The sequence below is a fragment of the Hibiscus syriacus genome, unplaced genomic scaffold (genome assembly GCF_006381635.1).
Source record: "Hibiscus syriacus cultivar Baekdansim isolate YM2019G1 unplaced genomic scaffold, ASM638163v2 tig00111059_pilon, whole genome shotgun sequence".
NCBI lineage: Eukaryota > Viridiplantae > Streptophyta > Magnoliopsida > Malvales > Malvaceae > Hibiscus > Hibiscus syriacus.
The window spans coordinates 383,903-455,991 of NW_024062966.1; the positions used below are offsets into that span (position 1 = coordinate 383,903).

General features: G+C 33.0%; 1 long non-coding RNA gene and 5 pseudogenes across 1 annotated transcript; 3 read left to right on the forward strand and 3 right to left on the reverse strand.

The window, feature by feature from the left end:
- Positions 1–19,709: 19,709 nt before the first annotated feature.
- On the forward strand, positions 19,710–24,552 carry LOC120151553 (annotated as a pseudogene).
- Positions 24,553–26,952: 2,400 nt separating this feature from the next.
- LOC120151451 lies at positions 26,953–29,311 on the reverse strand (annotated as a pseudogene).
- Positions 29,312–43,155: 13,844 nt separating this feature from the next.
- LOC120151557 lies at positions 43,156–43,485 on the reverse strand (annotated as a pseudogene).
- A 3,115-nt stretch (positions 43,486–46,600) lies between these two features.
- LOC120151506 lies at positions 46,601–47,444 on the reverse strand (annotated as a pseudogene).
- A 4,331-nt stretch (positions 47,445–51,775) lies between these two features.
- LOC120151516 lies at positions 51,776–55,892 on the forward strand. Its single transcript, XR_005518622.1, has 6 exons — positions 51,776–52,128; positions 52,221–52,980; positions 53,298–53,396; positions 54,688–54,778; positions 55,036–55,183; positions 55,663–55,892. It is a non-coding gene; the product is annotated as an uncharacterized LOC120151516 (long non-coding RNA).
- Positions 55,893–70,161: 14,269 nt separating this feature from the next.
- On the forward strand, positions 70,162–71,500 carry LOC120151548 (annotated as a pseudogene).
- The last annotated feature ends 589 nt before the right edge of the window (positions 71,501–72,089 follow it).

Below are 72,089 nucleotides of genomic sequence, written 5' to 3' on the forward strand. Positions count from 1 at the left end.
ATGGTCGCAAGCATACGATGAAGGTCGGAGATACGGACATATGACCACAACCTTGTTGAGGCCATTAATTCGGTACTAAAAGGTACACGCCATCTCCCAATAGCGAGTGTGGTGAAAGAGACGTACTTTAGACTGGGTAAAGTTTGGTCGGACAAAGGCAAGGAAATTGAGAGTCTCATAAATAGAGGTAAAAACTTGGGCTCCTACAGTGGTGGAATCAATGGAAGCAAAATGAGCGATTGGCAACATCAATGGTTGTTCATAATTTCGACCGAGTTGGTCATACTTTTGTCGTGTCGTGCATACGTCGTAACGTCGGAGGAGAAGACCAACATTTAGAGTTGATTTACGACACAAATGGTGTGATTGTGGTCGTTTCAGGCATGGAAATATCCATGTGCTCATGCAGTCGCTGCATGTATGTATGCTGGTGTAAGCGCATACACTTATGTTTGATGAATGCTTCCACCTACGTAGGATATAAATGTCTACAGCTATGTTTCAGACAGATCCCGAATGAATCATATTGGCCCAAAAAGGATCATGAATGGCTACCAAATCCAATGCTTCGCAGAAGTCCAAAGGGTCGACCTGAGTCCACTCGAATTCATACCAGTAGGATTTTCATGCTAAAGAGAGAGGTCAAGCAAAGAGATGCGGATTATGTAGGGGGAAGGCCATTCAAAAACAATTGTCCTAATTTACCAAGATATAGGCCTCATCATTAGTAATCATTATGTATTTCTAGGTATTTATTAATCATTATAAAAATGATTTAATAATGATTTAAATATTTAATGATTTGATTTAGTAATGATTTGAATAATCATTATAGTAATGATTTGATAATAATCATTATAATAATGATTAGTAATAATCATTATAAAAATGATTTAATAATGATTTAAATATTTAATGATTTGATGATTAGTAATGATTTGATAATAATCATTATAGTAATGATTTGATAATAATCATTATAATAATGATTTAGAATAATCATTATAAAATGATTTAATAATGATTTAAATATTTAATGATTTGATGATTTAGTAATGATTTGATAATAATATTAGTAATGATTTGATAATAATCATTATAATAATGAGTAATAATCATTAAAAATGATTTAATAATGATTTAAATATTTATGATTTGATGATTTAGTAATGATTTGATAATAATCATTATAATAATGATTTTTATAATAATTATTATGTTATATTTAGTAATTATTTATAATGATTTAATACTAATTTAATAATTATTATAATAATTATAGAATACTAACAAATGAGTGTACAAGTGTGGATTACTGAGTTTAAATTTATACATAGTCGAATTTATTATGATTTTAAATATTTAATGATTGATACTAATATTTACTAATATTATTAATGAGGATTATTGTAATATTTAATTATTGATACTAATGATTAAAACAGTGATTTACTAATATTAATTATTGATACTAGTAATATTGATACTAACACATTGTTAAGGTTAAAAAGTAGTCTAATTTCAATAATAATTTGTAAAAAATAGCAAACGAGTTTACAATTGTTGTCGATGTCGGGGTGTTGTTGAATGATAATGTCGGGGCGACGTCTGATACGTTGTGGCCGTTGTGGCTCAGGATTTGTACCCATCCCCCTCATTCATTGGGGGTTTTTGAACTGTCATGTGTTCAAAGTCATACGTCGACGAAACGTAGGAGAAGATGGGTGCCTCAGGCTGCACAAACTCTGGTATGTATGCCGGGCCAGTAGATCATCAACTGCGTGATGCAACGATTGTGGTGCGCTATTATCCACATCGGTCATTTCCGCTTCAGTTTGTAGAGATGAACTCCCACTCCCACTCGGTAGAGAGTATTCAGCTTTACCAAATCTTTTCTTAAACCTCAAAAATTGTGCCTCTCTACTATTGTTGTGAGGAACGGCTTTCCATTATCCAAAAATAAGCAAGGTAACCGAAGTCTCAAAATTAAAGTCGTCGTCTTGAATGGCGTCAAGAGTTGGCATGAATGAAGCCCTATTGTTCCAAGCATTAATGTAGGTTGCATGCTTTCTCAACCCAATTAACGCTTTCTTTACGACGACCAAATCTGTGCAGGTCGTCATGCGTCTCAACCCAATTCACTGGACGACGACCATCTAAGTTTGGAGGAGGTCATGATCCCATGGACTCCGCGGAATAGGTTGGTGGAAGTGGAATTGCCTCAGCACTCTATCCCCAAATTGGATCTCAACAAAAGCAAAATTGATCAATGGTGTAACAGCACACCAATATGAACCCATCTAAAATATCGTGCGGTATCAACGCAAATAATTCTTCATTCATGTATGGTCTCCAATTAACTGTAAAATTACAAAAACAATAAAATTTATTTAAATCAGATAATATAGTTAATTTAATAATTAAAAAATACAAATTATGCATACCTCCTTTTGGCCTTAATGTCGATCTTCAACCTGAACTCTTTAATGTTGTTGTGCACCAACCCTGTGCCTTCAATTTTATGCCTCCATCTGTATATCAATCAAACAAAAATAGAGACATTTTGTTCAATAATTTTAATCAAAAAAATATTTTTTAATTAATATTTTATATAAAATAGAGGATTCATATTACCTTCCGGCAAGTGGAAAGTCAACCGCAGTCCGACTAATCGGTGTCAAAACGGAAGTCTATGCCAAGCCCATGATTGTAGCAGCAACAGACATCCACCGATTTCTACTGTTATTATCATTCACGACTAATGACGCCTTGCACTCACGATACAAGAACGCCAATATCGCCGAACCCCAGCTATATTGCCTACAATTCTCAAAATTTGTTAAAAAAAAGATACTGAGTGTGAACATAACTACCGGATTATCAGGCATCAAATTCCCCAATCATTGTAATATATATGCTCGTGTTGCATATATAATTTCGTGCTCTGTACTATTGATTGAAGTTGAAATTCATTCTTCAACCATGACAACCTCACCCGCCAACCCTTTACACTCTGGTGGTACGGGCGCTTTCCAAGAAACAAGTTGCAAGTTGTTCCACCTTATTAAACTCATGTGACATTACCACCGGCATCCCATTAGTTTGGACCCGAGTTGCATTGCCACATCCTCCAAAGTTATAGTGCATTCGCACACGGCAAATGAAACGTGTGCGTTTCTGGTCTCCAGCGTTCAATCAACGCACTGATCAAACCTGGGACCAACTTGTAATCTCGCACAAAGTGATATACCAAAATCCAGCCTCTTGCAATTTTCTTCTATTAGTGGGTGTGCTTGGGCACTTTATGTAGCGAAGACGAAGGACTCGCTGCTCGTCCTACAATTAAATATTCAAAAAAATTATCACATCATAAAATAATATTCAAATATTTATAATTATAATTCATTAAACAAATATTTTATTCACCATTATTCCAAATGACTTGAAATATGTTCATTGTCAAGCCTCAACAGTGGAATTTGGTCAGCCATTGGAATGAATCTGTAAAAAAAAATTAAACAACAATATTTAAAAAATCATTTAATATAATCTATAAACTAACTAATAATTTACAACACTAAACTTTAATATAATAACTTATAATATAAACTAATAAACTAACAAACTAAACTTTTAAATATAAGTTAAACGTAAACACCAAACCCTTAAACAACTAATAAAATTTTTTTATATAACTAAACTAACTAATAAACTATTTTTTCATATAATATACTACTAATAAACTTGCTAACTAATTTTTTATAATATATATTCAACAAACAAATATAACTTAACTATTAACTAACAAAAACTAATTAAATAATTTTTTTATATAACTAACTATTAACAAAACAACTAATTAATTATTTTTTAACATATAACTATCAAACATATACTAATTAAATAATTTTATTTATGGATACTATAACTTAAACTAACAATCATATAACCCTAAACTAATAAACTAATTAACATTTATAATAATAATTTAAATATAAACAAATTTACCTTATCTCCCTTTCTCTTCTTACTTTTCCTTTCTTTCTCCCTTTCTTTCTTTCTCGGCTGCAATCTCTTCTCCCTTTCTTTCTTTCTATATGTGTGATCTTTCTTTATGTTCTTGCGATTTGCACCCCATATAACGGCTGCCTCAATTATTTCACCAACAATGGTTCAATTATTGTGCATGCATGGTCTCGTGAGCTAGGATCACATGGCATCAATAGCTGTAGGCATGCAGCGGGAGCAGGAGCACGTGAAGTTATCTTGGCATGCATGCAGGCATGCAGCGGGGAGCAGGAGCACGTGAAGTTATCTTGGCTGCATGTGCATGTATGGTCTCGGGAGCTAGGTGACGCCGGGGCGACCTACAAGGTCGCCGGGACTACATGGCGACCTACAAGGTCGCCCAGACTGCATGGCGACCTCTCATGGCTGGCTCCTTTGCATGGCGACCTCTCCATTGGCTGGCTCGTCTGCATGGCGACCTCACCTCGTATAATGCATGGCGACCTCTCCATTGGCTCGTGGCTCGTATATGGCTTGTATGGCTCGTATGTCACTCGTATGTCTCCCGTATGTCGCCTGAATTGCATGGCGTCCTACAAGATCGCCTGGATTGCATGGCGTCCTACGAGATCACTGTAGAATTCACCCCATCCCAACAATTAATCTGAAATGTGCATTATATCGTGAATAAAAAAGTTCGAGAACATTATCTCGTGAATTCACCCTTTTAAAATTAGATAATACATATTCAAACTTTATAATATATGTCATAATCATTTTTTTTGAAAAAATAAGTTTTAAAATAATTATTACTTTTTTTAGAAAATGAGATGTTTGATTTAATTTGAATTTGGAGTCTTTATCTACCTTTGGATTAGATAAGTCGAATACCTAAAAATTTCTTTTAAAATAATTTTAAAAAATCATTTCTAAGACGAAAATTTGTATGTGTTTATCAAAGATTCATTTTAAAGGGTTCAAGAGTTGATTATGCATGGGAAAGGTAAGCACCCCACAGTGCCCAAAATTAGCACATAATCGATTATACATTGTCATAATAGTGGAATTTATGTGTTCGAGTCAAATTTAAAATATTATCCTTTTTAATCGAACATCGATTAATTATTTCGAATTGTAAAATTGCACAAAAATGAACTTGACCAATTTCAAGTTCACTTTTTGTTCGAATGTCGTATAGTATCGCACTACTTCTGATAAGTGGTGTTTTTCACGCCCATTCTGCGATAGGATGTTGTCGTAAATATAAGAATACGAATATTAATAACATATTACTAACATACAAATATGTAAATGAAAATTAATATATAATAAAAAGTGAATAATAAATAAACAAAAATAAAATATTAACAAAATAATAATGAGACAGAAAATATCATACGTGTATGTATATGTAAATAATATGTAATACCTATGTAAGAACCAAAGTAAAAAGGTTATAAATGTAATATATACTGTAATTATTAATACAAAGCAGTAAAAAAAACAAAACACCAACATACTCATCAAACATAACAAAAATAACATGACAAATACTTAATATATCAAAAGAAATCCAAATAACTGGAGACTAATTTAAGTAAAAATAGATAACTAAATATTCAGGATTAGTATTAGGACCGAAACAGAATATGAGGGAAACTTGATGGTTTAAGCATGCAATATGTAACCCCCTAGACTCGGCCTATGCGTTTCGACTAAGTCTAGTGGATCACATACATAATTCTTGAAGACATTTACTGAAAGTTATTCAATTTATGTAAAATCATTATAAAGACATGATATATACTATCAAAAACCCAACTCATAAATATAATACCAAAAGTAATAAATTAATTGAAAACATGTCTTAAAAATCAACCACAATAACCGAATATAAATAAAAGTGTAAACACTATAAAATCCAATACTTTAAAATAAGGTCCATGTCACCAAAATAAAGTCAACTTGCAAATAACATTACAATCAGATATACTTCAAGAGATATGTGATCATCCAAGTGCTCGAACCGAGGTATCTAACCAACAGTATCTGAAAGGGGAAAACATTTTCGAAAGGTGAGCTAGGCTCAGTGTGTCCCAACATTCCATAAAATCACAATAGGTACAAATCATAGTCCAGTAAATCTCACAAATTCGTAAAAGAGTTTAACTTTGAAAATCATAGTTTAAACCTTTCTAGTACACCATCAGTAGTTCCCAAAATTATTTTCCATATAGCTTACTTTATGCACATAGCAAAAAGAAAGCCGACTTAAGGATATGCTATGAAGCTTGTATCCTTAAGCCCAAGTCAATAAGCCCATATAGCTTACCCTAAGCACACAGCAAAGGAGACCTAATGAAACATCTTGGCCCTCAAGAGTCACATTAGGCCCATTTAGCTTGATCAGAGCCATCGAAATTCAATTCCAAAATTCAATTGCACCGGACATAAATTCCATAAATCCAAAAACATGGTAATCATATACCATTTCAAAACAAAATTAGATGGCAGCCATATTCCATAAATTGTCACATTAATTGGTGCATTCATAAATAATAACCAATGAATTCGGTGTACCACATATAAAACCAATAAAACAGTTCAGTAATAAGTAGGGAACACACCTCGATAATAGGTTCAGATAGTAGATCTACTGATTACTGGTTTCACCACGCTCTGCTATAGTTTTCGAACGGGTGAATACTGGAACACGTGGTTTAATTGATCTAGAAGAGTTGGGTCGAGCTGTCGAACGATCCGGAGAGTCTCTTATACCTTCAAATAATAATAATTTATCAGCCCCAAATCGTACTTAATTGTTCAAAGCTAAAATTCTTAAGTATATAAGCATTTTTAGGGTTTGACTTTCAATTTGGAGGGTTTCGAGTCTGAATTTGGCCAAACGGACTGCGGAATCTGAATCATGACATCGAAAAACATAGAGTATAACTTTTCGAAAATTCAAATTCTTGGTCAAAGTCAAAGTCAACCAATTTGACCGTCAATTTGGAGGTATTCGGGTTCGAATTTGATGAAACGGACCACGGAAACGGATTTGGCACGTCGAAAAATATCAGGATAGGTATACTCGGAAAAGATTAACGATCGTTTAATAGCCGGTCAAAGCCGGTCAAAGTTCTGGTCAAAGGATGTCAACAAAGTGTTGAACATTTTACACAAATAACACCCTTTTAAAATAATTACCAGAATAGTACCAAAACCGAATTATTTACCAAAATAGCATCAAAATCAAATTATTTACCAGAATAGCACCGGTCAACGGTCAACGATCGGGTCGGGTACGCGGGTCGGGTCAACGGGTCGGGTCGTGACCAGTCAAACCCTTAAGAAAACCGGTTAAACCGGTCACTCACTCGCCATACGGCGGCGCGTGTGGTGTCCTTCGGGGCTCTAAAAATTACGGAAAATTTTCTAAAAATTATTTTGAGCGTTTTCGAGATACTTACAAAGCTCGGTTCAAATTTTTGAATGGCGGAGAGCTCGAATTCATCAAATCGGGAAGTTTGACCGGTTCACCTCCCCACGCGCCGCCGCCGAAGAAAAATGAAAACACGGTGGACTCGGAACGGCACAAGGAATACGATGGTGCGGGAGGTGTCGTAAACGGAGCAACGATCGGCGATGAATTTAGGATTTTCTAGGCGATTGAGCTAAAAAAAACGTCAATGCTTTGACTTGAAATTCATGACGTTTGGCAGCGTTTCGCTTCAATTAAATTGAGGGGATTGTTCCTGACTCGATAACGAACATGATGGTGCTTTCAAAACGACGATCGAAATTCGGACGGCATCGGAATCGAGGTTTGAAGTTGGGCGTTCGGGAGAGGATTTGGGCGTGGTTTTCTGTTTTGAAAACAGAAAACCACGTATTCATATATAAACTAAAAACTTACCTAATATTTAAGGGTAAATTCAGGGCTTTGTCCCTAAATTTTCTTTAACTCTAAAATAAGCTACAAATTTTAAAATCTTTCAATTTAGTCCCCAAATTTTCACCAATTACACAATTAAATCTTCAAATTCCAATTAAAAATAATTTTGATATTTTCGGGTTGTTACAATTCTCCCCCTCTACAAGAAATTTCGTCCTCGAAATTTACCTTATGAAAACAGATGAGGAAATTGAATCTCCATTGACTCCAATGTTTCCCAAGTAGCTTCTGAGGGGTTACGATTACTCCACTGAACTTTGACCATTGGAATACGCCTATTCCGAAGAACTCGTTCATCCCTCTCTAAAACCTGAATAGGCTCCTCCTCATATGACAAATCAGGTCTCAGCTCTACCTCATCGACCTGAATGATGTGATCTGGATCTGGACGGTATCAGCTCAACATAGACACATGAAAAACATCATGAATACGACTGAGCTGGGGAGGTAACTCAAGCTGATAAGCAACAGGTCTGACCCTCTTCAAGATACGAAATGGTCCAATAAATCTTGGACTCAATTTACCCTTACGCCCGAATCTCAATACTTTCTTCCACGGTGAAACTTTTAAGAAGACCTGATCACCAATCTCAAATTGTATATCTTTCCTTCTCTGATCTGCATAAGACTTATGCCTATCAAATGTCTCTTTCAAACGGTCACATATCAATCTGACTGTGTCCTCCGTCTCTCGCACTAACTCAGGTCCCAAAGTCTTCCTATCTCGCAACTCAGTCCAACAAATCAGAGTGCGACATTTACGCCTATAGAGTACTTCGTAAGGTGACATACGAATGCTGGTCTGATAACTATTATTGTAAGCAAATTCAACCAACGGCAAAAAGTTCTCCCAACTACCATGAAAATCAATTACGCAACCCCGCAACATATCCTCCAGAATCTGAATCACTCTCTCAGATTGACCATCAGTTTGTGGATGAAATGATGTACTAAAATCCAATCGTGTTCCCAAAGCCATATGTAGCGCCTTCCAGAATCTCGAAGTAAATCTCGGATCTCGATCAGAAATAATAGACAACGGAACACCATGCAACCTGCCAATCTCTGAAATATACAATCGCGCTAACTTGTCCAAAGTACAATTTACCCGCACAGGAATGAAGTGAGCTGACTTTGTAAGTCTACAATCACCCAAACTGAATCTTTTTTCGAAGGAGTCATAGGTAAGCCAGTAACAAAATCCATAGTAATACGCTCCCATTTCCACTCAGGAATCTTAATAGGCTGTAACAAACCTGATGGATGTTGATGTTCTCCCTTAACTTGCTGACAAGTCAAACACCTAGCCACAAAATCAGATATGTCTTTCTTTATCCCAATCCAATGATACCTCTCTCTCAAATTCCGATACATCTTATCTTCCGGGGTGCATAGCATATGGACTACTATGAGCCTCAGTAAGGATAGTTTGTCTCAATTCAGCATCATCATGCACACAATCTCGACCTTTAAAGAATAAAACTTCATCCTGATTGCGTAATCTGAGTTTGTCCCCTGCTCTACTTGCTCAAAGATGGAAAGCAAGGAGCTATCAAGGGGCTTTAGCTTTGATCTCATCAACCAAGGTCATTAACTTGTAATTCTGCTAACAGAGTGCCATCGTCATATAAATTCATCCGCTATTAAAGATCTCAACTCTGTTACGCCTTTCGACTCAAAGCATCCGCTACAATGTTAGCTTTACCAGGGTGATAATCAATCACGCAATCATAATCCTTTAGAAGCTCTAACCAGCGACGCTGTCTCAAATTAAGCTCCTTCTGGGTCAGAAGATACTTTAAGCTCTTATGATCCGTGAAAATGTAACACTTCTCTCCATAAAGATAGTGTCTCCAAATCTTCAAGGCAAAAATTACTACTGCCAACTCCAAATCGTGAGTAGGATAATTATATTCATGCAGTCGGAGCTGACAGAATGCATAAACCACCACCTTACTTTCCTTCATTAAAACACAACCAAGTCCTGAATGTGACGCATCACTATACACTGTAAAATCCTTCCCGGACTCTGGTTGAATCAACACCGGTGCTTGAGTCAAAACCGACTTTAATTCCTCAAAGCTCTCCTGTTGTGCCTCGCCCCAATCAAACGGCACATTCTTCCTTAACAACTTTGTCAAAGGAGAAGCAATGATCGAGAAGCCCTCAACAAAACGTCGGTAATAACCAGCCAAGCCCAAGAAACTGCGGATCTCAAATACGTTCTTAGGTCATTCCAATTCATAATAGCCTCTATCTTGCTGGGATCGACCTGAACACCTCGCAGAAATAATAGCCCCAGAAACGACACTTCTTGAAGCCGAAACACACACTTGCTTAGTTTAGCATATAGATGATGCTCTCTCAAAGCCTGTAAAACGATCTTCAAATGCTCGTCATGTTCTCCTCACTACGAGAATATATCAGAATATCGTCAATGAAGACCACCACAAATTGATCTAAATATGGTCGTAACACTCGATTCATCAAATCCATAAAAGCTGCAAGAGCGTTCGTCATACCAAAATGTATCACCAAGAATTCATAATGACCATATCTAGTGCGAATGATCGTTTTTGCAACATCAGATCCTTTAACTTTCAATTGATAAACCTCGAACGAAGAATCTTAGAGAATACGGTAGCTCCTCGCAGTTGATCAAATAAGTCATCAATCCTGGTAGTGGGTATTTATTCTTGACCATCATCTTGTTCAATTTCCGATAGTCAATACATAATCTTAACGACCCATTCTTCTTTTTCACGAACAGAACTGGAGCTCCCCATGGTGAAGTACTACGTCGGATAAATCCTCGATTGAATAATTCTTGCAATTGGACCTTCAACTCCTTAAGTTCCTTTGGAGCCATACGATAAGGTGCCATCGAAATAGGTGAAGATCATGGATAAGTCTCAATCTCGAGCTCTACCTCTCTATCAAAAGGTAGCTCAGGTAACTCTTCCGGAAAAACATCCGGAAACTCGCTAACTATACGAATCTCATCGATCGTGGACAATGCACCTTTGGTGTTCAAAATACAGGCAATGTAAGTCTCATATCCCTTCCAGATCATACGATCAATTTTCATCGCTGAAACTATATTGGAGAGATAGCCGCAACGTTCACCAATTAACACAACGGTCCGGCCATCAGAAGCTTTCAGAGTAGCTCTCTTGTACTCGCAATCTAGATTTACTTTGTGTTTAGTCAACCAATCCATCCCAAGAATTAGATCGAACTCCTCTAAAGAAAGCTCCATAAGATCAGCACGAAATATTTCTCCCTGAACCTCTAGAGGACAACTCTGAAATACTTTATTCACTAGTACTGCCTGTCCTACTGGACTTGTAACTATAACAGTATTTTCTGTGTTCTCAATCGGAATCTGAAGGTTTCGAGATACCTCGATACATCGGAGTGAGTGGAACCATTGCCAATAATGCAAAGTATGGGATAGAATAAATAGTAAATGTACCTGCAATAACCTCAGGCTCATCTCTGTCATCCCGATGTCTAGTGGCATAAACCAAAGCTGGCTGTCTAGCCTCAGAAGCTGTTTACCCTCTATTTTGCTGAGGTCGGGCTTACTGTTTATCCTGGACGCTGATCCTCGAGTCTTTCTTGACTACGATCTCTAATTGGGGTCTGTGCTATAATTTGAGAACGCACAGGAGTCTGAGTAGCGGTCTGCTCAAATGAAGCTAGCTGAGGACAATCTCTCCGATAATGACCACTAGATCCATATTGATAACAAATACCTATCTTCTTACGACACTCCCATATGTGTTGTTTACCACAATACTCACAAAGGAGTCCATAATAATACGACGAGGAACCGTCTCGACTGCCAATTAACGGTGAGGATGCTGCAGGCCTAAAACGTGTATTGCTTCTCCGAGAGGCCAAAGTACGAGTCCTCTTCCCAGACTGTGCTGATGACTCAATATTAGTCGCTCCTATGATCGGTGTAGTCATGCCAATACCTACGGCAGAAGGCATATTCGTTGGGGTCGTAGGAGCAGGATCACCTAACGGAGATGGGGGATCTACTCGTATCCCATCGATCGGGTCTGCAAATCTAGCCACTCGACCTCGTCCACGGCTAGTTTGACGACCACGTCTAGCACTAATTTTGATTAATCTCAAGTTTACTCCAGAAGATGAAACTTAAGGTTAGATAAGCACTTGGAGTCTCGAACACAGTTAAAAATCTTAATAATTTTGTGACATGGCCTTAGTAACCTGTTTTATAAAATATTTCAAAACCGTATTTTCAAAGTGGACTCATACACAGTCCGAGGTTAAAAACCAAAAGCTATGATACCAATAAATGTAACCCCCTAGACCCGGCCTATGCGTTTCGACTAAGTCTAGTGGATCACATACATAATTCTTAAAGACATTTACTGAAACCGTTATTCAATTTATGTAAAATCACATTATAATGACATGATATTACTATCAAAAACCCAACTCATAAATATAATACCAATAAGTAATAATTAATTGAAAACATGTCTTAAAAATCAAAACCACAATAAACCGAATATAAATAGCAAAAGTGTAAACACTATAAAATCCAATACTTTAAAATAAGGTCCATGTCACCAAAATAAAGTCAACTTGCAAAATAAAACATTACAATCAGATATACTTCAAGAGATATGTTGATCTTCCAAGTGCTCGAACCGAGGTATCTAACCAACAGTATCTGAAAGGGGGAAAACATTTTCAAAAGGTGAGCTAGGCTCAGTGTGTCCCAACATTTCCATAAAATCACAATAGGTACAAATCATAGTCCAGTAAATCTCACAAATTCGTAAAAGAGTTTAACTTTTGAAAATCATAGTTTAAACCCTTTTCTGGTACACCATCAGTAGTTCCCAAAATTATTTTTAATATAGCTTACTTTATGCACATAGCAAAAAGAAAACCGACTTAAGGATATGCTATGAAGCTTGTATCCTTAAGCCCAAGTCAATAAGTCCATATAGCTTACCCTAAGCACACAGCAAAGGAAAGCCGACCTAATGAAACATCTTTGGGCCCTCAAGAGTCACATTAGGCCCATTTAGCTTGATCAGAGCTTTTCCATCGAAATTCAATTCCACAATTCAATTGCACCGTGACATAAATTCCATAAATCCAAAACATGGTAATCATACCATTTCAAACAAAAATTAGATAGCAGCATATTCCATAAATTGTCACATTAAATTGGTGCATCCATAAAACAATAACCAATGAATTCGGTGTACCACATATTAAACCAATAAAAGTTCTAATAAGTAGGGAACACACCTCGATAATAGGTTCAGATAGTAGATCTACTGATTGTTGGTTTCACCACGCTCTGTTATAGTTTTCGAACGGGTGAATACTGGCACACGTGGTTTAACTGATCTAGAAGAGTTAGGTCGAGCTGTCGAACGATCCGGAGAGTCTCTTATACCTTCAAATAATAATAATTTATCAGCCCCAAATCTTACATAATTATTCAAAGCTAAAATTCTTAAGTATATAAGCATTTTCAGGGTTTGACTTTCAATTTGGAGTGTTTCGAGTCTGAATTTGGCCAAACGGATTGCGGAATCGGAATCAGGACGTTGAAAAAAATAAAGTATGACTTTTTAAAAATTCAAATTCTTGGTCAAAGTCAAAGTCAACCACTTTGACCGTCGATTTGGAGGCCTTCAGGTTTGAATTTGACAAAACGGACCACGGAAACGGATTCGGCACGTCGAAAACTATCAGGATAGGTATACTCGGAAAAGATTAACGATCGTTTAATAGCCGGTCAAAGACGGTCAAAGTTTTGGTCAAAGGATGTCAACAAACTGTTGAACATTTTACATAGCACCATTTTTAAAATAATTACCAGAATAGAACCAAAACCGAATTATTTACCAGAATAGCACCAAAACTGAATTATTTACCAGAATAGCGCCGGTCAACGGTCAACGGTCGGGTTAGGTCAACGGGTCGGGTCGTGACCGGTCAAACCCTTAAGAAAACCGGTTGAACCGGTCACTCACTCGCCCTACGGCAGCGCGTGTGGCACGTGAGGTATCCTCCGGGGCTCTAAAAACTACGGAAAAATTTCTAAAAATTATTTTGAGCGTTTTCGATATACTTACAAAGCTCGGTTCAAAATTTTGAACGCGGAGAGCTCGAATTCATCAAATCGGGAAGTTTTACCGGTTCACCTCCCCACGCGCTGCCGCCGCCGGAGAAAAAGGAGAACACCGGTGGACTCGGAACGGCACAAGGAATACGATGGTGCAGGAGGTGTCGTAAACGGAGCAACGATCGGCGATGAATTTAGGATTTTCTAGGCGATTGAGCTAAAAAAAACGTCGATGCTTTGACTTGAAATTCACGACGTTTGGCAGCGTCGGAATCGAGGTTTGAAGTTGGGCGTTCGGGAGAAGATTTGGGCGTGGTTTTCTGTTTTCAAAACAGAAAACCACGTATTCATATATAAACTAAAAACTTACCTAACATTTAAGGGTAAATTCAGGGCTTAGTCCCTGAATTTCCTTTAAATCTAAAACAAGCTACAAATTTTAAAATCTTTCAATTTAGTCCCCAAATTTTCACCAATTACATAATTAAATCTTCAAATTCCAATTAAAAATAATTTTGATATTTCGGGTTGTTACACAATAAGTTCACTTTTTGTCATAATTATTAGACTTAAACAAGGACTGAAATAAGTATATCACAAAACGGTAAGCACTTAGAGCGTAAATAAACATATTTTAACATGTGATAACTCTATGAGACTAACATGCAAATAATCTAAAATTTTCAACCATGATCAGCAATTTACCCAAATCACAACAATTAACAGATAGTGACTAAAATGTAAGCATGGGAAATTTCAAAGGTTTGAACACAACATTAAACCATATTTCATTTCATGAAATTAACAAATACAGAAGGACCAAACTTGATATTACCCCATTCACTAAAACGTGCGGTTCTCATGGGTAAAAACAACGTCGTTTTCTAGTGGGTATTTAAACAATTCTATAAGGGTGTGTTTGGTTGGGGGAATGTTCCACATTCTCCCGTTTGGTTGGCCGGGAATGTCATTCTCGGTAATCTTATATTACCGATAGTATATTTTTTTGGTATATTACCGGGAATGTCATTACCTCCATTTCTTTAAGTATTGTTGGATTATTAGTGTTTTGGACTAAAATGCCCTTAAAAACATTTCTTTCAAAAATATCCTTATTATGTCATTGATTAATAAATTCTACGAAGATTAAGGGTCTGTTTGTTTGCCGTAATTGAAATTACGGAATTGGTTTTCCCCGAATTCTCGTGTTTGTTTCACGTAATTCGTTTTCCGAAAAATGTTTTCCGGTGTTTGTTTCATGTAATTTGTTTTCCGGAAAATGTTTTCCCGTGTTTGTTTTACGTAATTAGTTTTCCGGAATGTAATTCATTTTCCTAGTAACAGAATTTTCTTTGTGTTTTCTGTAAAATGACTTACGAATTCATTTTCCGTAAGTCATTTTCCGAAGTTTTCACTTCAAACAATAAATACTCAAAATAATTTTATTTTATGAATTTAATATTAATAAAATATTAATATCATTTTCATCAAAATATTATTTATTTTTTTTATTAATATTTATAAATATAATATTATATTTTTAATATTATAAATAATCATTATATATAATAATAAGATATATTTTTATTTTAATATATATAATAAAATTTTTATATATTTAATATGAATAATATTATTTATATGTTTAAATAATAGTTTAATAAAGATATTTAAAATATACTAATTAATATTTTTAAAAGATAATATACACTATTACTTTAATAAATAATTAATAATTTATAATATTTTATTTCATTAAAATATACAAAATTATTATTTTTATTAATAATTATAAAAATAATATTTAATAATTATTAATATTAAAATAATAATATTAAGTTTTATGATAATAAATTATTTATTATATTTTAATATTTAATAAATAATTTTAAAAAATCTTCAACTAGTGTAAAAAGGTTTAAATAACATCTTCCAACATAAAACGTTTTCAGATTTTTCAGAAAATGTAATTCATTTTACGGAAAACATTTTCTGGAAAACGTTTTTCAGAAATGTAATTCATTTTCTAGAATCAAATTCAGTAATTCATTTTTCAGTTCCAGTATTCAAATTCCTGTAATTTATTTCTGAAAAACCAATTACAACCAAACAAACAGACCCTAAATTACAATTTTACCTTAAATATTTTAATTTACAAAAAATGTATAATTAAAATTTTATATGAAAATGAGTATTTCATTAAACATTTTTATTTTTTTTTGTAAAAAATTATTTTTTATAAATTTAAATTTTTAAAAATATATTAAATATTTTTCATCTTGTTTAAAATAAATATATAATAAGAATAATTTGGTCAAATATATATTTTAATAATCTTTTATTTTTTAATCAAATACGATAATCTTACATTTATTTTAAATCAATCAATAAATACAAATTCTCAGTAATTATCTCTGGTAATCTTTTCTATAATTTTTATTTTCACTGGTAATCTTACATTTCGTGTACCAATCGCACCCTAAAGTTAAAAACCCTAAATTTCTTTATCCCTCAACCACCTAAAATAATGAGAGATTTCTCTCAAAGCCTCGTCGGTGTTCTTAATTTTCCAGAAATCGACGGGTTTTCGCCGTGAAGTCCACCATCGGTCAGCCCACTGCTCGCCGACATCGGAGAAGAGGTAATGAACCACCAGTCGAAGCGTCTTCACGCCCTACGAATCTGGACTCCAATTCATTTAGAACTCTTCTGATATGGTAGATATAGAAGATCTCCTCGGCCATCTCCAATTCCGGCTACCCTTCTCTTCGGCGAAGATTGAGTAAATATAATCTCTTTCTTCTTCTTACTTTCTCTTTTTCTTCTATTTAGTTTTTGGTTCTCCTTTTTTGTTATCTGTCGAATCCCCCTCCTTTTGTACCAATATGCCTCTCTTATCTTCTTTATTGAGCATGTTTGGTAATGAATAAATGAGCCTAGATGATAGGGATATGAGTAGTTCCCAGATTCTCTGGGATTGGGTATATTTGGGTATGATTTTTATTATATTTTTTTACTAAGATTGGATGTGATTTGTTTGGATTTTGTTGCAGTGATGACAGTGGCACCGTAACTGTTCGACTGAGGTGGCCGGTGACATGCTTGGCGACGGTGGCGCATATTTATTCTAAAATTAAAAAAACATTTAAAAATATAAGAGTTTACAAATTATTACAAGAAGTATATATATGGTATATGTGAAAGGCACATATTTACACAAATGACAGTGACACATGCATGTATATATTTTATCTTCAATCACTCAAAGAGGTATATTAAAGAATATAAATTTAAATATTTTTTAATAATAACAACTGAATTTTATTAATAAAAGCAGATAAATTAAAATTATATCGCATTCAAAGAGAAAATTGAAGACAATAATCACAAAAAATTCATACATAAAATAAAAATATTAAATCCAAAGATAAAAATATTAAACCCAAAGATTCAAAGATATTGAAACCTTTCAAATATCTATCGAACGAGACACTTTATGATGTGATAAAGGAGTGGTGAGCGAATTAAATAATTCGACAGACTGCTTCGCTACACAATTCTGATTATATCGACAAATAACCATTTACAGAAGATGTGATCTGACAATACGTAGCCACTGACAAATCAATTATAAATCAAATGTTGTGAGATCTTTGTGGAAGCACCAACAAGAACGTAAAAATATGCAAAAAAAAAACCAAAAATCATAAAGAAAGTTTCACAAAAGCATAGAAAAAAGTGTCACAAGTGTAGAGAAAAAAGTGCTACAAGAATAAAGAAAAACGTGTCACAAAAATATAAATTTTTATTTAAAAATGAAAAAATAAAGAAAAAAACAATAACATAATATGAAAAAGAAAATAAAAAATAACAATTACGGGCGATTGTCAACCAATATTAAGATCGATGCCGTCGCCTGTTAAAAAAAATAAGATGACTCAAGAATATTGAGAGAAAAAATTATATTAAAGAAACCTTAGAGAAAATATTTTGACTGTAACAATTAAAAGGATAAGAATATAAATTTAAACACTTTAAAATTTATAAACAACCTAATATTTGATAATTCCATGATAAAATTTATTAATTTTACGTTATAAAAGATAATTTTTAAATTTAGGGGTTTTTTGTTTGCCTCTTAATGGAATCACGGTTCAACATTCAGCGCGTTTGTTTCGCACTCTGAATGATTCAGTACTGACTGATTCAGCAAAACAGTGCTGAATGATTCAACACAGAAGTACATTATGAATGATTCAGAGCCATTATCAAACAACATGTCACATTCAGAGCTAATTCATACAGAGCTTCTGAATTATTCAGCATTTGAATTATTCAACATTTGAATCATTTAACGCTTAATCATTCTGAAGTAAACAAGCATCCCCTTAATCAAATATGACAACCAAAGATGATTATTAAACTAAAATCCCAAATAATTGAGAAAAAAGTAATGGTTTTGGCTATGTGTGTTTTTTTATATAAAACCTTTTCATTGATCATTTATATATATATATATATATATATATATATATATCCATAAATTTGTGAGTATGTTTTGTTCTCTTCATTAACATCCACGTGCTCTAAACGAGAACTAGTCGAGGAGTAATTAATGTGAAATGGAACAAGAACAAATACGAAGAAAAAGAAACGAAACTGAAAGAGGGACGGATAATAGTAACAAGCAACACCGGTCCTATACATAGCCCCCACGAAACACGGTTTAAGTGACTTTGAACAATTGTTTTCTTTTATCTGTATTATATTTCCATATTCTGTATAAAACCGTTACGGGTTAACCAATCAATATTAAATGAATGATTATTATTCTTAAAAATCTCCTATTCTAATATCAAAACTACAATAAAGTAATTGAAGCAGTGACGGATACATTAAATTCCCATAAGAGTTAAGTACATCTTATTATTTTAAAAAAATGATTAAATTTAATTTAATACGTTAAGGAAAAAATTATAAATTTTGCATATCCATTATTTAAAAAAAAATTAAAATTTTAGACCCCCATTCTTAAATTTATAGATCCGTCACTGGATTAAAGTAACATTCACTATCAAATTATTAAGAGTATTCAAAACATATAATGTTTTATAACCATCAAAACTTAATCGAAAAATAAAATAAAATAATGAACCCCAATAATAATATCAGAGTAATTTATCAACTATTTAATTTAATGTACGAATTATTTGACGTTTTGAAAAAAAAACACATGAAACACAACGTTTTCTACTTTATTACTCTATTAGATTTGGTGTTTAATTTCAAATAATATTATGCCAAACACTCTGTCTAAAAATAATTTATCTTTTAACACTTTAAATAATCAAATTAGTTTCACCGTATTGTAAAAGATTTTACCCCTCTAAAATTATTGAAATTCCAATTTAATCACTTAAATTTAGAATTGTGACTAATTAGATACCAAAGGGATGACAGCAATCCAGGCCAGGCTTTGACATTAAAAAGAATGGAGTCAAATCTCATTATGATTCATTAAAGAAAAGGATTATTGACCTTTGACTGCCTGTTTTGTTTTTATCGGTTTTCATATTCATAAAATATTGGTATTTATAACATATTTTAATAATTGAAAAAAAGAAGTCAAGAAAGAGCAGATTCCAGGGTACAACCATACGTAGGCGATTTGGATTTTTATAAGTTCCATTACAATTAATGAAAGCAATGCAAAGTTGAAAGAAAAATACATTAACAAAGAGAAGAAGAAGAAGAAAGAAGAGAGTTTGGGGGGTGTTTTTGTTCTGCAATTTGGTAGAAGAAATGAAGACTTCTTTGGGAAGATTTAGACTGCGAGGTTTAGCACATCACAAGCACGACGGTGAAGCCAGGAGCAGCAGATAGTTTAGCTTTGCCTCAACTCGACGAGCTCGCTCAAGCTTCCCGGGTCTCTCATCTTCATGTCTCTTTAAATTCTCCAAACCTTCAATTAGGGTTTTCTCTCTTATTGGGATGAACTCATAGAATTGAAGGATGTGATTGTATAGTTGGGGTTAAAGCTGATTTCTATGGTGTTGTATGATTTGCAGGATATGCAGGATATGAGGGATTGCTATGACAGCTTACTCGCTGCAGCTGCAGCAACTGCAAATTGCTTACGGTAGTTAATTCACATGTTTTCTTGCGTTTGCCAATTTGTTGTATTTCTTGTTAATTTTCAGTAAAAGATTTTTTTTTTGCTGGCAGTCATTTATCTTATGTTTGAAATATGGATTTGAAAAATGGGATTTAGATTTTAGTGATATATAGATCATGAGAATGAAACATACATTATGTATAAATCAGTTAAGGTTTCATATGGTTCATATTTGAAAGGTTTATATGTGAGTTTCAAGTTCTTATATTTATATGTATTCAGAGTTCACCGCTAAATAGGCAACTAACACTTGCATGTCTTTGCTATTCTCAGAATTCTCAGAGTCATTGAGGGATATGGGCACTTGTCTTCTTGCTAAAACTGCATTAAATGATGATGAAAAGTGGTAAGGAGTTATGTTTTGTGATACTTTTGATCTCAGTGATACCATTACCAATTAACATGAATAAATAACATGACCTTCAGTGTAAGACCTTACATTTGAACTCATTACCTTGCGGTCCTTGCCAGTAAATAAGTTTTTCCACCACAGACTGCCAGTTTTAAAGTACTTCTTGACCTTTAATTGAATCAAGTAAAAGTCTTAGCTTATTCACTTTTTATATCCAAATTTGCATTGCATCCTTATAGTTAATACCTTAAGTCACTCGTGTTTAGGAAGATGACAGCATATAAAGGATTGACCCGCTAGGATACATCCAGATAGAATGCATTTCATTTTTTATTGAATAGAACCATGCTCTGTTATAGCAAACCATTTCAGAAATGGACGTCTGAAAATAAGCTGCTTTTGTTCCTGAGCAGGCAAAGTATTACTAATGCTTGGAAAAGAACAGTTCAAGCTCCAGAAATTTGTTGACAGCTATGTGAGTCCTCTTTCTTTTTTTTTTTTAGTTATGATTTGGAAGCTCTCATTAAATCTTACATCTTACTTCTTAACTGTGCTACGGATTGTCACTTTGCATCGTTCAGCGGTCTCATATAACCAAGACAATCACAGTCCCATCAGAGTCTCTTCTTAATGAACTTCGAGTAGTTGAGGTTTGTTCTCGAGAACTTCATATTGGCATTTTATTTTGCTATTTTTAATAGTTCTATATTGTCAATGTGGTGCACCATTATTTGATCGTAATTGTTATATCTGCTTATTTATTACTTTCAATGAAGTGAATTTTTTCATAAGAAATGCCCGAGCTCAACTCCCTGTTCCTGTTTTCTTTAAAACATATGAAAGCATTGGGATGAAATCCAAAGAGTTCTAAAGGACTACCCCTTGAAAACTTGCTTCATATTGGAATCATTATTGGCTTAAGTACATACAAACAACTTAAGGGTTGAGATCATAATCCAACATTGGATACATGATTTATTTGGGATTTTTTGATACCCTGACTTTGTTAATTTTTTTCTTCAGAAGCTTTAATGTATTGCCAGTTTCTTATGAGAATATTATCAACAAAGTTTTAATTTTTATGTTGAATCACATTGTTTTACTTACGAAACGTATTGCATTATGTACTATAGAACCAGTTAAGCATATTTAAATCATGTATATTGACTTTCCCACCTCTGTGGCACAGGAGATGAAGAGGCAGTGTGATGAAAAAAGGTCCAAGTTTGTTTATTTGTTTAACAAATACACAGTTCATCTTTCAAGATAATGGTTTCTGATATTTGGTCTGTTATCTACAGAGATGTGTACGAGTACATGGCAATGAAACACAAAGAAAAAGGAAAATCAAAAAGGTCGGAAAGATGAGAACTTTTCCAGGCAGCAGTTACAAGTAGCACATGATAAATATAATGAAGAGGCAACTTTATTTGTTTTCCGATTGAAATCTCTAAAGCAAGGACAATCAAGAAGCCTTCTTACACAAGCAGCACGGCACCATGCTTCTCAGGTTTCTTTTCCCTCCCTACTTTATTGAAATTTCTTATTCCTTCTATTGTTGGTTAGATCTATTTCCTTTTACTTGAAAGCAGCTGAACTTTTTTAAGAAGGCCCTTAAGTCTCTTGAAGAAGTGGAGCCACATGTGCAGAAGATCACCAAGCAGCAGGATATTGATTATCACTTTAGTGGACTGAAGATGATGATGGGGACGATTATGATTATAATGAATTTTATAAAATGATGATGACGATTACGATATTGATGATGATGAGGATTATGGTGAGCTGAGCTTTGACTATGGACAAAATGATCAAGATCAGAACATGATCCCTGCTTCACGCACTCCATGGAGGTGAGTATTGAACATGTTATCTGTGGATAAGAAAAGCTAACTTCTTCCGAGCCGAAATGTAATTGTTAATTCTATGTGCGTTTCTGTAGAATGGATTTCATTCTTCTGATTGTTTTAAAAAAGTTCTATGCACCTCGCACAGGAACATGGAGAAAATAGGATTTAATCTATTTGTGTCTCTAATGAATTACTTTAAAATGGATTCCATGTGACTTTGCTTGGGCGATAATTTCCTTATGATTTTGCAGTTGGTGAAGTAGGCCTTACATTTCCCCAAGTTGTAAAGGTGGAGGCTGCAAAGATAATGAACTAGTTATATTACACATACTACAAATTGATTGTGTAAATGTTCATATAGAACAGTCAAGTAATGTCTCGTGATAATAGCCAGAACTAGAATTAGTTGGCTGTAGATTGAGAATTCCAACTTTAATATAACACAAGAAAAACCCAATACTCAACACATGGGATAATACCACTTAACACTCCCCTCAATACATCGCACAAGGCCTATAGGTGGGTAACCTTACTGGGTGTCGCCTACCCACATGGGTTGGCAGGAAGAACAATATAATAGAACTAGCACTTGATACCATGGTAAAACATCCAAACTCTAATATAAAGACCATAAGAAATCCATACTACAAAAGATGTAGGGTAAAGCCACTTAAACAATTTTGAAACTAATCATACTATTACATATCAGTCTTCACTGGACTAAATTAGCCATGCAAGTCCAGTTGCTGAATCTGATTGGAAGAGATTATATGCATTGACGTTAGCGAAACAAAAGTATGTAACTTCCAAGGAAGCAACATTATAACCTCACTTGCATTTTATTCCCCCCTTGCAGCAACAACATTACTTTATTGCTGGTATATTTACTGTTCCTTATGTTACAGGAAAATCCAGAAAGAACCATCGTCATTCTTTTTCATTTGGAGGGGAAGAAGGAATATCAGCCAATCGGCCCCTCTTTTGCTGAGAATAAATCTGAGTCCTCTGTGACAATTCAACCATTACCGGCACAGAAGTTCTGCTTCATATGTATTACCTACACCAGTTGCTAGCAAGGTTCTATTGGATTAGGTAACCCAGCTCCTCAATCTTTCAAGACAGTTTGAATGGGCCTTCGAACAATTTGTGGTATTCATCTCCTCTTGAACTTAAGAAATATGAGAGGATTTCAGGAGATGTAAAATTTTTGGATCTGATGCTATAAAGGCAGAGGTAGAACTGAAAGACAGCAATAATCCTGCTTCGTCACTCAACTACCCCCTCCTTTGGCTGATAAGTTTTTAGTTTCACAAGTTAGTCCAACTGCTGCATCTGATTCCAAGAAAAGTAAACAAGCCGTCTCTGGTCCAGTGAGAAGTAAACAATCTCCTAACAAACCAGTTTCAGTGGAACATCCTCGATTGTTCTGGGCCAATTTTGAGAATTCCAATGTCTCACATGCACGGAGTATCTCCAAAAACATCACCAAATACTTCCCCACATTTGTGTCCACACCAAAAATTAATGAACTTCATGAACTTCCTAGACCCCCAACCACTTCAGCTTCCAAGTCTTCAACCTTCCGGCTTGGTTGGTTATTCAGCCCTTTGATGCCTAGAGGTCAATGTTCCCTGTTGCAAATAATTCTACAGTGTCAAAAACTGCCTCTCCGCTGCCACAACCTCCAGATGTTGTAACTCGCAGTTTCTCCATACCCTCATTTTGTAGAGAGTTATCACTACCTGTGCCCAAACCTCCGGAAACCGCTACCAGTTCAGGATGTCTCAAGATCTTGCCTCGCCTCCTTTGACACCAATATCTTTATCACGAATCCAGCCACCATCAACTAATTTGGAGACACTGATAGGTAATCAAAACACAATCCTTTTGTTTCACGTGATTCATTTGAAAAACTTGTGCCAAAACGATTGAAGCTCCTGCATCAATTATATATATATATATATGTATATCTTCTTTTATCTATTCCGACTGTTGGCTTGTGATTGATGCAGGAACTGATTGATTATATATCTAATTCTAGTACAGATTTCATTCCTGACCCACGGGGGCCATGATCGTTGTTATCGTAACATGCAGGTCCAGATATGTGCATATCTTCTTGTGTCTGCTTTCTTTCTATATCATTGTTACATACTTTAGTCACTTGTCTATATATTTGATGAACTGTTGGCATGAATGTCAAATGTTGCCATGTTTCCATCATTTTTGAGGATTTTGTATTTTGTCCGAGGCCTTAATAGATAATTCAATTCTTTTACCATGTGCAACTTACTATACCAAGTATTTTTGTGTGAGAAATGGTTTGAAACAGGAGCCATATGGTGTTATATTCAAATTACAGATTTCATTCCTGACCCACGGGGGCCATGATCGTTGTTATCGTAACATGCAGGTCCAGATATGTGCATATATTCTTTGTCTGCTTATTCTTTCTATATCATTGTTACATACTTTAGTCACTTGTCTATATATTTTGATGAACTGTTGGCATGAAATGTCAAATAGTTGCCATGTGTTCCATCATTTTTGAGGAATTTTGTATTTTGTCCGAGGCCTTAATAGATAATTCAATTCTTTTACCATGTGCAACTTACTATACCAAGTATTTTTGTGTTGAGAAATGGTTTGAAACAGGAGCCATATGGTGTTATATCAAATTACGAATGGTAGGTTTTGTCAACTGAGAACTTATTAGCATTGGATTTGGATGAACATGTATTAATCGAAATGGGCAAAGCTTAAATGTTTTCCTATGAACGTGTGCTGTGTTTTTTTCTGCCAAACGTGGAAAACTGGCATTCTTGGACAAATAGAGGAAAATCCTCTTGCTTTGGTTTAAATAGGTTAGGAATGAAGTCTGTATGATTTAAAATGAGGAAAATCCTGCCGTTTGGTGAAGGATAATGGTGGCTGATTTTTTAGGAATTCCAACCAGCTGGATATTTAGAGATTTTGGCCGGTTGAATTTTTAGGCATGAAAGGCAGAATTGAACTAGTTGACTTGGGAGGGTGATTGACCCGGATCCAAATGTTTGGGTCTGGATCCAGATTCGAGTCAGATTAGAATCAATATTGAAGACGAGACCAACAACTTAGATGCCGACGAGCTTGTTGGATCTCTTCAAACATTTGAACTCAGCCCGGGTAAGGTTAAAAAGGGCAAAGGCAATGCATCAAAAAACCTTACCTTTCCGGTGTGTGTCGATTAGTGCTATTGATGAAATCTATGAGTATGTTTCTGTGCTTTCTAAAACTTCATTAAGATTGTAGCACTTTGGTAGTCTTACACGAGCTACTAACATTAAGGGGATGATTGGTTCACGGCATATGGGATTACCGAGGGAATAGAATCCTCATTCTCCCGTTTGGTTGGCCGGTAATCTTATTCCTTGGTAATATTTTATTATCAACAGTGTATTTTTTTGAGTATATTATCAGGAATGTGATTACCCATTCCCTTAAGTATTGTTGGATTACCGGTGTTTTGTATTAAAATGTCTTTAATTTTTTTCCCCAAAAATATCATTTATCTGTCGTTGAATAATAAAAATTTTACGAAGGTTAAATTACAAATTTAACCTTAAACTATTTTAGATTTACAAAAAGAGTATAATTTAAAATTTTATATAAAGTTCAGGAGTTAAAAATAAAATTTTACTCTTTCATTAAACTCATTTATCTTCACTTTTGTACAAAATATATATATAAATTTTATGAATTTAATTTTTTTAAAGAAAATATATAAATTAATTATAGTAATATTATAGTAAAATTTAAATTGTTAAAAAAATATATATATAATAAAGATAATTTGATAAAATATACATTCCAATAATCTTTTATTCCTTTAACCAAACACTGTAATCTTACATTCCTGTTAAACCAATCAAATACAAAATACAACATTTTTAGTAATTATATTCTCCGATATTCTTTTATTCCTACCGATTTTCTTACATTCGTGAACCAAAATCATCTTAAAGGGAGGATGAAATTAACTTGAAACCTTTTCAATTATTATAGCTTATTTAAAATAATAAAATCATTATTATAGCAATTATAACATTTATGGAGGGTTCATGTCATCAAATCTTATATTGATTTTTTTTATTAAATATAATCTTTTAACATATATTTATTGACAGGACTTATATGTCATCGCACAGCACTTGCTAACAACCGTTTTCGATACATACGGTACGTGCTTCTTCTTCCTTTTTCTGTGGATAAAAACTACATAATTTTCTCTGATTTCTTTTTCAATTTTATCATCATTGCAATCAATCTTCAAGTGCCACGTAAGCAAAAGGTGAACCTAACCAGACGCATTTTTTTGAAAAACACGGTTGATGTAATGCACCTTTCAATACGTGCTTGGTCTATACTACATTAAAAATTTGAGAGGATACTATTTACGTAAGCAATATTGAGAGACGGACAAAATTTTTTGGAAGCAGAAATAAAGAAATGATAAAAATTGCATTTACCGTGGAGGAGCATAAGAAATATATACAAGAAAAATCAAATCCATGTTTAACCATCAGGAGATTCAGAAGCCTTCACAAATCGACCTTTCACTCGCTTCCTACTATCGGCTTTCCTCGATTCATACCGTATGTGTTTATCGAACCTGCGCATGTTTAATAATCTAAAACCGAATATTAGACGACAACAAACAGGAAAACCAACCTTCGTGTTTTCTTCTCCTTGTATCGTTGCATGGCATTGCCTCTGTTGTGCGCCAGCAACTCAAGATCAGCCTTGCTAGGTGCACCTGCCCTTGCTTGGAAATGTTGTTCCATGAACACAACATCGTTGTAACTGCAATAACCTATCCGTCCACCAAAAGTCGGTCCCGTTGACGGCCTTGCTATCGGTAGGTTTTTGCCCTCGGATGGGTTGCTCCCTTACTTGCACTCGGATTATTCAAGTTTATCTGCATTATCAAATACAGAGAGAGATTGATGAGTCATATGTCACAATAATTTCCAATCAAAGTTGTAATTTGTTATGATCTCATCCTGTATGTATATCAAACAAAGGGAACATGGTGCAAATAACCCATCAAACAATACAATTAATCAAGTACTTGGAGTTTATTATGGCTTCCATTTCAATATCTGAAATTCCAAAGAGAGTATTAACTTGTAGATATATATCAAAACAATCGAAATCAAAGAACGAACAATGTCTCTCTAAAGCTAATCACCAATAAGGGATGAACTGAGGGGTGTGGTCGCACCTTCTAAAAATTGAAATTCTCTTACCGGTTATATATTTTCTTTGTATTTTCTATTGATTATCTAATTTCGCATCCTCTTAAATTTTATAATTTCGTAACTCTAAAATTTAATATAATTAAAAAAATAGCAAGAGATACATGAATGGATCTAGGGGTCTTGGCTGAAAATTTTAAATTCTTACCTAATATAGACATTTTCTTTTTAGTTTTCATTGATTGTCTAATTTGGCATCCTTTAAAATTTTGTAGTTCACACTTCTAAATTTTGTATCATTGACATAGAATCCTGTGTTCGTTCTAAAGGGATATTTATAAGAAAAGTTATAACAGTGAAATGGTTGAGGAACAATACATTGATTGAATCCATATCGTCTTGTGAAGGAGTGTAGTTGAGGTGGGACGTATCTCCCAGCAATTTTGCACTCAAAGACGTCTCATCCATGAGTTGATTGAAATTCTTGATCGTGAAAACAGCAGCATCGCTTCCACCATACCCATCTTCTTCAAATTGGGGTTCATCACCCCACAGCTCCTCCGACTCAAAATCCCATATCTGTAACAGTTTATAGAATCGATTTTATGTTAAAGTTTTAATTATACTCTTGTTACTATAGCTCGAATGAAAAAATTAAAGTAGCTGAGGAGTTTGATCAGTTGGATTACCATTCCACAACACATCTACTCCATCCACAATGTGATTGCTCTCCGGCGTTTGCATCATCAGCAACGAAGTAAACGGCGTTTGCATTTGTTGTTGCGGAGCCAAAACGTTGCCGTTCGCTTCCACATTCTGCACCAGATGCTCAATCTCTCCACCTCCAACGCCATCGTCATCGACAACGTCGCCCATCAAATTCCGTTTCATTAACTCTACAAGCTGTTATACAGAAACTGCTTGTACTTTCCACTCCCGTGATTCTTCTTCTTCAACACCGTTTTCTCTTCGGGGTTCATCAAAACTCGTTCGCTCGTTTTGTAAAACCACGGCTCCTCGGTACCGTCGGCTCTTGATTCCACATCTGATCCGGCGGTTTATCCTCTTGGAGGTCGAAGCCCATATGTAAGCCAGCTCAAGAGCGGAGGGACAACCGGAAAAACCATTGACGGGGATGCGATCGTGAGCGGCGGAGAGAGCAAGTACCGTGGGCGTCATGATCGCACTCTTGACAAAGCACCAAATTATCAGTAGCGCAACGAACGGAAACGGGTTCGGCGTAACAATTATCGCAGATCCGAGAGCGGAGGTGCTTGAGGGAGAGGAGGTTGGCGGAGTGGACGTGGTGGTCGCACAACAAACAGAGCTTGGCGGAGTCGGCGCGGCAGTAGAGAAGGGCGGTTTGGGCATTGCAGACATCGCAAGGCTGGGGTTCCTTGCAGTCGGGTTCTGTAGTAACCATGGGGAACTCGGGTGTAAAACTGGAAAAGGAAAAAGGATTTGAGAGCAGAGGAAGAGAGGGGACATATTTGAGCTTTTAGGGAAGAGGATAATTAATTTCTAAATTTGGAAGACAATGACATTCAATTCAGCACATGACTGGTATGGGGGAAGTTGGTTCCAGTTTTTGCTGCGATACTCAGTCTCCCCACTCTCTTTTTCTCTATATTTATTATTTTTTTATTAATAATAATTTAGTAATTAAATTATTAAAAAATTATTTAAGATTAAAACGATATTTGGTTCTAATATTATTTTGAAATTATTAAAAATATACCGTTATATTTTTAAAATTATTTAATATTAAAATGATATTAAGTTGTTTTGTGAGTCTCGGATTTAAGCATCTTGAATGTTAAAGATATGAAGATTCACTATTAAATAGTTTGAAGTTTTTTTTGAAGAGATATTATATTTCTCTTATCTCATATTAATAAAATATATATTTTGGGAAAATGATTAGAATAGACTCTTATCATTCACATTTATACACATTTACTCATTAAGTTAAAAAATTAAATTTTGATCACTTATGTTATCGTTTATTAAACTTTGATTACTTATGTTATCATTTTATTAATTTTGATACATGACACGTGAGTAAAAGAGTTTAATTTTTATTTAATACCTCAATTTAAATAAAATAATGATTATGGGTGTTTTTGTAAAATCAAAGTAATTTGGGGGGTTTCATTTTCTTTATTCATACATGTTTCTTTTCTTGATTTTAATCAGTTGTCGCTCGAGGTTGGTTTTGGTTTGGCATGGCATCTAGGACTTAGGGAATATGTAAGGGTTTGTTTGTTTTACGTAAAATATTTTTTGAAAAATATTTTATTTATTTTTTAGTGTTTGGCTATAGGAAAATTAGTTGGTTAATGTAAAATATTTTTCTAGTTAATTGAATTTCCTTTGCATTTTTCTGAAAAATGACTTGTGGTATTCAAGATTATATATTGAATTATCAGGATTTCGAGTTCGATTGAACTACAGATCCCAATAATGTGATACTTGTCCATCAATAGGACCGTGATACTTCACTATTATTCACTTCTTATTACTAACTACACCAGCTGATCTGATCAATATCAAAATCATCCTTGATTAGTTCTTGAGGAGACAAATGGGTATTCCGTTGGTATTTATTTCATTTCCACGTTTTAATAGTATCCCAAAATGTCCGATGACTTGGGTCAGCTCCATAACCTTTAGAGTCAGTACATCATTTAGGTTCATCGATGTTCCCATAGTCTATCCAACGACATTCACTTAATCCAAGTCATAAAGGTATTTAGGTCATCTTAGTATTCGGGGATATTTAGTCATTTTAGGGTCTAGACACATTAGTTATTTCAAAACTTGAGAATAATCCATCATTTAAATACTTCATTGACGTGTCGCACTTCCAATAATCCAATCTTCAAATGATCATTAAAAATAGGGGATCGTCATATTAAGAATTTTGAAATGTAGAAGTTTATTTTTAGGGGTTTTCAAATAAATCAAGAATTTAAGCGGTGATTCCAAGATTCAAGCGAATCAAATTTGAGTTCTCATGTCATCTTCATTATCATAGCCATGATAGTCCTTCTTACATTTTAAGTGTATTATCGTCATTCCATCAATTCTGCCAGTGACATTACTTCCGATGAATCATGTTGAGTTAATCGATCAATGGAATAGGCCTAGAGGGGAGTGAATTGGCAATTAAAATTTTGGTGGAAGCTTTTGCAGAAAATGAAAGAAGTTGCACAGCGATTTAGAGTGGTTCGACTTTCTCAACCAAAGTCTACGTCTACTACCTTAGTTATCCACACTAAGGATTTTCCAACAAATTCACTAATTTGTTCTTTCTTTTGAAGATAAGAGTAACCTTACTCCCTCAAGAATTATACCCCAATTCTTGAGCACACTCTTTTTCAAAGAGAAATACACAAATTTCCAAGCTTACAAAGAAAAACCTCACAAGGCAATATGTTTGCACAATTCTAGAACAAAATAAAAACACTCAAAGATAATTACAATTGAGCACAAATTGTGTTCTTGAAAGCAAATGAATATGAATGAAAATTTGCTTGATTTGCACAAATTTGGTGTTTGATGCTTTCTCTTGTTTCTCAATAATTTCTTGTTGTTTCATATTGATCAATGGCTTCAGAACTTGTTTAAATACTCCTTCAATTGATTATGAACGTTGGGGATACTTAGTGGAGTCAATAGAGCCGTTTAAGTGTGAAAACAATTAATAAAATCAGTTGGGAGCGTCAGTGCATCGATGCATGCACAAGTGCATCGGTGCATCAAGTGTAAAATTCAAATATTTTGACCGTTGGACCCTTAGTGCATCGATGCATAAAATTCATTCGATGTTTCAAAATAGCATGAGTGCATCGATGCATGACTTTGTGCATCGATGCATCAAATGTACTGAGTGCATCGATGCATGGTATATGCATCGATGCATAAAATGCATTTGATGTTCAATTTATTCATTGGTGCATCGATGCATAAAATGCATTTGATGTTTAATTTATCATTGGTGCATCAATGCATGGATTGGTGCATCGGTGCATCACTTTGAAAAATTGATTTTAGGCTTGATTTTGGTTCAAATACTGTGAAAATTGTTTAAAAAATAGTTTAAGTATATAAACACAATTTTACACATTTAGTAAGGTTTGAAATTGATCTTGAAAGACTTGGAGTAATATTTGATATTTGAGTAAATAAATCTAATATACTTAGAAATCATTTGTAAAATCTTAAAATTCATTTATACTTAATTTTTTATATCGAACATCAAAATATTTTCAACAATCTCCCCCTTTTGATATAACAAAACATTTGAGTAATTTTAAGATTTTCTTTGAAAATAAATTTTGAATCAAGTTTGAAAAATACTTCCCCTTACTCTATCGTTTCTCCCTTTAACACTTTTACACTTCTCCCCTTTTTGTTAAATCAAAAGACTTTAAAACGTTTTAAACATGCTTTTGAAAACATAGCCAATTGATTATATATATAGCTTAAACTGCTAAGATCAAAGATCAAGAGAAAGGTTAGCCATTAGTTTTCATAATCAATATTCATATCAAATGTGAAATGACATAATTGGTCATAATGCAATTAATATGTAAATGATGCAAAAATAAGAATAAATTCAACCAACCAAATATATTAAGTTCAAATCCATAAAGCATCAAATAAGTTCAAACATCCAACAACCAACAAATTCAAACATTTAACAATCCAAGAAAACATCCCAACACATTCAAAATGTTTAACAATAAAGTTCAAAGATGATCCAAAACAAAACAAGGTCTACTCGTCCATAGAAGGATCGGGGGAAGGAGGAAATCGTGCTTGCATCTCAAGAGAATGAGCATCTATACGTGCAAGCATCTGCCGTTGAAACTCCATTTGTTGAGCTTCCAAAGCGTCTAAGCGATGATTCACGGCTTGGTTGTTTGTAGTCAAATGGGATTCGATGGTAGTAAATCGTAGATCATATGTTTCCAAAAACAAACGAAAATATGGTACATGATCCTCTTGTGGTGCCGGTGCATTGTCAGGATCGTCAATGTCTTGAAATAATCCTTGAAGCTCGGGATAATCATCTGCAGCCGTGCCGGTGGAGTACGAAAGGAGATAGGAGCAGCTCGAGAAGAACTAGCTCCGGAGTTTGCTTAGAAGGTCGAAAGACCCATAGACCAGTTTCCTAGTCCTGTTTCCATCAGCTTTCTTCAACGAGGTGAGATTGATTTGGTTTTTGAGAGGAATGAGATTGTCAAGAGAGACGTTTAGGCCGAGTTTGATAAAAAGGTTACTGAGAAGACATCCATAAACTAATGTTTCGACATGTTTTGAAGGAATAATGTTTATGATGTCTACTAGCTCACTAAATATAATGTGTGGCAAATTTATTTGTTCTTATTCTTGAGACAGTGCAACCACCACAAATCCCTAATACGAAGAGTGAAGTACCTACCTCCGGATGGTCTAAACCACCAAGAGATCATCAAATGAAGAAGACGATCGTGATGAGATCGAAGAGTACTAACACTAGCATTTGGAACATAGGGATATTCCAAAGTTTATTTCTCATTGTATAAAACCATCGTCATCTAGCCCAAAATGTGAAGCTATGGTCTCGGGGTCAATATTAATATATTGTCCTAAAATGTAGGATCTAATTGATATAGTTCCACATTGAGTCTGGTTTTGAATGCATACCGCATTAGAGTAGAAAATGCAGACTAATTGATGATAAACGATAGGTTTTAAGTGAAACATTTTATCAAACTTCCATGTTTTTAGAATCGAAAGGTATTCGAAGTCATATCAATCATGGCTTGAAGAGAAAATACGCTCTTCCCGGATTCTATAATTGGAAAGAATTTATGTACCTATGATACAAGTCGTCTCTACGACGTTCAGGCATATTGAAACAGAGTCCTATAAGGCTATTAGGTGGAAGAGGAATAGGGTTAGGAGGGTGGTTTGAACGACTCGATGAAGTCCTAGGGCATTTTGGATTTGACATGGTTAAGGAATCAGAATAAGAATATAACCTGTAATTTGAAAAACACATGTATGCAATTTAATCAATCCCAAACTCAATTGAGTCAGCAATAATTCAAGGTTCTCTAAACCGAATCCTAATGGGCATAGTTTTGAAAAACTATTAGAAGACAATGTTTGAAAATTATAATATGTATAGTTTTTCATGAAAACAACATAATTGAATCAAAAACATCAATTTAAAAATTAAATTTAGATTTTTGTTTTTTTAATTTCAAAAATTCAAAAATTCATTGAAAATTTATGAGTTTTTGATGAAATTAGTTGCAAAATCTAGTTTGTAATCATCAACAATCAATGCCCGATATATGTTCATCCTAGAACTAATCAAAACTAGTTCTAAGTTCAAAAATCAATAAAACAAAGGTTTTGAAATATTACCTTGAAAATTTTGGATTTGAGAGGAATGTGATGTTTTAGTTTTAGGTTGAAACAAATAAGAAAATAAACCTTTTAAACCCCAAAACCCGACAGATGCATTGATGCATGGCCTGTACATCGATGCACATTCAAGGCGTGCATCGGTGCACCTTCATAGTGTATCGATGCACATTCAAAGGAATGCATCGATGCACTGTTAAGTGCATCGATGCATGAAGTACAAAAATGTCAAAAATTCGTTTAAACACTCAAAATGCTAAATTAATTAGTTCTAGTGGTATTTGGCAACTCATATATTGAAAATTAATCATGTTCAATCAATCAAATTAATCCTTAAACTACATTTGAACATAAAATTAATTTTTACCAAAGAACACAAAACCCCCTAACTAATAGCAAAGAATGCAAAAAAAATTATTATTATAAGCATTTTCATTATTCTAAAGTGCTAAAAATATTTTAAACACTAAGTGAATATAGGTCAGTTAAACCTAATTCTCTCCTAATGTCCAAAATCTTTCTTTGTCTAAAGGTTTGTAAGATATCCGCTAATTGGTGCAAAGTATCAACAAATTCTAGAACTACATCTTCCTTAGCAACATGGTCTCTAATAAGTGATGTCTTATTTCAATGTGCTTAGTTCTAGAGTGTTGGATGAGATTTTTAGTGAGACAAATAACACTAGTATTGTCACACTTGATAGGAATGATACCTACCTCAATTCCATAATCAAAAAGTTGTTGTTTCATCCATAAAACTTGTGCACAACAACTACCGGCTGAAATGTATTCCGCTTCAGTGGTAGATAATGCAACACAATTTTGTTTCTTTGAAAACCAAGAAATCAGCATATTTCCAAGGAATTGACAAGTACCGAAGGTGCTTTTCCTATCTAATTTGCATCCTCCATAATCCGCACCAGAAAAGGCATGCAAGCTAAAGCTAGAGTCTCTAGGATACCAAAGTCCTAAACTAGGAGTGTCCTTAAGGTATATAAAGATTCTCTTAACAGCTAGTAAATGTGATTCTTTAGGGCATGATTGAAATCTAGCACATAAGCAAACATTAAACATAATGTTCGGTCTACTTGCAGTTAGATAGAGCAAAGATCCAATCATTGACCTATATAATTTAACATCCACACATTTACCTCCTTCATCTATGTCAAGCTTTGTTGATGAGCTCATTGGAGTGTCATGAGTTTTCCCATTTTCCAGTCCAAACTTCTTGACGTACTTAGCTTGATTGATGAAGATGTCATCTTTTCTTTGCTTGATTTGGAGTCCCAAGAAAAATGAGAGCTTCCCCATCATGCTCATCTCGAATTTACTTTACATTAGCTTAGAAAATTCTTGGCAAAGAACATCATTAGCAGAACCAAATATTATATCATCAATATAAATTTGAACTACTAATAAATCTTTACCTTTATGCTTAAAAACAATATAGTGTCATCCTTCCCCTTTGGAAAAACCTTTTTCAATTAAAAAGATTAACAATCTTTCATACCAAGCTCTAGGAGCTTATTTTAAACCATAAAGTGCTTTTGTCAATTTAAGAACATGATTTGGAAATTTTAAATCTTCAAAACCAGGAGGTTGTTCCACATACTCTTCTTCATTTATAAAACCATTTAAAAATGCACTTTTAACATCCATTTAATATAATTTAAATTCATGAAAACATGCAAATGCTAATAACATTCTAATTGCTTCAATCCTAGATACGGGAGCATATGTTTCATCATAGTCTATGCCCTCTTCTTGAGTATACCCTTGAGCAACAAGTCTAGCCTTGTTTCTCACTATTACCACTTTTCATCAAGCTTTATTTCTAATACCCATCTAGTACCTACAGTAGATTTATTACGAAGCCTTTCAACTAATGTCCATATTTTACTTTTCTCAAATTGATTTAACTCTTCTTGCATAGCTATAATCCAATGTTCATCTTTTAATGCTTTTTTAATATTCTTAGGCTCTATTCTTGAGATAAATGCAACATAATTACAAATATTTCTAAGAGAAGATCGAGTTGTTACCCCTTTGGATGGATCACCTATAATCTCACCATCCTTGACATAGGTTTACTCTCTTGGTAGATATTTCCCTTTCTTCAATGGTTGGATTCTCGAGAGGATCATGAGTTTCCTCATCTTTCGTTTCTTCCTTTGATGATGGTTCTTCAATGTCATGTCCAACGTCATTTATATTTATAATCCCTACATCATCATTCACACAAGAATCCTTCCTCGAAAGGCGATTATCATCGAAAACATGTATAGAATCTTATACAACTAAAGTTCTTTTATTAAATACTCGATAAGCTTTAGAATTTAAGAAATAACCCAGAAAAATTCCTTCATCAGTTTTAGCATCAAATTTGCCAGATTGTCTTTACTGTTGTTTAAAACAAAACATTTACATCCAAAGGATGAAAATAGCTAATGTTAGGCTTTTTATTTTTAAAAAGTTCATATGGAGTTTTCTTCAAAATAGGCCTAATCATTACTCGATTAATAATATAACAAGCGGTATTTGTGGCTTCGCCCAAAAATATTTGGCAAATTTTTCACAAAGCATGGTTCTAGCCATTTCTTTTAAAGTTCGATTTTCCTCTCAACAACTCCATTTTGTTGAGGGGTTCTAGGTGCTGAAAATTATGGCTAATACCATTAGAATTACAAAATTCAGTAAATCCAAGATTTTCAAATTCAGTTCCATGATCACTCCTAACACTAGTTATAGAGTAACCTTTTTCGTTTTGGATTACTTTTGAAAACGTGATGAATTTTTCTAATGCTTCATCTTTAGTACTTAAGAATAGAACTTAAGTATATCTAGAATAGTCATCTACCAAGACAAATGCATATTGTTTTCCACCCAAGCTAGTAGTCCTAGTTGGCCCAAAAAGATCTATATGGATCAATTGTAATACTCTACTAGTGATACATCATTAATTGATTTAAAGAAACTCGCTTTTGTTTTCCTTTAGCACAAACATCATAGATTTTATCATTATCAAATTTTAGTTTAGGCAACCCTCTTACTAAATCTCCTTGAATTAGCCGTTGCAAAACACTCATACTAGCATGTCCTAGTCTCCTATGCCATACCCAACTATCATGCTCATCCTTAGAAACTAGGCATAAATTTAGTCATATCTATGGAATCTAAATGCACCATGTAAATGTTTCCTATTCTATGACCAACAAGCATAATCTGATTAGATGCAATGTCAATAACTTTACAACCATTCGTTTCAAACATGACATTGAATCCTTTATCACAAAATTGATTAATGCTCAAAAGATTATGCTTTAATCCATTCATATAAAAAAATATTTCTAATTTATATAGAAGAGGTATTACCTATTGTACCTTTACCTTTAATGTGACCTTTTGAATTATCACCAAAAGTCACTTCTCCTCCATTTTTGGTGTTAAGCTCTATGAATCAGCTTTTATCTCCGATCATGTGTCTTGAGCATCCACTATCAAGGTACCATGAGTTTGAATTTATTTCTCGTGCCTTATAGCAATGCTCATTTTCCTACAAACATAGATTAATTTTTTATTTTTGGTACCCAAATTCTTTTGGGTCCATATTCATTAGTTTTCAAAATTCTAGTCCCCTTAGGTATCCATTTGTGTAGGATATTCTTATCCTTAGTTGTAATGAGTCCTTTAGGAACCCATATACTTCTAACAATTTTTTCATTAGAGGTTCTTCGGGGACCTCTATGATTGTAGTTGTTAAAACTTTTTCTAACAAAGTTGGATTTTGAATTTTCTCCATTTTCAAAATGTTTTGTTCCAACTTTATCAAAAGAAGCTTTAAGATCATCAATTTTTCTTTTGATGATCATCATTGACCTTTGAAAGTAAATTTTGCAAATCCAAATTTTTCTTTTCAAACTCTTCTAGTTTGATTTGCAAATCTTTGATTTTACTTTCAAGATCATTGTTGGTTTTGGATATGAGTTTATTTTCATTTTTCAATTTTGAAATATCATTTTATATTTAAAATCAATTTCTCATAATCCGAAGCGAACCCATTATATTCCCTAACTCATCTTAAGATAAATCATCTAAGTCAAATGAGTTAGAGGTTACCTTAGAATCTTCCCCGAATACCATTAAGCACAAGTTTGCTACTTCTTGTTCCTCTTCATCGAAACCTTCTTCATCGCTCCATATAGCCACATGAGCCTTGTGCTTAATCTTTGATTGACCCTTTGTCTTCAATTGAGGGCAATCATATTTGACATGCCTCGACTTTTGCATCATAGCAAATGATCGGGTCCTTCTCTTTTGGTTCATTTTTGAAGCCTTCATTTCGTTTGAATTTTCTTCCTCGGTTAGGCCTCGTCATTTTTCTGAACCATTTGGAAAACAATTCCATTTCCTCATCTTCGTCATCTTCATCCGAATCACTCTCATCTTTTGTTGATTTGAGAGCAACTCCCATGTTATTCTTCTTCTCCGTCTCCTTCTTTGGCTCGTATCTTTTCTCAAGGTCTTCCTCTTTTAAGCATCATTTCATAAGTGAGGAGAGACCCAATAAGTTCATCGAGGGTCAAGGATTTTAAGTTCTTAGCCTCGATGATCGTCTTCTTCTTTGATTGCCAAACTTTTGGAAGAGAGTAAACTAACTTCCTTACAAGCTTGTCATTTGGAATGATTTCTCAATACTATTTGAGACTATTGACAAACGTGGAGAATCTATCCATCATAGATTTGACGTCTCCATCCGGTTTCATCCTGAAATTTTCATAGCTATGAGTTAGAAGACTAATTTTAGATTCTTTTACCTCGTTTGTGCCTTCATGAGTGACTTGAAGTTTGTCTCATATCTCCTTGGCAGTTGTGTAAGATGAAACTCTTCCGTATTCATCCGGTCCAAGAGCACAAAAGATAGTATGGATAGCTTTGGAGTTGAGCTGGAACATTATTGTCTCTCCTTCACTCCACAATCTTTGATGAGTGGAAGGTTTGATTTATCCGTCTTCTATGATATTCCATGCTCCCATGTCACTTGCTTGAATGAAATACATCATCATATTCTTCCAATAAGCATAATTAACTCCATTGAAGAAAGGAGGCTTGTTGACGGGCAATGAATCAGACCGAAGTCGGAGTTTGAGTAGAGGCCATTGATGACTTGATAATCGATGTAAACTCTTCCCGAATCGAATCAAGAGACGATTAAACCTTTAAATGAGTGAGGCTCTGATACCAATTGTTGAGTTAATCGATCGATGGAATAGGCCAAGAGGGGGTGAATTGGCAATTAATTTTGGTGGAAGCTTTTGCAAAAATTCCAACAAATTCACTATTTTCTTTCTTCGAGGATAAAGAGTAACCTATAACTCCCTCAAGAATTATACCCCAATTCTTGATCACACTCTTTTTCAAAGAGAAATACAAATTTGCAACTTACAAAGAAAAACCTCATAAGGCAATATGTTTGCACAATTCTAGAACAAGATAAGAACACTCAAAGATAATTACAATTGAGCACAAATTGTGTTCTTGAAAGCAAAATGAAAATTGAATGAAAATTGTCTTGATTTGCACAAATTTGGTGTTTGATGCTTTCTCTCTTGTGTCTCAATAATTTCTTGTTGTTTCATATTGATCAATGGCTTCAGAACTTGTTTAAATACTCCTTCAATTGATTCTGAAAGTTGGGGATACTTAGTGGAGTCAATAGAGTCGTTTAAGTGTGAAAATAATTAATAAAATCAGTTGGGAGCGTCAGTGCATCGATGCATGCACAAGGTACATCGGTGCATCAAGTGTAAAATTCAAATATTTTGACTGTTGGACCCTTAGTGCATCGGTGCACTAAGAGTGCATCGATGCATAAAATGCATTCGATGTTTCAAAATAGCCTGAGTGCATCGATGCATCAAATACACTGAGTGCATCGATGCATGGTATGTGCATCGATGCATAAATGCATGGATTGGTGCATCGGTGCATCACTTTGAAAAATTGATTTTAGGCTTGATTTTGGTTCAAAATACTTTGTGAAAATTGTTTAAAAAATAGTTTAAGTATAAAACACAATTTTACACATTTAGTAAGGTTTGAAATTGATCTTGAAAGACTTGGAGTAATAATTTGATATTCGAGTAATTAAATCGAATATACTTAGAAAATCATTTGTAAAATCTTAAATTCATTTATAATTAATTGTTATATCGAAACATCAAAATGTTTTCAACAAATCAGGTTTAAAGTATTCTTGTTCCTTTAAAGGTCAGGGTATTTTGGTCATTTGATCATTGGAAGTTATTTTAGTTATTTCATAGCTCGATGACATTTCGGTAATTCCTTTTCAATCCAAACATACTTTTTCTGATAATTGGTCAAGTATGTCCTTTATGGGTTATTTTTCACCATTATGGGAAGTCTTGGTCTTTTACAGTACAAGAGCATTTTCATAATTTTACCTCATATGGTCATTTTTGGTAATTTCTTATCCAAATATTCCTGATATTTAACCTTTTAAAAAATAAGTCAAAATTTACGGATCTTGAAGTCAATTCATTTATTAATGAATCACTGATATAATTATTTCCGATCGATCTTCTAGTTTCTTATGCGAGTCATCTGAGTCTTATACAATTTACTTTCTTTTTACCAAAATTCTGTTTGAGTCCAAAAATAATTAATTTTACCCAAAGGATCAATCATTTCATCGATGCAATTACCAATTATCAACAAGTTCCGGAAAGCATATAAAAGGTGGTAAAGTATTACCTCGATCTTCGTGCTCTACCGATCTAACATTTAAATTCCAATTAATCACTCTCGAACTTAAATTCAACGTCCAATAATTCCTCAGATACATAGCAGCCGAATTTACGTCAGAAACTGAACTTAATTGAGAAACCAAATTTAATCCGAAGATAAAACACTGAAAAACGGCTTATCGGGTGTGAATTTGGCAAAATGAACTTTAGAATCGGACTCATTACGTCGAAAAACATAAAATAGAACTTTTCAAAAAATTTAAGTTTTTTTTGTCAAAGTCAAAGTCAACGACTTGACTCAGACGAGTTGACTCAGTTCGGAATAACTCGGTCATGTCGGTTTGGGTTGGTTCGGTCCACCTGGATCGTTTCTAGAATGCTCATGGACCAATTGGAGAGCCTCATGTGCACTGTCGGCTCGTGGCGGCGCGTACGACGACAACGGAGGTCGGGGATGGCAGCCGAGCACTAATCGTTCAACCACTTGCCAAACTAAACCCAAAACATATCAAAAACTCAACCAAAAAACGTAAAATGATCAGAATTAGTTCGGAGAGTTTACCCACGTCGACGGCAAGACAAAATTGGCGACGTTGACCCGACCCATCGGTCGGGTTTTGAGCGGACGAAGGTGGGGAGTGCAATGATGACGGTCGTGAGCCAAACTGATATCTAGACTGGCCATAATCAGGGAAAAAGTAGCGGCGACGCTAGGGATTTGATGAACTATAGCGAGCTCCCCCCACGGCGAACGACGATAGCTAGCATCGAACGACCTTAGGGGTTTTGGTCGGGCTAACAAGGAGAGACATTTTGGGATGGGCAGTGACAACCACCGGTCAGTGACTGTCGGGGGCATGTGAATCGATGATCGAAGACTTGATGATGGAGTTTGTTTGATTTAGGGTTTTGGGGATGAAACACAAACACATGGGAAAATTTCTGAATTTTTTATTTTTCACTGACCAAAAAAATTGGGATAATTCTAGTCCAAGTCCCTAAATTTCCCACAGGTTCCAAAACTGAGCTGAAACTTTTAAAAATTTACAATTTGGTCTTCAATTTCTCCCTTGTTACGACTTTAATTCGATATTTAAAATTATTAAAATCTAACCCCCTAAATTGGGGTGTGACACCAAGAGTCACATCGGCCAACATGCAAATGCAAATAATAAACAATCAAGGAAATAAGATTGTAAACAAGCCAAGTAGAGCTAGAGTATTGCTCTTGAAATGTTTAAAGTTGAGCATGATTAACTTGAAAGTTCGCAAGCTTCAAATTATCAAGCTTAACTTGAAGTCTAACTTGAAATCAAAATTAAAATTCGACACAACTTGAAAGCTCATGAGCTTAAAGTTTTTAATCTAGACTCAAAATAAAATATTAAAATTCAAAAAAACTTGAACTCGAAACATTCTTAGACTTAACTTGATTGAAGCTCAAACTCGAGGTCCATCAAGTACGGATTTGCTTTTCACTAATTGAATAGCATCTAAACTATCCCTTATTTTACAATAAGATTTCTTACATTTATTAAATCAAAGCCCCGCTTACTTTTATTTTTTTAATTTTTGATTAGTAGGCAACAACATAATTTAAATGTTAATCATCAGTCGGTCGTTGATGTTTTTCATATTATATCTGGATATATATTTTTAAATTTTTTTAATAATTATATTTTTATAATATATTTTCTTTTGTCCTTCCACACATTTTTATGTTTTTTTATCGATCGTTTTCCTTTAATTTTTTAGGATTGAATATGATGTCACATTTACTGATCAATATTGTGTTTATTTGTTATCCTTTAGATCTTCTCTACATTAGACTTTCGAATAAGGTTGAATACATAATTTGCATTCATGAATATTTTCTCACGCCGCTTGGCTTTAATTTACAATTTATCGACGATTCTTCAGTCGTTAAACCTACTTTTATAGTTCATTTGTCAATACAATTAGATTTATTTATAACCATCATTTGAACTTTTCTCGTTTATTTCTTATATAATTTCAAGTAGAAAATATCTTGTGTTAATGGTTATAGGAAAATGTCCATGTTTAGTTTATATTTTGATTATAAATCTTCATTATAATTGTAGATATTTAACAATTTTAATATAAAAAAGAAAGAGTAATGTGAAATTTAACATTGTCTAATTTGCAATTCGAAATATTGTAAAAATTTTATCCATGTCAAATGTCCTTGTATAGACATAAGTTTATTTTGAGAAAATATAGAAAAATGCATATAAACAGGTAGCATTTCCTATCATGCAGGCAAAGCAAAACTCTTTTGCCACCATTGCGGCATATCCACCACAGCACAAGCATCTGATTTCTCAAAACTGGCAATCTTGGGGGGGGGGGGGACAACAACAAAAGGGTTAAGGATTTCCACAGTAAGGGCAATTGAAAGGAGCGGGTCACGGTACATGGTTTGCTTAATCGGAATCCCCTTTGGGTCCCCGTATATCGCGTCCGGCGGTATCCTCCCTCCCTGGTAACCATCCATCCTCGGACCGCCATAGTATGGGACTCCGACCACCGGCTCTTCCGTCTTCGACATATTATTTAACTTCTCTCTGCAAATGCAATTCTCCGTCAACTAATGCCAACTTTGATTTTAGAAATAATCAAACTCTCAGTCTCAGAGCTATTTTATGATGGCTGCCAATGCGATGCCGTGTTGTATTTATTGATAGATTTTCCGCGTTATGTTATGAGATATGAAGTTAGCAGGAAGGTGAGGGCGAATTCACCTTCTGGAAATGGCAAGACATAATCGTTCACGTTTTTCAAATCACAATTGACCCCATACAGGAGGATTCTCCGCCTTTTCTTTAATTACATTTCTATTTCACTAATTAAAGTTTTGGGTAAATTACAGTTGTCATGGAATTTTAGGAATTTAATTTGTTTTTCCCTTTTACTTTTTAGTATTAATTAAAATTACATTCATTGTTTTTAAACATTTCTTAAACCATCCCTAAACCATTTAAACTGAAAATAATGAGTTAATTACGTTTTATATCCTCAAGTATAACTCTAATTTTAAATTGATCTTTAAATTTTTTAATATCGTATCTTATCCTTAAACTACGATTCTCATTCTAAATTTGATCCTAAACTTTTAAACATTCTAAACTAATCTCAACCCTCATTTTAAATTAATCTTCCTAACTTAAGAACCAATATGAAACAAGGGTCATAATTTGAGGGTGAACTTAAAATTTTCAAAATTAATTTGAAATGGGAGTCGGGAATGTATTTAAAATTCGGTTCTATTTGAATCAAAGCATTTGTTAGCATTAGTTATTAATGTGCTTCTGTTTATAATTTCAATTTAAATACAAACATATTTTCTTACTCTTTAACTAATAATCCGCCGTCGTTGTTTGGGCGGTGGTGGCCGCCTCCACCACCGCTCTGGTTGGTTTCTCGCTCTCTTTTGACCGCTTCTCTCTTGATCTCTATAATCCAACACCGTGTCGTTGTACATAGGTTTGGTCAGCCCTGTCTTGGTGTTTTTTGGGGTTTTCTTGTGATTTAGTTCATATTCGTGAGACTCCGCGTGGTTTTCTTGTCAGCTCTGGAGTCAGTTTGTGATTCTTTAAAACTGCTTGCAAGCTATTTGTGTAATTGCTTTTGCGAACCAGGCCTTTGCGCGTTTGATTATCTCAAGTTTGAGGGTAGTGGATTGCTTTTGTTATGATGTTGTGTGTGTATTTTTCAAAGAAGAAAATTCGTGTTGGCTCAAGACTTGTCGGTGACGACTGCCCGCTCCTGCGTTTTGTGTTTTGAATTGTGTGGTCCTTGTTGGCACTCCAGCCGGTGGTGGAGCGGAGTTTGCAGCGTTGTTGGTGATGAGATGTGTCTTAGGTTGAAGGAGGGTTCCGTTGCAGCTTGCTGGTTTCCTGTTCCAATTGTGGTATTGAGGTGCAGTTCCTTTGGAAGTTCTTCATTGTCGTGAGGTTCGTGTTTGCATTGTCGGGCTCTGGTCGAAGGCGGAGCGTGGTTTGCAGTAGCTAGCGGAGGTTTCTAGTTTCATAGAGACATGTGTAGATGAATCTGGTCCCAAGAAAGGTGGTATGGGGGTTATGTAGTTTCAAGGCGTTGAGTCAGAGGATTCTGGTCGTTAGTGGAATGTTGGCAGCATGTTTTGTTGCTTGCGGAATTCACCAGGTTTCGTTAGTGAAAGAAGGCGTAGGTCTTGAGGGTGTTTTGGATGGGCATGAGCAGTTTGTGTCGAGTAGTCAGAGGCGTGTTTTATTTTAGGTTTTTTGGAAGGTAGTGCGACGCATGATGGAGTTATAGTGGTTGTTTCGGGTGTTGTTATAGAAGGGGTGTTCGAGTTTCCCATCTTTTCGTGTTCTGGGTTAGTGTAGCAGCTCGTTTTTTTGTGAGGTTGTTTTTTGCCATTGTCTAGAGAACAAGATTTTAGTTTGGTCGTCTTTTTTATTATCCAAGTGCTCAAGGTTTCTTGAGGTTTCTTTTGTTGTGGTCTCTAAATTCAAGTTCGAGGGGGCGAATCGTTTCAGTCTTTTCTAAGAGGTTTCTCTTTGTGAAATGGAAGTAGCTTGGTTCCAAGGGTAGAGAAGCAAGTTTTAGTATGTTTAGTAGTGGTTAACAGATTGGATTTTGAGGTGGGATCACGTTGGTGGCATGGAGGGCGTTTACCTTTGTAGCGGTGATGGCTCGTGCTACTGCAGATGCTTTGTGGTGCTTTATAGTACTGGATTCAGTTTAGGGTGGTACATTTCGGGTTGTGTTTCCGTATTAAGAACAGAGTAAAGTTGGATTTTCTTGATTGTTTCCTTGGTGATCGTTTGGTTCGGTGCTTCTTGTTGGTACTGGCACTTTCAGCTCTGGGTGTTGATTTTTTAGATTCAGTTCGCTTTGATTTCGGACGTGTTTTTTCAGGCCCTTGATGGGGCTGCACGAGTGATGCAGTGGCGGTGTTTCCTGGTCTTAGTTATTACAGTGGGTTATGTATTTCTTGTATCCATTGTTAGGTATATGCATCTGTCTTATGTCTTGGAGCTTGTAGCATGGTGTTGTTTTGTTTTGGATGTGTGTAGTCCCTTGGTAAATTCTATTTAGGGGCAGTGTGAACCACATTAATGTAGCATGTTTCGGCGGTTATAGTGGTGTAGTTATCGATTGTTGTTTTTGTTTATTCTAGGATTCATGTTAGACTTTCTTACATACCAATGTTCACTCTTTTTCCTCTACTTAGGATTAGGGAGATTTTTTAATGAGGTCATTGGAGTGGTGTACTTTGTAATTTCTAATACAAAGTAACCATTTTACAAAAAAAAAAAATTGAAATGGGAGTTAAACAATTTAAAAACAATAGATATTATTTTATGAAATATCAATTCGCCTTTATTCAAAGAAAACCTAATAAATCAAATTTAGAAAATAAAATTCCACTGTGATTCCCTTTCAACTCGACTTAAATTTGTTGTGGTTTGATTTGATAAAAAAGATTTTACAAAATATTACTAAATTTAATAAGAATAACGAATTAAGCCAAATAGAAATAGGTAATGATTCAAAATTAAAAAGTACACAAATAAAGAAGTTAAAAATTTTGTAGAAAAAGAATACAAAAGAGTACACAGTACAACGGACACATATCCTAAAAACATCTGGAATGTACTTAGGCATAGTGGAGTACTAAACGGTCCAAAACATAACCGTGGCACTAAGTAGCCTTGGAATCATGCACAGCGTTTGAAAGGTGAACCGATGCTTTCTCAAAACTAACAAATCCCATGAACCAGAACTCATGCCCATCCAGCGTCACAATCTGAATATAGCTCTCCCCTTCATTTTCTTTCATCACCACTGGATTCACTCTCCCTATATTCGCCAATGGTATCATCACCTTGTAGTAGCTCCAAGTCTCCTGACCCGATGGAGAAATGAACGACAACTGTTGTCGTCGACAGATAACACGCGAATGTTTTCTTCAACCTTTCGTTCGGATCGGCCGCGAAAATCTGCTTGAACAGAGACTCGAATCCACCCTCCGTTATAGCTTTTACCGTCAGGTTTAGTTTACCCCATGCGGCTTCCGATACGGACGGTCCCGTTTTCACTGTAAATTTCATGCTTGTAAGTATATCTGATCATGTAGTTATCGAGATGTATGCAATTGAGAATGAACTTACGGTTGTGCCAGTTGTTGCGTGCTATGGACTCCGCCTTGCTACTCCAGGTATTGAACATGTTAATCACGGATTCTAAAGGATTATTATGGCTTGGCTTTTCTGCAGGCGAATAAACGACGTAGGGTATCTCATAGATTTGCTGGTGGTCACCGGCGTTCCATAAAGCTGCCCTCTGGTTGTCTGGATGGGAACTAGGGGCCGCCGGCGCTCCCATCACGTGTGTGCCCCACTTCTTAGTTTCTTCTTCCGATGGTGGTGCTGCTTTTGGTTGTTCATGGGCTACTTTTTCTAGTTTAGCGTTTCCTTCGGGTGTTGCTGCCATGGTCTTTGAACGGAGAATTGTTTGGTAATATAGATTACAGCTATGGGACTTTAAGACTTGCAATATATTGATGAGGGACTTCAAGAAAAACCTTTTCTTCTTATTTTCTTTGCATTTAAGTATTCTCTAGAAAGGAATCCTTTTGAGCTTTAGATAAGCAAGCATGATATTTCCAGAAGGGGTATTTAGGTAAACGGATTTGTAAATTCTAGCACCTTCAGTTCATGGTCTCGACTTTGGTTCCTTGACCAATCAAATAAGTTTCCAGTTTAATCGATTGTTTTTGTGTCATCAGGAACAGCCGTTGATGTGTACACCCTAAGGCGTTTGCCAATTAGATTTAACCACTTTGTCAAGGTAGAATGTTTCTACGATTGACACGTGGGAACACGACTTGATGACATGTCGCTTAGCTGAATAATACCCTTACCTCGCATGGTCTAGAAACTTTGAAATCCCTTCCTATATATATCAAGAATTATTATAAAATAATATATTAGATCATTGTAATTAAGTAAAATATTACAATTTACTGTTAGGCTAAAATTTCAAAATATCATAATCTAAATTAATATCGATAAATCAGCGCAAAGCATACATTTAAATATAACTCAGAAAAAATATGCGTAGACTTATTAGATATAGTATTTTTTTTAAATACTTATTAGATATAGTACGATGACTGTAACGTTACTATTCCCTTTAAAATCATATATTATTTTTTATTAATATGAGGTAAGTATAAAATAAAATTTATTTAAAATGACTCTCAATTTTTTGATATTGAACAGTCACACCTTTAGTCAAGACCGATCTTGATTATTTTTTGACTCGGGCAAAAATAAAAAGTGCATCCCTATATAAAAAAATTAAGAAATATGTTAATATATTTAAACAATTTAAATTTGTTATATTGATAAACAATTATGATTTGGTGTGCGAGAAATATGACAAACTAAAAAATGAAAATAATAATTTTTAGAGGAATCGAGAAACATTAACTAAAAAAGAAGCATGATAATACTTATTTTTTTTTATCTCTTTGAGTTTTAAATAAAAAATAACGTTAATAAAATTTTTCATTGATATGGAAAATCAAGAAATAGATTTGATGATTGATGGTGGGAATTTGGAAGGACCAAAATTAAAGAGATTCAAATGATTTTTTTTAATTTTGGGAAAGAAATATTGAATTATAATTTTATTATAAGAATAGTTTATTAACATTAAGATAAAATTCAATGATGACAATTGACACTTTAATAAATTCATGGACCTCATTATTTTATTAGGTAAATTACACGTTAAGTACATAAATTATCAGTTTTTTTTTGTTTTAGTACCTAAATTTTTAATTTTTTCAAAATCATACCTAAAGTTTAGTTTTTGTTTGATTTAGTATTGGCTGATAAAAGCTTTAGTTTTTTGTTTCATTTTAGTATCCCATTCAAAATTTAATGTTAAGTTTAAAAAATATTGAAAATTTAAGTATTAAAACAAACAAAAACTGATAGTTTAGGTACTAAATGCATTAAGTTTTTAACAGCGGATACTAAAATGAAATGAAAATTAAACATTATGTATGATTTTGAAAAAAATTAAAAGTTTAGGTATTAAAACAGATCAAAACTGATAGTTTTAAGTACTAATACGTAGTTTGCCTAATTTTATTTTACAATTTTTTAATTTATTATAAAAATTAATAAAAATATTATACTATTTTTTTAATTTTTGGGTCCTGGGCGGCGAACCTTCTACCTTGGCCTAGCGCTGGCACTGCCTCTAGTATCTATGGTGCTCGAGTTCTCATAAAATAATAACAATTTCTTTAGTACGAAGGCCACTTAATTGGTGTTTTAAAATTATAGATTAAAACAAAGAGAAAGAACGATATAGATCAGGGGCGGATGTACAGGGATCAATAGGGAGTCATTGCACACTTATTATTTTGAGAAAAATGTTAAATTTAGTTTAGTTTACTAATGAGAATAGGAAAAAATAAGAAAATTTGCACACCCAAATTTTTAGAACCGAGTATTAAAATTTTAAACCTCATTTTTCAATTTTTAGATCTGTCAGTTATATAGATTACATCAGTTTCGGTTCCCTTTGTTTTTTCCCTTGTCTGATTCAATATTAGCTAGAAAGAATTGCATTCTAAACTCAACAAAAGAAAGAAAATATTTCTTCATTTGTGCAATCTTTTACTATCTCCCGACAAGCATCGTACCGGAGTCTAAAATTTGGAACAATGAGTTACAACCATCAAAATGTGTCTCATCATCCCCTAAACCCATCAGGCAAACGATTAGTTGGTTTGGTAATCTCAGTAATTATTTTCTTTATATGAAGTGCAAGTATTTGAACAAAATTGACTGTTATATTGCAAAACAGGGGACTCATCTCCAGGGTTCCCACCACCGCCACCAGCAGTTGTATATAATCATAGTCATCATTCGTCAGCAACGCCACCTGGCTATCAAGGTTACTATTACCAAGGCCACCCTTCACCACCGGCACCGCCAGGTCTGCCTCCTCGGAGTCATTACAATTATCACAATGGTTTCACTTCCCTCCTAACTGGGTGGCATGGGGTCTCTATCTAGTATTAGGGATGTAAAATCGAGTAATCGTTCAGGTTTCAGTCGGATCCTGTCAGGTCAGGTAAAAACGGATACATGTCAAGTCAGGTAAATTTGATGCTTCAACTAGGATCAGGTCGAGTCATTTTCAGGTTGATTTGACACCAGGTACAGATCGGGTTCAGGTCGGGTTACTTTCAGTTTGATCGATGTCAGTTCAGGTCTGGAACAGATAAAGACCAGTTTAATTCAGGTTCGGATGGACTTCAGGCGGATCTCGTTCAGATCGGGTGACATCATTGACAGATAAAATTCAGGTCGGATCTTTATCAGATACGGATTGAGTTCAAATCGAGTCAATTTTTATTTTTGGATTAATTATTTCCGTCTTTCGTAAACGTTAAATTGTAATTTGTAATTGTATACGATTTAGAGTAAATTCTAAGAATATAAATAATCATTGATCAATTTTATGAAAAAATATTAAATTAATGACTAAATTGAACAAATATGAAATTATAAGTAAAAATATATAAACTATATATATTATGTATAAACTATATAGTTTATTAATATAAACTATATAGTGTATATATAAACTATATAGTTTATATTTATATTATTATATACTATATAAACTATATAGTTTATTAATATAAATTATATAGTTAGTATATAAATTATATATGAATTATATTTAAATATATACAACTTATATTTATATATTATGTATAATTATAAATTATATATACTATGTATAAATTATATTGTTTATTAATATAAACTATAAATTATATATACTATGTATAAATTATATAGTTTATATATAAAGTATATAAGTATATAATATAAAGTATATAGTTTATAAAACCCTAAACATAAACCCTAAACCCTAAACTTTATAAACTATATATGTATAGACACATTTGATAATTCTTATATAGTTTATATAGATTATATATGTAATATTAACCTATAGTCTATAAACAATAGTTAATATATGTAACCTATAGTATATGTATACATGTAAACTATATATGTAACTTATAGTACATGTATGTACAAACTATGTATAGTATATATAAACTATATATATATAACTTACATATATAAACCATATAAAGTACATTATTTATATAGTTTATAGAAACCCTAAACCCTAAACCCTAAACCCTAAACATTAAACATAGACCCTAAAACCATGAATGAACAATAGTTAATCTATGTAACCTATAGTATATGTATACATGTAAACTATATATGTAACTTATAATACATGTATGTATAAACTATGTATATTATATATAAACTATATATATAACCTATAGTATATGTATATACAATCTATTTATATGTTATATAAACTATATATGTAACCTATAGTTTATAGACAATAGTTTATATTAGTGTACTATATAGTTTATACTTTATAACCCATAGTATATAATTTATAAACTATAGTTTATAATAATGTAATATATAGTTTATATTAATGTTAATTATCTTATATATAATTTATATTAATATAATAAATAGTTTATAAACTATAATGTATTAATATTAATTATTAATTATAGTTTATAAACTATACTATATAATTTATAACATATAGTTTATATTAATATTAATTTTATAGACCATATTTTATATTAATATTAATTATAAATTATAAACTAGATTATATTAATATAAGTTAATATTAATATTAATATTTAATTATTTTAATATTAATTATAAATAATTTATTAATATAAATTTTATAGGAATGAAATTGAAAACATGCGTCAAAAGTAACCATTTTCTCCCGCCTCTTCCCGACCAAACCTTCCCTCCTTTATTTTGGTCTCTCTTCTTCCCCGCTCAGCATCTAAAATCTCCCCCTTTTCTCTCTTTTCCCTCTTTCATTGTTGTTTCCCGTTTTCCCTGACTAAGGTTTAGTTTTTGTTCTCAAGTTAAACTAGAAGCCATGGCTACCGGCTCTTTGAGTTCAACTATTTGATGGTGAATTTGTATAATGGGGTCAGTGATGATAGATCTAAAGAATTGAAATGGAGTAGGATTGAGTCTTTGGAAAGAAGCATTTCACCTGTGGCAAAATCTTTGGTTAAATTCAACTATGGCGAAATTGTTTCAGCTACTAGAAAATTTTCCGAAGGTATGAACTTCATTGATTTGGTTTATTTCTTTTTGTTCAATTGTTCTCTAATTCATATTTTTGGTTTGGGGTTTTGATTGTTTTGTTATTAGAAAATGGTGTAGACAAAGTTTTGGGGAGAAGAGCATCGAGCTTTGTTTTCAGAGGCAGAGTTGGACTGTTGAAGACAACTGTGGCTATTAAGAGGTTGGATAAAGAAGATAAGAAATCTGCTAAGGCCTTTTGCAGAGAAGTGATGATTGCTAGCTCTTTGCATCACCCTAATATTGTCCCTCTTTTAGGGTTTTATAATTAATTCGCCAAAATTATTTTAGTGATTTGGAACGATTTCGTACTATTTTAACTAATTCCATAATCTTTGTTTACATTTTATGTCAGTTCATTGACTGACTTATCAAATTTTCCAATAGCACCATTCCATAGCTTGACTGACTTATCAAATGATGCACTGGCCACCCATAGCCCATCAGGTGAGAAATAAACATGATTTACAAGCTGCAAATAACCAGCAAAACATACGAACTTACTCCTATGCATGAAGAAATCAACAATTTGAATCGCAATCAGAGTGAGTGAACGGTACTTTTACATTCTGTTCCAGTAGGGAAAATGATAGTTCTTGATTTATTCGCTGATGTCAAACCGATATGGGCAATTTCCTCTCAGTTTTTTGACAATCTTTTTCTTTAACATGTAATTTGATGTTTGTATTATGGAATTCACGATAATTTTGAAAATATCTTTATCAGGTGTTTACTGCATAATTTTGTAGGAAATATTGAAATGAATGGAACACTGGATGCAATTTCTTCAAGTCCAGCGGATGCTCGCATCAGTAAAAATTCAACCATGGTACGCGAGTGTCTCCTTTTTGAATATTTTCTAATCATTGCTAGAAATGAACATTTTAAATATTTAAAGCTTTCGGGACTAGAATGAATTAGGAATTTTTTTTCTGTAATGCAACCTGATGGAAAGGTTAAGAGTCTTTTAACTTCTGTGTCTAAACTTTTTTTGTGATGCCATCCTTTCCCCATTCTTTTTAACTTACCTTTTGCATTCCATGGCCTTATATGACTTTTATGTGTGTATATATATATATACTTCCATGTTATGACATATTACTTGTATAGAACAGTTTCAATCATCGAACTTTTTATGATGTGTAGGTAGGTGTTGGCATGTGCATGGAAGGGATAGATCAGAATTCGGGTGTTTATGAGTTAATGTCTGAAATGGCACATTGAAAGGAAAAAGTTCAAGTTCTGGTAATTCACCTGTTTTAACTTCTTTTCAATTGCCTGAAGGATGTATTATTTCAGAACTCAGAACTGATGAAACATACATTTCTTCCTCTTCCTTATTTTTGTTATGAATTTTGAAATGATTTAGGGGAGACACCGTTTTGCAAATAAGAAGCTTTTTACAGCCCTAATTGCAGCTATTTATTTTTTCTATTGATTTTATATGTTCCTGAATATGTAGCTTGCAAATACAAATTTGACTATGTATCTATGTTCGAGAATGCATGAAAGATTGTTTAAACACAACAAGCACTGTGTGCTATAGCTGATAGCCTGATACAAGCACTGTGTGCTATATCATCGGTACTTTCATGTTATCTGAAACTGTAGATCATTTGTCTTTCCAATTGAAAGTAAATATTAATAATACGTCGTTGAGATCCTTCAGAAGTTGACATTATTGAACTCTATTACTCTTTTTTTAGTATGCCTAAGCTAGGATCACAGGTGATAATTGCTAGCTGTGTCAGCAAATTCCCTTTATTCTTGGGAGGGGGAGTTGCTTGAGTAAGGTTCTTGGTATTGTTAATGATAATACCTAATCTAGGACAACTAGATAGGAATTATTTGGTGATTGAAGTACAGGGTAAAGTAAAAGCTACCATAATAGAACAAGATAGTAACTCTTGATCAAAAGTTTAATGTACTGGGCAATTGGTTCGTGTTAGGAATTGGGTTATACGAAGGATTCCCTATTTATGGATGGGAGATGACTCAAGGTTGAGTAATGGTTTGTATATTGGATTTTAATTTCTTGGTGCTGTAGTTAAATAAGAGAACATGTAAGGTGGTTCTAGACATTGTTTCTAGTTTCATTGGACATCATGCCTGAGATTGGGTATGTTAACAACCATCAACAATTTCTAATGCATCTGTTGAAATAGATTTCATTAGTTGAAAGAAGCTGCATGTATATATACAGACTTCTAGGATTCTACATTTTATCTCCAAGCTGACTATGAGCAACTCCTAAACATGAAAGCCTAATAGGGTGACAAGAAGGTTGATAATACTCATTAGGGATTATTGAATGCTTGTTAAATTTCTGGACTTCGGGTGAATGTAAATGCTTTAGTTTTCCAATTGCGTTCTTCACACCTGGTATAAACTGGTTTGGATGTTGACAGAGGTTGCCAGCATCTCCTGTGTGTACAATGTTGTTTTACATTTTGTATGTTCGGTATTTCAAAATTGATTCTCTAGCATAAAGCCTTTGGACCAATTAGCTTATTTTGCTAAATTGCGGTATATTAAGGATTTATAGTAGCAACGGAACTGGATGATGTGTTGTTCATAGAGATATCAAGCCCTCCAACATTCTTCTTTCTTCCAAGAAAACACCCAAGGTAAGGATCTTGGTCCTTAATTCTTGAGTTGAAAACGGATAGAAGTCGTCGTTTTGCAATTTGATTATGTGATATCTGCAATTGTAATGGTTGCAATTGTAATTCCATTCCTTTGCAAAACTGTTAAAGGAGCATTTGGGTATGCTGTCAACAACATTGTCCTATAGAAAGCTAAAGGATACTTTTTTGTTTTATTTTGCTTCATGAAATACTCGGTAAAGATTTGTCTTTTTTTCTCTCATATTTTGGGTATGTAGGTACTTGGCACCCGAGTATTCCCAACATGGAAAAGTGTATGATAAAACTGATGTTTATGCTTTTGGGGTTGTCTTGTTGGAGCTGATAACCGGACGGAAACCAATCGAGGCAAGACGGCCTCCAGGAGAAGAGAACTTGGTCTTGTGGGTAGGTTATTGTTTAATTTGTACTTTGCACCAAGTTTGTGAAAGTTGAAAGAATGGTTCACCGTAACAGCTTCCCCGGAGGCAAAAGAGTGGTCCGATCTTTACATTCGAACTGAGAGTGGTGAAAATACTTTACTTGTTATGGATGATGACCATTTGATAATGAAATTTCTTCTGAAAGTTGTCCATAGAACCTAAATGATTAGTTGCTCTATAACCATTACATCATAAGTTTAAACAAGTACTCTTGGTGAGACAGCTCCATCAAGGAACTTGTTCTTTTCTTTGGAATTTGTAGAAATTTTGTGCTTCAATGATTCAATGCTTTGGAACTAATCATGATACTCTGCGAGCTCCTTCGTAGTTAGCTGACATGATTCCGTCACTGCAACACAACTTAACACATACATTTTCATGATAATGTCTGTTTTTCAGTTGTGAAATTGAAATCGTAATCTTGAAGTTTGTTTACATTTTCAGGCAAAACCTCTCTTGCACAGAGGAGTGGCAGCTGTTGAAGAATAACTTGACCCTAGACTCAAATGTACGCTGAAAAATTCAACTAAAATAGCCCTTTTGTTGTTTGGTGAAAGGCTATTTGCTTGATGTAAAGATTGCTCAGCCTGAAAGAATTAACAATAAATAAGAAACTCAGCTTGTGGGGTTGTTCTGGCTTAGATGATGATATTTTTGGTAGTATAGTTAGGTTTTTAGCCTTGTAAAACCTTAGCTATAAGATTGAGAGCATTTATTCCAACATAAATTTATTTTGTTTAATTGATTTTATTGTAATTTTAGTGTTTTCAAGTGTAATAAAATTAATTTCATTTATAAATTTTTTTGTTTTAGTATTTGTAATGTTATTCAAGTTTCAAATCTTTAATAAGTTCATCATTTCAACTAATATATTTTTATTTTAAAATTTCAAGTTAAGTTATACTTAAATTATTAATCAATTTTCACATTAAAAGTAAATTAGATTTATGAATATTTTAACTCAATTTATATAATTTAATAAAATCATGTTCAATAAGACAATATTTAAATTTAATTTAGTGATTATAAATAAAATTTATAATACAAGAATTATAAATAATATAAAGAATTGGAATTAATATAAAAGTCAAATTTATAATATACAAATTATAATTAATATAAAAACTAAATTTTAAAAAGTAATCATATTAATTTAATTATCATAAGATCATTATAAATTTAAAATAACATAATTATATTAATTGTAACATATTACTTATAAGTCAGGACAATACCAAATCACTTTAACAACATGTCAGATCATTTACAGGTTGAGTCAATTACAGGTCAAGTTCATAACAGGTCGGGTTGAAAACAGGTCGGGTAACTCTAGTTATTTACCAGGTCAATCTCGAGTTCGGGTTTATATTAGTCGGATGCAGTTCTTGTTCGGGTATCATATTTTCGGTTCAATTCGGGTTCAGGTCAACACCCGTTCAGACTCGAGTCGGTTTCAGATCGCCACAGCGCAGGTAAAAAACAGTTTTAACTCGAGTCAGTTTCAGTCAGTTTTACAGGTCGGGTCAGCTTTTTACACCCCTAGTCTAGTATCTATGATATGATAATTATGTATGTATGTATGTTTGTTGCCAACCAATTGATTTCTCATTGTAGCTCCTCCATCTGGTTTGTGATTGCAGTTTGGCTACTCTTTGTTGCTGCTGCTTGTTGGAGGACTGCATCTATTAACCATTATCTGTTTGAACGGATAGTTTTTAATAAACACCAAATTTTCTTTTGTTATAATTATGTTTCCGTTGCAATCCTTATGATGAAAATGTGAATGGTCAACTTTTTAATCTTAATTCGAATCAAGTATTGGAAGCAAACATGATTTCAACTCAGTTCATATGAGAAGTTCATTGTCATTTCTTCCTTGGTCGAGGTTATATGTCTCGTTCAGTCTTTTTGATGTATTGCTGGGGTTGTAAGTGCTCATTTTACACTCTTCTGAACTAGTCTAAGATCGCATGTGCTCGTTTTACAGTCTTATAGATTGAGGTTTAGTTTGTTAATTTGTTTATCCTTCGAGTTGAACATATGAGACTATTCAGAATGTTCGTCATTTCTCTACAGAATATAATGCCAAAGTTACTTGTTATTAGGTGTCTAGTGAGCAAAACTATTTCAGATCAATGGAGGCCAATTTGATCATAATACATAGACTGAATTTGATATTTTTTTCCTTCAATTTTTCATCGAAACATCTTATTTTTAATTGAAAATTGCGACGGAATCTACAGTTAAATTATTTGTTCAAATATACAACTATATTTTCGATTATCAAATTATTATTTGGGTAAAGTACATAAATAGTCTCCGAACTTTTAGGGCGATTGCAGTTTGGTCACCTAACTTTTAAAATTTGCAATACAATCATCAAATTTTTAGTTCGTTTTCAAAAAGGTCATTGACATTATCTCCTATTAGTTTTATCTGACGTGACAGTTAACTTCCGTTAGTTCTTTTTTTCCTCCTCCTCCTTTGATGGAGCCCTCAAGATTGAAGAGTTTGAATGCTTGACGAGTTTAGCTTTTTCCGTGTCTTATCCCCTTGAAGACAGTTTCAAGCATTTCCATCAATGTACATAGTCATCATCCCCAATATTAAAATAAACATACTTTTTAATTGGATTTAAGTTTAGTTAGTGCTTGAGCCAACATGCAATCTTGGGTGTTGTTGCATGCATCTATCATTTACTGAACGTCTAATTCAACATCTAAATGTTGGGAACCTTAGTAATGACGTAGACGATATCCAACAACTACGATGAGTTTGTCTCAATATAGATGGAGCAGTAGCAGCTGATACAAGTCTGATATCTTTAAGTGATGTATTTACACTCTTTGGGGGATTGCTTACTCTCATTCAATTAGTGCACATGCTGAATGATCCAAGGTGGTTCAAGAAGTTGCATAAGAATGATTCAGTGGATACGGCGTGAAGCAAACATGACAACAGTTGTCATGACCAAACTAGTTTTTTTCCCTTCAGATTTTCAAAGGTGGTTCTATGATGTCATTCCTGGGCCATAGAAGGACTACTATTAGAGTTAACGGAAGTTAACTGTCACATTAGATAAAAGTAACGAGAGATAACGTTAGAGACTTTTTTGAAAAAAATTGGGTGACTAAAATGCAAGCTCCTTAAAAATTCGGAGACTATTTATGTATTCTACCCTTATTATTTTGGCATTATATTAATCTATAATATTATAGTTTTTTTTTTGAAGGAGAAAGATACAATTAGACCATTTGTAGTGTTGAGGCTATTGCATAATTGAAGCTAACCCGAGTGAGATGGAGTGTGGTTGAGGTTCTAAATTAAAGATCCAATCAATGTTTCCGGCGGTGATTTACGGCATTCCGACAGGAACGCATCTAACGCTTTAACGAATTGAGAGGATGAGGTTGAAACCTAATTTAATTCACATGTAACATATGAAGCCAGAAACCAGAAACCAGAAACATTACCAAACTGAATTAAATATTAAAAATGAAAATAAAAGCTGAAAATGTTTAGAGGTCAAAAGTTTTGATAAAAACAAATAGAAAATGGTAATAGAAAACGTGAAAACATGGTTGGACCTACCCTTCAGTATCCGTCAAATATGCTACAAATTAAATGTCTTGGTTTGATCCTCCGATCCCATCACATTAAATCCACATCCATCACGAGAAAGAAATGGAACACAAGCAAGCAATGACCCAGACTTGGCACATCACGAGGGATGGATCGAGGAAAGTGCAGGTGGAGTCGAGCTGTTATTTCTTAAAATTTTAAAAAATTTATATATTTTTAATTCAATTTTTTAATTTTTTTCTAAAATTTTATAAACCTATTTTCTCATAAATTTTATAAATTCATCTATTAATATAAAATTTGTTGTTCGTCTCTCTTTATCATTACCATCATTCTAGTTTCATGTTAAATATTTGAAAAAAAAAAGTTGGTAATTTTATCCAAAAATTACTCAAAATAATAATAAAAAATATCAATTTAACATCATTTATTGAATACCTACCGAACTAGCATCCTTTTTGACAATATAAGGGGGAGACATGATTCATGAAACACGCCTTGCTGATGTAGGAAAGGCGCGTTGCAGGGAGCGTGCCTTTCTATGGGTTTATGCTGATTTGGCGCCACGGTGGAAGGCTCGTTGCAGAGGACGCACATTTGAAGGCTCGTTGCAGGAAACACCCCTTGCAGGGGATGCGCCTTTGAAGGCGTGTTGCGAGACATATACCTTTTAATACTAGTTTAGGGTTATTAATGTTTAATGATTTAGGATTTTTGGGTTAAGATGGTTTAGATTTAGGGTTTCTTTAGAGTAAAGTGGTTTAGGGTTAGATTAAAATTAAAATATTAATCGTAAGGATTAAATCCTTAACCCAAAACAATGAATCATAAACATTAAATTGTAAAAAAAGAAGAAAAAGGAGAATGAGGAGGAGGAGGAGGATGAGAAGAAAGCCACATCTTATAAAAGAAAATAAAATCACATAAAGTGAACTATTAGAAAATACAATTACATAAGTAATAGTCAACGATTAATTGATGATAAAATAGATGAACGTTTTTTCTTATTGTGGCCTAGGTTTATGCAATGGCTACATCTTTTGTTTTCTTTTGATGTCTCTCGAATATTCATATCACAATGAATTTGAGTGGATTTTGGATGACCTAACTCCCTTAATAACAACGGATCTGGTATAATCGTAAGCCAAGTCTGAATCTCATTTGGATCTTTTTTATTACATATGGTGGGAAACTCAAATTAATATACCTTGAATTCTTGTGAAAGTTGGTATACAAGATCAACATGAACTTTTATAGTCCAAATGAGAATGTGAGCAAGTTGTTATGACATAGAAGTGTGGATACTTCAGAGCTTGAAAAAACTTACAGTCATACCACATTTCATGTAGATTAATTCTGAAAGTGTTAGATTCAATCATTTGAAAAGGTTGTGGCATTTCTGTGACACGAAATAATTCATGGGTGCAAGAAAACTTTGTTACCAACATTCTATTTGATGTTGAAACTTTTTTCTGTAGATCTAATACTAATATTAGGTGATAAAAATACAAGTAAGAGCTTGTCCCCCGAGTTTGGCAAAAAACTTACCCAAACAAAAATATGTCATTTTAACCACATCAGTTACAGGTAAATGGTGTGCCCCCTTTAAGGTTGAATAGATAGCCTCAGCCAAACTGGTTGTCATATGTCCATATCGATATCCATCATCATATGCATTTGTCAACATTTCTTTGTTGACGACTCTGATGTAACTATATTATTTCTCTCTTTTTTCCTTACAACTCTTAAAGCATAAACTCGCACCTTTGAGGTAAGAGTTCGTAACTTAAACCATATGTACTAGTTAGTGTGATCTATAAATATATAAAAATAAAAATGATTGAGAAATGAAATTGAAAAAAGTAACATACACATAAGTATAATTAATTGACATTCATCATTCTTCTTATATTTTTCATGATAGTTTACAGTAATATGTCAGATACATAGGCGATGTTAGACATGTGGGGGTTTCTACATTGGACTCAAAGAGTCCATTGCTGCTTTGATCTCAACTCCTAGGTCTGAAATGATGCAAATGTGTTTCCTCATGACAACATATAATCGTAGATTTTTCAGGAAAAAACCTAAGACTAGTCAAAAGTAATATTCAGTTCTTCAATTCTCCATGCTTTTTCTTGTTATCGTTCACGTGCAAATTGGAACCATGCTTCCGGGTGTCCTTCATCTACTTCTATTTCTTCATCACTTTTCTTAGTTTGTGGGATACTCAAGCCAGAAGCAGTATCCTCAACCATCGAGCAAGGTTGAATCAATAAACTCTACAAACAAATCGACATTAGATATAGAATGATAGTAGTATGTCTTAATCATACCAACAAGGTCGATATCATCGCTTAGATGAAACCTCATGCATGATAGTAGCAATTTATAATATAATAGAGATATTATTTTATTGCTTTCGAGTTAAACCTTTCTTTATATTTTCAACTTTAACTCATTGAGTTGATTTTTTTAAAAGACATGCTTAAAGATTTGCAATCATACTTAACATTTGCAAGAATAGTTGTCATGTTAGCAAAAAAACTCAAGCTTTAGAAGTGAAACACTAAAAAAAAATCGATATTTTTTGCTTCAAGTGAATAAAATAGCTTTGATCTTACACATATTTATAGGCCATTAGGAAGCGCTTCCTGTAGGACGAGTCTTCCCTGAATTTTGGTTTATGTTTTTCATTAACAGTTAATGGGAATTAAAAAATAATATAAAAACAAAAACAATTATATAACATTAAATAATAAAAACATATAAAAAAGTCTCGTGAAGGTGTGTCTCCTGCAACACACCTTCCTACAAGGTGCGAAATTCATGCAAAGGCACTGCTCTTAAAATGTGTTTTCCCAAGTGGCGCCAACTCAACTGGAAAGCGCGCCCCTTGCTTGCAACATGTCTTATTACTAACTCAGCAAGTCGTGTTTCACACGACACGCCTCCTTCTATTTTATCCAAAAGTATGCTAGTTCGATACATATTCGATAAAGGATGTTAAATTGGTTTTTTTAACATTTTGGGTGATTTTTAGATAAATTTGTCAAAAAAAGTTCTAAACATTAATTTTAATAATCAAATTTTAATTTTTTAAATGTGAAAGAGGACGGTATAATTTAACATGTGATTGTTAAAAATGATAACATAGCACAAATCAAATAATTTCAGTAGTAATGAAATTGTTGTTATTTTTTATTATGTTCGGGTTTAAACATCATGAATATTAGTGATATAAACTTTTAATATTAATTGACCGATAATTATTTTTAAACATATAATATCTTTAACTTGTCTTATATTAATAAAAAAATGAAAACAGAAAACATTATAAGAATTTAAATTATATTATTAGATTGACTAATATATCACGTATTCACTTGTTCATTTAAATTTTATTTATTTTTAATGAGAAATGTTAATTAGTACAGGTAACTTTGTTTAACGAGTATTTGTTCTTAAAATATAATATCATTTTCGGTAATAGAATTATCATAATGCATAATAGTAATTAGTAATATAATATTTTCAACAGTTAACACCGTTTAAAAATAGGGAAATTGCACCAATGGTCACTAATGTTTGAGTACATTTTCGCTTTTCTTACTAAAATTTCTAAAGTAATAAATTGTTCACCAACATTATCGATTTATAACAAAATGGTCACTAGAGTTGTCGATTTGTAACAAAATGATCACTCCACCATCATCTCTGTTAAATTGATGATGTGTAAACATAAATAAAAAGGTTCATATTTAGTTTTACCCTTATACTATTACTAAAACATCAAATAAATCCTTAAACAATGATTTTATATCCAATTTATCCCAAAAGCTTTCTAATTTATATATTTTTTCAAATATCCCACCACCACAACTATATTCGAACCACCTTCCTTACAAAATGAAAATCACACTACATAATTCATTAAAGACAAATACATGAGTAATTAAAGTCATATGTTCGATTAATTTTAATGTAAAAAATAATGTTTTTGGGATGGTTTTCGTTTTGTAAGGGAAGTGGTTAAATATTTAAAGATAAACGAAAGTTTTTTTAAGTGTGGTTTTCGTTTTGTAAGAAAAGTAGTTAAAATATAAATGAGATGGTGGGGTGTTTAAAAAACAGTAAATTAGAAAACTTTTGGATAAATTAGATATAAAAATCATTATTTAATGATCTATTTGATGTTTTAGCAATAGTTTAGGGGTAAAACTAATTATTAACCTTTTTTATTAACGGTGTCACATCATTAATTTAATAGAGATAATGGTGTAGTGACCATTTTGTTACAAATCGATAATGTCAGTGGCCATTTTGTTACATGTTACAAATCGATAATGTTAGTGGCCATTTTGTTACAAATTGATAACGTTAGTGACTATTTTGTTACAAATAGATATCGATAGTGACAATTTTCCTACAAATCGATAACATAAGTGACCATTTTATTACTTTTGAAACTTCAATGAAAAAACAAAAACTTACTAAAATATTAGCGACTATTGGTATAGTTTACCCTTAAAAAATATAAGGGATAATCTCATTCTCGTTCTTATATTTATTAGACAATGTTACTCTATCATGAGAATGTTTATTTTTAAACAATTATATATATTTGTAATTAAATTTAAATAAGTATAAATATTTTCAACAATTATATATATATTTAAATAATTAAATTTAAATAAGCATGAACTGAACGACTTCAATGATAAAAGAATTGTTATTATTTCTTGTAGTCCCGGATTCGAGCACTAGAAACAATAAGGATGTGAGCATTCAATGACAAATGTTTGAGAGTTATCTTTGAACAAATACTGACTTTTACTTATCCCAGATTAATAAAAAAATAATTAAATTTAAATTAAAATATTTTATATTTTAAAATTTATATTCAAACTGACTTGAACTAGTCATTTGACTCATAAAATATTTAATTTAGAAGAATTGACTCGATAAAATAATAAATTTTCGAATAAAATTGTTTCAAATTAAATATTTGCATAGAAATATTATATATTATCTACGAAATAAGAAGTAACGACGTTATTCTTTTTATTTTCAAGTGATATTTACCAGTGACGATCTTAATCATTACCCGTATAATATTTTGAGATTAAATGAAATGGTATTATTATGAAATCTTACATAACGGTGCCCTAATAGAAATTTTTTTTTGATCAACGTCGTATATCGAAATATATCACTAAAGTAATATATTAAAACACACTTAATTAAATTAAAATAAGGTAAAATTAAAAATAATTATCAAACAGATAAATGATCTTTTTAGTCATCGACTTTTTAAGAGTTATAAAATAAGTAATAAACTTTAAATTTTGTTAAAATTAAAAGTATGGATCATTGATTATCATTAAGAGATGATATGAAATTTTAAATTGATAAAATATATCTTCTTTGGTCCCTCAATTGTAACTAATTTTTTTAAAATTTAATAATTTTAAGTAAAATTTTTAAAAAGTTTAAAAATTTTAAAATATATATCAAATTTCAAAATTTATTTTTTGAATTATGAATAAAAACTTTAAATTATATTTAAATTTACTAAAAAAAATTGAATAATTCAATCACATTGCTTAACAAAGAAATGACTTCGTTATCTGTACTTGAAATTGCAAAAATCATAAATTATAAATTATACAAATTTAATCATAACTAAATAAAAAATATTTATAAAATAATCTGTTGAATTAAAAAATTATAAAGTTATAATTTTAAAAATAAATTATGAATTTTTATACATTTTAAAAATCATTTTTAGAATTATTTAAAAATTATAAAAAATGAAATTTTATTTGTAACTAGACCTGACAAACTTGACCCGAACCTGATTATCCGAACCGATTTACCTGATCCAATACCGGATATTAATCCGAATATGATAATCAAATTTGATCTGAAACCCGAATCATACCCTATCCAAAATTTAGCTGACCCAATATGGACTCATATCCAATTTGACCCTAATCGAGAACAATCCGAACTGAAATTAAACCAAACTAAAACAACTCAAACTGAATTTAACCCGAACCCAAATTTAACCTGATCTGAAATTAAGCCCAAATGATAAGATTAACAAATAAGAACACATACTTTTACAAGAATATACCAATAATTATAAATATACTTGATTAGACTCATAATCAATTCAATCTAAATTGACCTGATCCAAAGGTTGTTCAAATCGAAAATCAATCGATCTGGTATTGACCCGACCCAAAATCTAACCGATCTGATATTAACCGACCCAAAAATCAACCGATCTGATATTGATTTGAACCTAAAAACAACTGATCCGATAGTCACCCGACCAAAAACTTGACCCACACGAAAATTGACCCGACCCGCTACCCAACCTAATCTAATTTACCATACACCTAAACTAAATTCGAACCATACCCGAGTAAAATTAAATCGAATATAATATGAACCTGAAATGATCCGAACCGAGTTGACCCAACCCAAATCCGATTCAAATGACCCATTTGCCATATCTATTTGTAACTGATGGGTAAATGATTATTTATTAATTTAATATATCAGTTTATCTCTTCAACGATAGTCAATTTTCATATCTATTTTATAAAATTATTAAATTTTAATATCTATTATATTACGTTTAAATGTTTAGTATCCAAAAAAATATTTTAGTATAATTTAATGATTATCTAAAAATTTTATTCTATAAAATTAATGGATTGATCGTGGAGCAATCCTTGAATTCTATAATTTTTACTTAATCAGAACAATTTAATTAGTAGTGTTTCGATATGTTACATTAGTGGTGTGTTGACATAGATTTTATGTTATGGTCATGAGGATGAAAGATAAATATTGAGGTGACATTAATAAGATGAATATGCTTATATTTGTTTCTTGTGTTTTAGACCCTTGGCAAAAATTAAATTATCTGAAATTTACACTTAATGAAATGTATGATTTTGAAAAATCTTCTCAAATGATGTAAAAGTTGAAGAATGCTTTCTTTGAATTGTATGATGAGTACAAATCTTGAGTTTCTAATGATTGTGACTAATCAAATGAGAGAAAATCTGTTTCTTTAAGTGATCACAACAAAAAGAGAAAATGTTCATGAAAGATTTGTATAAAAGACGTGTTAATGAAAATGGCAGTGAAGAGAAAACATTTGAATTGGATAAATATCTAAGAAATGCTATTGAAAATCACGATGATGAATTTGATATTTTAATGTGATGGAAAATCAATAGTCCTCGATTTCCAGCTCTTTCAAAGGTGGCCAAAGATGTGTTAGCTATACCGCTTTCTACTTTAGTTTCAAATATGCATTTAGTACTAGGGGACGTGTACTTAAAAAATTTAGAAGTTCTTTAACTCGTAAAATGCTTCAAGCCCTTGGGTTTATCCAAAATTATATTAGAAATCCATCAACGAAAAGGAGATTAAGAAGATTGAAGAAAAAATCCAAGAGCTTGACAATATTGATAATGGTATGTTGATATCTTTATTTATTAATTTTAATTCAATAAGTACAATTATTTTTAGTATTATATCACACCATGACACTAAATTTTAATTATTTAACTCTTTAGATTCATCTTGAAATGCATTAGATCCTACCCTTAATTCATAAGCTCATAAACTTGTGTACTGTGCAATTGTGAGTGTGAGTTAAAGAAAGGGTATGCACTCTAGTCTTTTATTGTGTATTATATATGATTTAAATTTTTTAGTGCAATAGTATATTTTATTTTGAAGGATAATAAAAATGATGACTTTTTGGGAAGATTTAATCGATGCTGGTGAAGAATTTTGAAGACTGAATATTGTTGCCTATATAAATGTATTAGTGTTTTTTATTGCTTGGTTTATGAGTGCTTATGTTGATTTGAATTATGATGGTTGTTGAGTTACTAACGATTGGAGGCTGGAATGTATAGATCTTCTTTTCTCTTCCTATTTTGTTTTATGCTTGGAGGTTGTATTGTATGAATTTGTATAGATGCAAATTATTTTCTCAAGGAAATGGCTACTTTAATTTTAAAAATATAAAAAATTATAATACATTTTGGTTAATTGATTAACCGATCGAATTAACCAAATTTTATTTTGTTTGTTTAAAAAGTTAAAAAAAATCAGTTCAGTTAATGGTTAAAGAGAAAATTTTGATTAATAAAATTAGGATAGTTCGATTTGGTCGATAAACCGAACTGGCCGATTGAACATTCCTAAATCGAAGAAAATTTTAAACCTCATCTTGTCCAAATCTTGTTGATAAGTCTCCAAAATAGTTATTATTTAGCCACTTTTTAGTTAGGTTTAGCATCAATATATAAATTTTATTCTTGAGCTTAATAAATTTTATCTCTCTCAAAATGTTTTTCTCGAAACAAGAATTTTGAAATTGTGTCTCTGGAAAATAACATCTCCCTTGAGATTATCTTTCTCAAGATACAAACATTGAAAATATCTCCCTTGATAAATATTATTTTCTGCCTCGCTTGAGACAACATCAAATTTCAAAGTAAAAGATGTAATCGAACGAAAATTGTTTTCTTTGCCCTTTCCGTGTCTTCAGACCAATGGGTAAAGAGATTGTCTTTCTCGAAAAAATACCATCTCCCTTGATATTATCTTTCTCAAGATATAAATATTGAAAATATCCCTAATATAAATATCATTTTCAGCCTCACTTGAGACAACATCAAATTTCAAAGCAAAAGTTGTAATCGAACAAAAATTGTTGTCTTTGTCTTATTCGTGTCTTCACACCAATGGATAAAGAGGTGCAGCTGTTGACACCAACTTCAACTGGATCATTTTTTATTACGAATAAATTTTATTTTTATTTATTTTCCTTTTGCATGTCAAATTACCAATGTTATTAAAACCGGACCAGACCGGCCGGTTCGACCGGTTGAACAGTGAACCGGTGGCCTGTCCGGTCCGATTAACTCCCAAAACCGAATTAGCACAGAACCGGTAAAGAACCGGAAGAACCGGCTGAAAACCGGGAAAACCGATTTGAACCGTCGGTTCACTTTTTTTCTTTTAAAAAAAATTAAACCAAACAACGTCGTTTGTTCAACGAGCCGAGTCAAATTCGAGTATTTCTGAGTTCAACTCGAACTCGAAAACTTTAAAAGTAAGCTCAACTCAACTCAAAAACTCACGAGCTAAAAATTATCAAACTCGAAATATAATATTAAAACTTGAAAGTGAAAAGGCTCGAACTCAAAAAAAAATTTAGAAGTTCGATTAAAGCCTAAAATTTGAGCTCAATTGAAGCGAAAGAATAGTTCGCTTTGTGCTCACCAAAAGGCTCTATGATTTTGAATGTCAAATTACCTCTATTATTTATAGAAGTAAGTTGGGATGCTCTTCTATGTTTCTTAGCCATGTGGGATTGTTTTGTTCTCATATTTTTTCTCTTTAAACTTTGGGATACTCTTCTATGTTTCTTAGCCATGTGGGATTGTTTTTTTTTAAACAATTAAACCAAATGACATCATTTGTTATGATTTTTTTAAATCCTAATTTTATTTTTTTGATTATAATTATATAATTATATTTATTATTTAATATGTTTTACTTTAAATATTATGTTGTAGTTTATTTGAATCATTTTATTTCACTTGATTTTAGGGTTTTTCATTTATACATGTTATGACTTGTGATATTTTTATACCTTTTAATATTGTAAACTTAAAAAAAGTGTTACATATATATTAATATTGCTTTGAATATTATATAAAATTAAAAAAAAATATTTTATATAAAATCCGGTTCAACCGTGGTTGAACTCGATTAAACCAGTGAACCAATACCTTCACCGATTCAATGTCCAATCTGATTTTGAAAACATTGCAAATTATAAACCCAAACCTGGGATCAAGTACAAACAAACCTTAATGGCCCATTATGTTAATATCTTGGCTAACCCTAGCTTAAGATTAGCCACATGTTACCGCCGCCAGAGCTCCCACGAATCCTTTAGGATTCTTGCCGCCGTTTTCAAGCAAATCAACAAAATATCATGGAATCCGGAGCCTTTGTGCAATTTAATAATTCAAAATAAATGATTGTATTTTAAATTGAGTCGATTTTTGTGCAATTTAATCATTCAAAATAAATTAATCAATTATTCGATAAAAATGATTGTATTTTAAATTTGGATTTGAATCTATATGTTTCATTACTACGATAACGTATAAGCGATTAGGTATTAGTTTTGGACGTTGTGGGGTGCTTACATTTCCTACGTGTAATCGACTTTCGAACTCTTTTAAAATGAATATTTGGTCAACGCAAACTAGATTTTTGTTTTTAAAATGATTTTTCTTAAAAAAATTAAAAAAAAAGGTTTTTAGGTACTTGATCTACCTAACCCAAAGTTCAATGACTGCTCCAAATTAAATTAGTTCAAATTTTATCAAAAATCCTAATTTTCAAAAATAAATTCATAGTTGTTTTAAATTTTATTTTTCAAAAAAAAAATGGTTTTAACAACCAAAGTTTGAAAAAAATACTATCAATCTTTATCGATCAAACCCAAAATTAATTGACCAATTAACCTATCAAAACTTCAGTTCAATTGGTTGATCCGGTTTTAATCGAATTATGAACAGCCTAATGAGACGACTCATTTTTCTTACAATTGACGGGTGTACGCTTGCACCAACGTAGTGACATTCACACAATGATTAAAAAACTACTAAGCTAGCATAATTTTTTAGGGTAAAATACACTAATTGTCCCCTGATTATAGATGTTATTTTGCTGAGTCTCTGGCTATTAAAAATTATAAAATTATCACCAAACTATTTCTATATTTCAAAGTCACCCATAATTGTGAGTTATATTTCGTAGATCGAATCTCTGTGTATATTACCTCGTCGAGTCAACGCTTGAAATGTTGTATCATAAAGCTAATGCTTGAGAACAACGATGATACAATATATCATTAAAATATGATTTTGACCACATCTTAATAAGTAAGTTAACGTTTAACTCATATGACTGTCAAGTTTTTAATTGAAAATGAAGAATTTAGAACATATGAACAATTGAGTGATCATTTTGTAACTTTTAATATTAGAGGAAATCAACAAAATAACTTCATATATTGGATGATTCTTTTATAACTTCTAATAATTAAAAGACTTAATACATTAACGTTATATAGTTGATGACTATTTGTATAGTTTACCTAATGTTTTCTTCCATTGAACTATATTACGGTGTTTGCTATGATATGAATTATGATGGACCTGTTCCTTGAAAGGGTGACACATATACCACGTGGAAGTCGTGCCCCTATTTTTTAATATTATTTATAGCTCTCTTTATCTAGTCTTTACCCTTGCCGCGCCTCTTTATATTCAACTTTCTCCTCTTCCTCGCCTGACATAAACGTTTTCTTCACGAAATCCAACCAAGAAAAAAGAAGAAGAAGAAGTTGTCTTCTCATTTCAAGTGAAGCAATATGTCGAAAGCTAGCGTGGAGCTTGATTTCTTTGGCATGGAGAAAGAAAACTCCTGCAAATCTCAGTTCCAGAAATTCCTCGATCGCCGTCGAAGCTTTCGAGGTACGTTTAAATCTATTTTTCTTTTTGTTTCTTAGTGGATGAATCTTGAATGTTTTGAAAAGACTATTGTGATTAAATTTTTAACAGGTCTCCAAGGTGCCATTTCGAAGATGAATCCTCAGCTTATCAAATCCGTGATTGCCTCTGGTTTGACGAACCCGTGAGTCAGGATCAGATTGACTCGAACAAGTCTACGTCGGTCCCTTCGAGTCCTAAGGAAACTCAATATCTGTTTCCAGCTTTACCTCTTCTTGACCCTGTTGCCAGGTACTCAATTAGTTCCTTAATTACACTATAATTTTTTCACGAAAAATCGGATTTGAGTTTTATAAAATTCCGACGTGAAAAGTGTGAATCCTCTTTTATTCAGGGCTGCATCTGAGAATGGTCCCGAAACAGCTCCTTTGACCATTTTCTACAATGGAACGGTTTCCGTTTTCAATGTACCTCGTGATAAGGTTTGTTTAACAATCATAATTTTTCTGATATCCGTTTTTTTTAACTCTTTTGAAAAAAAATATCCAAAAAAATAAAAGAAAATTGTTTTAGTGTTAATATCAATGGCATTAACTGCCTACAAAATTTTGATCAGGTGGAGAGCATCTTAAAACACGCGGTTGAAGGAGTCCCGAAAAATTTTGAAGCAACAGATTCAAAAGTGGCAACTCCTTCAAGCGATGAACAACAGCTTCTTGAAACTCTTGACGGAGGTCAGTGTCTGCTTAATTTCCTCCTTTCTTGCATGTAGAACTTGCTAATCTCGTAAAAATTAATAGCATCCCTAATCTTATTTAATTTTATGCTAAAGTAAGTGATTGTTTGGATTGCTATGCAGATCTGCCAATTGCTCGCAGAAAATCTTTGCAGAGATTTCTTGAAAAGCGCAGAGAGAGGTAATTTTTTCCTCAGTTTTTACAACCTGTATGCATCACAAAATTTCAATCGCTCATATAAAGTCAATTAGAAATTATTTAAACTAAATCAATTAGAAAGTAATCAGAATCACACGTAGATTTCCGAAAATTATCAGATTACACTATGGTAATTTGTTTTTCAGGTTGACTTGTGCATCCCCATATGGTCGCTAGTTCAGTGCACCCTTGTTTTGTTGACGCCGTCGCTAGCTCGAATCTAATTTTAGGTTTTCATATCCTACCGTTTAAACTAGTACGTATATTATACACGTAAAGAATGGCTAAATTAAGGAAGTTGAGAGGAGCACGTTTTTGGTGAGGGGTGTTCTGGCACTTTCCTACCACTTTCCTATTGCTTATCTCGACGACGTTGCGTTCCGTTTGGTGCCCTTCTTTTTTTAATTTATAATCTCAAGCAACGTGTTGTGCTGACTTTTCTTTAGAAACAAGTTACCCTCTTTCGTTTCTTCTTTACTTAATTAAATTATTAGTACTGTTGTTTATGTTTATATTCTATGTAAAAATTTGATGTTTGGTCTATATAGATTTTAGTGCAATTTATAGTTAAAATTAATTTTATCTAAAGTTATGATTATATTTAATTTTTACCCAATTTTAAATAACACAGAGAAGCCATCAAGAATTGAAAATTAGCATGAAGAAGAAAAAACAGAAAAGGGGATGAGTAAATTTTATTTAAATAATATAAAAATGATTAATTTTTTTGATATTTTATTAATTATCTTTAAATAGTGGAATTGGTCTCTGCATTTATTGT